General features: G+C 36.6%; 1 protein-coding gene across 1 annotated transcript; it reads left to right on the plus strand.

Moving 5' to 3' along the window:
• Positions 1 to 19,268: 19,268 nt before the first annotated feature.
• Zpld1 (zona pellucida like domain containing 1) lies at positions 19,269 to 57,861 on the plus strand. The gene is made up of 10 exons (XM_027413354.2): positions 19,269 to 19,374; positions 33,824 to 34,044; positions 36,887 to 37,068; positions 38,563 to 38,635; positions 42,841 to 42,938; positions 44,318 to 44,398; positions 49,189 to 49,360; positions 50,539 to 50,647; positions 57,234 to 57,263; positions 57,647 to 57,861. Exons 1-10 carry the CDS (start codon positions 19,269 to 19,271, stop codon positions 57,820 to 57,822), a joined length of 1,248 nt encoding a protein of 415 aa, XP_027269155.1. The 3' UTR covers positions 57,823 to 57,861.
• The last annotated feature ends 14,228 nt before the right edge of the window (positions 57,862 to 72,089 follow it).

Below are 72,089 nucleotides of genomic sequence, written 5' to 3' on the forward strand. Positions count from 1 at the left end.
ATGAATATTTTATCCTAAATGGAAAACTAAAATATGAGTACTTGTAAGATGTTGCATGTGATTGAGTCTGGATCCATTTTAAGGCGCAAAAGAATACTGAATATGATGCTAAACATCTCATTACATGAAAAGATAGAACTATAACTTGGTTATGCTTCTTTGTAATACAATGGCTTATGGTGGAGCTAACATTTTGCCTTAAAGACAAAAATCTAGCTTGATTTTTCATACTGAAAAGACATTTATTCTAAATGATGTAATGGACATAAATCTCTTGTAGGCATGACCTACAATTCTAACTTACATATTACAGTTTCCCATCATGTACCATGTCATGGAGGATTTCGACTTGCCTTTTCTAGATTCAGTAACTCACTCTGTGAAGGTGTAGTTAAATGGCTTTCAAAGGATGTTAGGAAAGAGCCAGATGATTGGAGGAGTCTTGCTAAGCAGAGTGCATTGCTTTAAATTCAACATCTTGTAAGGAGTAGGGTGTGTCATCACCATGGGATTATGAATCATTAAGTTCTTTCTGGACAGGATAACGGCTAAACTCTCCACTTCTGGTGCCATCAGATGCTGATGAATATTTTATATGAGTAAAATTATTTTCTAGTAGAAGCATATGCATATTATCAGAAAGTACAATTACTCAGACTTTTGACCAAGAAACATAACCTGTAAGACAGGAAATTTCTTTAATTAAGGGCTTAGACTTTACATATAACTGGACAGTTTTCTTTTAGAATTATGTGGAACATGTGACATTTTGTGAACAATATTTTCAAAGGAAAAAAGTAATAAATAATGTCAGCTACTGTATCTCAACTGTTTTATCTTTTCCTCGCTGAAAGCCGCTAATGGAATTACTGTCTTTATAGCTAACCAACTTATAGAGTTTGTGGGTAGTGGTATTCAATATTTATGAAATGCTGGTTTCTCATAGGACTAAAACAACTGATTCTTTTTTCTAGAGATGACAGAATTTATCAATTGTTGCTTGAACCTGTTGTATTTTCATCTTATGACTTAAAATTGCAGAGCTCATGGCTGATACATATACAGAGTAAAACCTGAAACATTTTTTGGAAGCATCTGACTCAAAACCCTCACTCTACAGACCTGCAGGAGCCTCCAAAGATGAGCAAGAGCTGATTATCCTGTCAACATGATTAGAAAGAACTACAGGGGGATTGCTACCATTATGTCTATGTTTTTAATAAATTCCAAAATTACAAAGGAGCTTATGTATATATTTGTTTGTTTTACAGTGCTAAAGATTGAATGCTAGCCTTTGTGTGTGTTAGGCCAGCCCTCTACCACTGAGCTATATCTTCGCCCTTCAAGGAAGTTTATGTTAATAGAATTTGAAAAATCAATAGATTTCTGTACCTCTCCTTGACTCATGTAGAAGAATATTAAGCTTGTTTAGAGATCTGACACCCCTTGTAACAACAGAGCTTGGACTTGCTTAGTGTGGAAAATAGCAAACTCTGAACATTAAACAAGAGGTAGAAGGCAGTGTTAGTAGCCTTGGGCTGTTATTTTTCATTGGTTACATTAGCTTTGAAATCACTGTTTAGGGAAAGCATAGGATTCTGAGGATTGGCTAGGCACTTAAAGAAGCTGAGCTCTTGAGCTTCTGTCCCAATTCACAATAGCCATAGGCATCTTGCCTATAACATGGAGGTAACTGAGATCTTAAATGTTGTTAATGTTCTCTGAGCCAACTGAATAAAACAGAGTGTTATGCAGGTATAGGCCAGTGGCATTGGCTGAGCATTGTGCCCTTTCGGGAGAGCCATTACTAAGTATAGATGAAATGCTATAAATCAACACAATGGACTTTATCCTCCTGTGTCTTTATCCCTGAGAATATCAGGACACAAAGTAAAGCTTTGCCATGGCGTCTTTGAAGTGACTTGAAAGGCATCCCCAAGGCATCTGGGTCCCAGCTCCCCACTTTTCTTTCCAAAGACAAAGCATAGGAATAATTTGAATGGAATGCTTATTTGACTGCTAGCTGGGTGCAAGGCTCCCAAGACTGGTAGGGGTAGGAATTGTTTGGAGGCCCCTAGAGGCCCCTAAACAAAAGCAGAGATTATACAGCTGGTTGAATGTCTGGGTCCTGTTTGATTTGTTTGCATTGACATTCTCTTAGTCATTATTACCCCAATCAAGCCAGTTTTCACAACGATATTCCATATCCCATTTTCATCACTACATGACATGCAGCATTGAAAGGACCAGGAATCTTTCATGAAGCACAACAGGACATTGACAGTCAAGCAGCTTATCTCCAGATTCAATCCCAGGGCTTACTTCTTTATGATTTTTTTTTTCTCTAGACCTGCAGGCTTTCGCTCATCAGGCTGACCAAGGCTCCCTTCACACATACCACTCAAGACTTCTGTACAGTGTAAAATAGAAGATCAAAAGCAGGTATGGAAAAAAAGGAGCCTGAGAGTGAAATGAGCACTGAAATAAGCTCGGGTTTCATGTTGGTGATGATTAGATTCACAAAATCTCAGATCCGTAGAAGCATTTCTCCTCATCTAAAAACCCAGCTTTTTCTTTCTTTGAAAAGACTTTTCATAATGAGCAACCCTTCTCTCATTTGAAGGTTGGAATCTTTTCTGAAAAAGTTTGGTAGGCATTTGAACACTGTCACATGCAGGGAACCAGGCACATGGAGGACAGCTGACTCTACAGAACCAGGGACTTGGGTAAGTGCCCAGCACGGAAGCCACTCCAAGTGGCTGCTAATGCTGCCTCCGAGTGAGCATGGAATACTCGTTTTAATTTAATAATGTTTTCTTTACTCACACAAGACAATCAGTAGTGACACTCTCGGAAGTGTTTTTGGTTCTAATGATGGGTAAAAAGTTTGGGCTGGGAAACCTGTAAAAGTAGCAAAGGAAAGTGAAAAAATTGTTCTGCATTTCACTTCAGAAAGGTAGCTACAAATGAGATTTATTTATTTATTTGTGTGTGTGTATTGCAGTTCTTTGTATTTATTTTGTTGAGACTTGAAAAGAGACCAAATATTTCTGCAGGTTCTTTAATTTTTGGGGGGTGGGGCTTGAGATCCTAAGCCATATAGGATTTTCACACCATCATACTTTTGGTAGAAACTGTAGTCCCTTTCCCTTCCAAGTCTAATACAGCCCAGAGATTTTTGGGTAGTGGAATGAAACACATTTATATTGCAGATTTCTTACCAAGGCTCTAATGCACTGGAGAAGCTGGGTGGACATGGGTGGCATCATCTCTCATTACAAAGATAATATGGTAATTGAAAATAATTATAGCTTGATTTTCTTCTAAATGAAAATAATTTTAACTACCAGTTTCACATTGTTAAGTATTGACCTGGAATCTCAAATGAACTGAGAGAACTTACCCATGACTGATGGGATACATTTGATTTCCATTTCTTGGGAAGCTCCTTCCTTTCTTGTGGATCTTTCTGCTTGCCACTTGCCAGAACTAGTATGTGTGTGTGTGTGTGTGTGTGTGTGTGTGTGTGTGTGTGTGTGTGTGTGTGTGTGTGTGCGCGTGTTAAAGCTGGATTACTTTTTGGGTCCATATATTTAAGACAACAATACTTTTGATTTTTTTGTTTGATTGTTTCTCTTAGTAAGTTTCATAAAATTCACTTTACAGGCTAAAGCAAAACAATTTTTAATTGTTGGTTTAAATACTTTTTTGCAACAAAAAGAAGTTGAATTTATTTAAATTCCTAGGATTTCTCTTCATTCATAAAAGAAAATGTCTTAATTTTCTTTTTAATCAATAGTGCAGCACACTTCAAAAATTTACTTAAGTCATAGTTGTTGTAAGTGTTTAATGTCCCCAAGTGATTTGTAAAATTCTTATTTACAATTATAACATTTAGCAAAATATAAAAATTTGCATTGTAATTTAATTTTAATTTTTTTTCAGAAATGTACTTAAAATACAGCCATCATTCTTAATAGTTGCCTAATACAGTAACAAGAGCAGGGTAGGTGCTCCAGTAAATTACATACTTCAAGACATTTAAGCTTTATTTTTAGCTCTTAGAGAGAGCTTATGATACACAGATGATTACTGAATTTCACAGTTAAAAATTTGTATTTTAAAGGTGGATTTTGATCAATTGAATTAAGGGCAGATACTTATAATCTATTCAGTTATGGCATCAAATCTTAAATACCGAAGATTCATGTTTTTATAACCCTTCAATGGCCCGGACACCATTAACTTTATTAGGAGCGATCATACTTTGTATCCTTTTAAAACCCATAGTAATACTTGCTTGCAAGAAACTCTGGTTGTTGACTAAATTACCAAACTTATGCTTTGTCTTTCTGGATTGAAGCTGGGATGTAAACCAGGTCAAGACTATAGATTAGGGTTATTTTCTTTGCTGCATTTTGTTTTCACTGCAAAATGGTCTAGCTGAGAAGTAGATATTGTAACTTTGCCAAGACACAGCCAAGTAAAGCCTTAAGCTGAGTGTTACAAACTTAAGAGCTATCCTTCATTTTGATGAGCTGTCTAAGATGATGTCAAGTGGGAAATTAGAAAGCATCCCACACCCATCTCTTCAGTGATGAGGAAAAGAGGTACTTTTAAGAAGCAACCAGCCACCCGGCCAGTTCAACACTACTGTTCCAAATGCCGAATGAAAATCATGGTGAGGCTAATGACAGTGGCCTTTACCTGGGCTTACAAAAAACAATAACAAATGAATCAAAAGATATTTATTGAACTGCACGCACACACACACACACATAATATATATGTGTGTATATATATATATTATATATTATATATATATCCTATCCTAAGCTCTGTATCTGAAAGTTTTGTGTAATTAGTCATACACTAATTGCTTTTGTCATCTCAGTGAAGTCCTCCATGTAAAGCCAGATAGGAAATGTTTCACTTTTTTGTAAGTATCTGTCTCAACTACTCATATCTGTCACTGTAGTTCAAAGGCGGCCATAGAATATAGCATATGCAAATAAGATTGTTCTAGTCACACTGTATTAATAGATACTGAATTTTATGCAACTTTAACATTTTAAAATGAGAGGTTATTGCTTTTTTCTTTTAAACATTCAAAAGTTTAGAAATTACTCAGGTTATGAGCCATACAAAAAGTAGGTTACAGGCAAAATTTGGTCATCATTTAGGGACTCTTTGGTTTAAAACATTAATTGTCTAGAACTCACAAAGTGATATGCTAATACAAAAATAATATACAATAATATGCAATTATGCATGTGTGTCTAAGATATTTTGGAAAAATAACACTTAGAAGTGGAGTCAAGCTAAATGAACCCCAAAGCTGTTTAGTTTTAAGGACACCAAAGCAGAAGCTATGTTACTTACATTAGTGATCTCTGTCACCACATGTCTAAAGAATCCAGACTCTAAAAACCCACTATCAATAGATATTTTTATTTTTACTTTCACTAAATGACAGCTGAGAGGACAACAAAAAAATCAGTGGCTTTATTGTTTGCAAAGTTGAGTCTATAAAATAAAGCTTTTGCTGACATCATGATCACTGAATATAAAATTTCATCATTCAATAGTGAGAAAGACTGAAACCACTTGCTGGTTTACCCTAGCACGAAGGTTTTGCTCAATGTGCTTATCTCAGAAGTACTCAGCCGAATCCCCACCTGTGTCTCAGCTAAGCATGTTATTATTCTGCCACAGGACAGCAATATTTGTATCTTGGGATCTGCATTTTAATATCAAATAATCTTTCATCAGATAGGAAATATTGTAGTGTTAGTAAAAAATTCATGGCCAACTTTTCTATTTCAACTGCAAGTTATGGAAAGTTACATATAGTAAGTTGTAACCATTTTGCAAATTTTAGGGATCTTAATCTTTTGTAGCTTTTTAAATCATTCATGGAATTTATTAGTCTTTAACTATTAGTATTAGTGCTCATGGAATTAAATTTTGAAACAAAAGATCTAAATAGAAATTTATTTTGAATAAATCTTAAAATTAAAGTGCAATTATGTATTTCTGGTTTATAAAATCCTTGTTTTATGAAGTCTATCAAAATGCATGCCATCATTATTAATAGTGAGAATGAAGAATAGCTAAGAAGTTGTGCTATTTATATTTGAGTGTTCTTACAGCTGATATTGATAATTGTTTCTGAGGCACCAAAAATACTAGCTGAATTTTTTTAAGTGATTCAGTTAATCAAAGTACAGAACATAGTAAGATATTTTTAAGAAACAGGATCAATTTATCAACTAAATTCAAATAGTCTTTAATTCAAGAATTTTTCATAGATTGATATAATTTTGGATCAATTTGTATATCAGAAATCCCATTTCTTTTTTCTATTAAAGGCATATTAACCCAATATAAATCACTCTACTTATTGGTGAGCTGATTGAATTTTAATTTGATTAATGTTTGGATGAAATTGAAAATTTTAATTCCATTAGTGATGGAATATCTAAACACTACAGTACTGTTTTAACAAGGACTAAATATTGATTCACTTAATTTTCCACCTTTCCTTTGGTTACAAGATAATCATTCATTAACAAACAGGTTTTGAAAGTCTGTAGTTCATCTTGTCCTCTGCTAGATCCTAAATAAATAACAATGATGATAGAACATTTTTATTCTTCAGGAGTTTATATTAGGATGGGAAACTAAGGTCAGCAAAGGTGACAGTTGTTTGTAGATGGTCGCCAATGTCTGGAGAAGTTTTGAGGGTCACAGTTTGAGTAGGGGAGTGTACATGACATATCATGGTTAAAAGCCAAAGATGATTGATGATAAACATCCCACAACAAAAAATTACCTGAACCAAATTACCAAAAATACTGACTTCAGGAAATTCTGAATAAAATGCAGTACAGTGTTAGGACTACTACAGAACAAGACACGAACTTTTCTAGGAACAGGGACAAAGACACTGTCAGCTTTAGAAAGAGGAGGTACGTTGATGGAGAGATATCTTGAAAGGAGAGTTAGGTGTAAAAAGACTCCTGAAGATCAGAACTGAGAGAGAATACAGAGAGATCTTCTTGGCAGGGTGAGGGTCGGGGCAGGAGTATCTGCTTTCCAGAACTCCATATACAGGAAGCAAAGTGAGTCAGGATGAAGTTGGACAAAATAGCTTCTTATCTCTGGCAGCTGTAAGAATCATTGAATAGATAGGACGGGTGTCGGGAACAGAAACCTGGGGTAGGGCAGGTAAGGAAGGGTAAGAATTTATTATTTATTTAGCCAGATTGCAAAGTCACAGATTTGGGGAATTTCTTCAGAAAGCTGTCAGAAAGGAGAAGGATGGCAGTGACAGACTTGATATGATGAGGCAGACAACAATAGGACTTATGAACCTTGGTGTGAATTGTCAGGTGTCTTAAGGAATCAAAATAATTTAAGATTTAGGTTAGAAAAGAACCCGAGGTGAAGTCTTTCCACTTGTTTCCTTATACGTATGGTTTTGATTTAACAGCTTTTACTTTTTGTCAGAATTATACCAAAAAATAAAAATTTATTCCTAGTAGTTTCTTAAGTGCATTTGTTGCTGATTGCTTGACTCGGGCAGCATTGCTGTGTTGAGTTGTAGTGGTAGGGAGCCTCATCCTTTCTTGGAATTGCTGCTTTCAGAATCCAACTATCTGGGTAAAAGTCAAGTTTACTTACTAATAAAACAAATATAAAACAAAACAAACAAGCAAACAAACAACGGCAACAACAAAAAACTCAGGGCTGGAGAGATGGCTCAGTGGTTAACAGCACTGGCTGCTCTTCCAGAGGACCTGAATTCAATCCCCAAGAACTCACATGGTGGCTCAGAACCATCTGTAACTCCAGTTCCAGGCGATCCAATGCCCTCTTCTCATCTCTGTGGGCACTCATGTAGTGTCCATACATATACCTGCAGGCCTAACATTTATATACATAAAATAAAAAGAAATCTTTTTTGATAAAAAGAAAACTTAAAAAAAGCAACAACTCAAAACAGAGAAAGAGAATCTCAATCCTGGAAGCTTGCTAGAACCACTGGGATAGAAATGGAAACCTTCATTTCTTAAAATTATCTAGGGGCTTTGTGGGGTGTGTGTGTGTGTGTGTGTGTGTGTGTGTGTGTGTGTGTGTGTGTGTGTGTGTATGTATGTATGTGGTGCCTGTATATGAGGTCAGAATGACATGTCAAATGTGTTGCTGTATCACCTTCCAGTTTACTTTTTAACTAGTGTACTCCTAAACAATTTCTTATAGGTGTAGAATACATTCTGAATACATTCATCCCTCCATTCTGTCTTTTCCTTCTCCCTCTTCCTCACTTTTTGATATAAGGCATCCTAGTAAGTCTGAAGTTTGCCATTTGAGATAGGCTGACTGGTCACTGAACTTCTGCATTCTGCCTGTCTCTGACGCCCCTAGTTCTGGGATTACAACCATAAGGAACCATGCCTGGATTATACAGAGATACTGGGGATTTGAATTCAGGTCTTGTCGCTTTCACAGAAAGTACTCTTACTCACTAAGTCATCTCCTCAGACTCTGTTTTTAGAGAATTTGGGTTTCTGTGAGGGTGGAGACAAGTACATTTTCCAGGGGATTCTCCTATATGTGGAAAATATTTGCTGATGATCTAAATTCCCCAATAGAAAGACACAGCCTGACAGACAGGATAAGAAAACAGGATCCATCTGTCTTCTGCCTCCAAGAAACACACCTCATCACCAAGGATAGACAAGATATTCCAAGCAATTGGACCCAAGAAACAAGCAGGTGTAGCCATTTTAATAGCCAGTCCTTACTCTTCTTGTCATAGCACTTGTAAGCTAACTTGAAGGGAGCTGTCCAATGAATGGAGGACAGCAAATACTCACTGCAGTTTATTTAGCAACTGATTGTTTATTGGGTCAGACAGTTTTTATGTGTGTTCTTAACAGATGGATTTTCATTATAATGAGCTTTTGTTTTCATACTGTCCTGTCAAGTCAATTCTCCTAGAGAAAAGATCTCAATGTCTATGGTGACTTATGTTTAAATTTGTCCCATGTGCCAGTAGCCTAGTTACAATACTACATTATCTGACGTCAGCCAAACATTGCCATCTCAGTGCTCACATCTTTCCATTCTCCTCCATGGTCACTTGCCTGCTACTGAGTTCATTGGCTTGGAGAGCTTACCACACCTGCTGTGGTCCACAGCTGTGTCTAGAGCTGGGATGTGCCTTCAGATCTCCAGAGTCTCTGATGCTAATTAGATAGGAGCTGAGAGTCATGCCTATAGTTCCAACTCTGGCTATTGCAGGACTATAATTTAGTTAGAATTAGGCTCATCTCATCCAGACTCTAAACCTCATACACTGTCTTAAGTGGTAATAACCTTCCTCTCTGTCAGAACCTTTCATGTCAATCTTGACAGTCTTGACTTTGAGCCTGGAAATAAGTTAGCCTGATTTCTGCCTCTTTGTCTAACTCAGCTAGTTAAAGGATGAAATGCCATAAAGCAAACTTGTGTATCATCTTTATAAAAACTATTTACTTACTTAGCTCATGTAGAGAGGAGACGTGAGAGAAGACGTGATGTGCCAGAGATGCCACAGAATGAGTTACTTAGTAATTATTTATTCATGAGCTTTCATATGAGACATTTCAAATATAAAACATTGGAATAACTTAATTGTTATTATTTTGTATTATTCACATACATCTATTTTTTGATGACCCATTTTAAACAGAAATACAGTTGCTATGTAAAAGTCAGGAGTAACAATTATTTCTTTCTAATAGTCATTTATATGGTCATTTTAGCAGAATTTAAAGATTTGATACAGTGGTCATTTTTAGTGATCTATGAATGAATGATTTTTAAAAATTAAAAAAAATTAGTAAAATAAAACCAAATGAGTAAGATGACTAACTAGATTAGGAGAGATAGTTTGGTGGGAAAAATCACTTGCTGGCAACCTTGATGATCTGAGTTGGATCATTGAGACCTGTGTGGAAGAAAGAGAGAGTTCACTCCTGGAAATTCTTAATTGTTCTCTGACCTCCACACACATGGCATGATACAACCCAAGACCCTCCCCCCACACACTCCTTCCCTCTCTCTGTCTTGCTTTCTTGCTCTCTCACACACTCTCTCATACACACACACACACACACACACACACACACACACACACACACACACACACACACAAAACGGCCCTCTCTCTGTCACACTCACAGTCTCTCTCTCATTCTCACATACACACATAAGCAGGCACAGACACTGAATAAATGTAATAAAAACATTGAAAGGAAATGTAAATATATATTTAAATTTCAGATTCTCTCTGGGTTCAACATTTATCTGCAATAACTTATGATACGTGCTCCTACTAGCTGCAACTTCAGGGGATCTCATTTTTTCCTCATTATCATTTCATCACAGGTATGTTAATATGCTGTTTGCAAACAGCTAAATTTTCAATTTTAGACATATTTTGGTAGCTGATTTTCACTTCTCTTCATTCAGATTATTCATAGCAATCAGGCATTTAGTCACTTGCCATCAATTCCTATGCCTAACAGATAAAGGTGGTTTGTTTGCCTCCCTGTTATTATTCAGAGGGAGGCCACAAAACTTATTATTATCTCCCCCGAAACAACTTAACAAATAATATAAGAACCCAGGAACAATAATGAGAGTTGGACTAAATGTGTACTTTAGGCAAAATAAAGTATTAGCACAAATTACCAGCGGCCGATTTTATTTTGTGAATATTGCTTCTTAGAGCCATTTGAGGATAAACACCAAAATTGTCACAGCAAGGAGACATTAAATAAGCACACGTGGCCAATTGAAATGTGCTTTCCCATATAGTTTAAACTTTACTATATTATTTCATTTTTTGTTTGTTGAAGGAAGAACCAAACCACTCCAAAGTGAAAAGGCTAATGCTTTTGTTAGTTCTATGGAGAGTAGGCTGGCCGGCTTCCTCCCGATTTCTTTTCTTAGAACGAATAGTAAATACCAGAGTCTTCTGGGTATACCATCTACAGCTTCATCAACTATCATGGTAGGAAGGTATAATCAGGTTACCAGAGCCTTCTGTTGTAGTGCTCTAACTGTAGATAATGAGCATAGGTGATCTTTCTCTTGAAGTCACTTATGTTTCTTGGGTTTGGAGGCTATTTTTAGATGGATATCATCCTGTAGTCCCACACTTCATCCTTGAGATAATGGATATAATAAGTCCATCTTGTGGCTTCACCAGACCACACTGATAATTAGCACAGAAAAGGGGCAGAATCCAAACCCCATGTTACATTTATGCAAAGTTTTGTTAGTAATTGTGACATACATATCACATTCTAGGAAATAGATACAGTACCTGCAAATATCTGTTGGACACTAGGGGAAAGTTGTTACATGGCTAGACTACATTTTATGATTGTGAGACATTTTTTAAAATAAGGAATATCTAGGAGCATTGCATCTAGGTCATATGCTCTAAATTAATTTCTAGGATCTTTACTACTATTAATACAATGATGATGAAGCTAAAATGTTTCCCCTTTGATCCCAAACTTCCTAAGATCATAAACATATACTGTGTATACCAATGCCAATCACACCACACTGGCATTTACTGTCAACAAATTCAACCACAATTACCACAAATTGCATAAATAGTCTTCTCATTATTCTAGCTACTGGGTTCATTACTGTATAAATGTGGACACAATTCAAGCTGATTCACTTTCACTGAGTTTAATTCCAATGTAACTGTCACACACAATTACATCTAGTGTAAAATTTTTAACAGTTTGTTTACTTATGGATGTGTGTGTGTGCGAGAGCGCATGAGCACATGTGCGCACACATGAGTATGTGCTATCACTTGATATGAAGATATCTGAGGGCGATTTGTAAGATTCTGTTTGCTTCTACACTATGTGAGTCTTGGGTTCAAATTCAGGTTGTCAGGTTTGGCAGAAAGTGTCTTTCCCTGATCAGCCGTCTTGCCAGAACAACGTTTGTGTGTGAGAGACATCTTTCATGGCATATGTTGGTATACTGGAAAATATATTTAAAAATTTTAAGTATTAATATTCATTCAAATTTATCCTTCCAGACTCTATGCTTAAATTTTAATTCTATTAGAATTTGACAGTCATTGCTCAATGTTTGTTTCCGAGTGAGCACTTCCAGTCTTGGTTCTCAGGCCTTTGGTTCTAAACTCTGGACTCCATAGACTTGCCCTTCCTGATATCCTCAGCTAAGCTAGGTTATTCCATTTGACCTTCTCAAAGGATCTTTTATGTTTCTTCTCCAGCATCACCAAATCATTTATACTTTCCCACATGTGTGATTGTTAGTATGATGTTGACCCAGTCTTTAATCTATAAATGTTGTGGAGGTAGGGACCATGTCTACTTTGCTCATCATTGCACCTCAAGAACTTTGAGTCTCAAACTTAAGTAAAATGTGTAATAATTATTTGTAATAAACAAAGGGTGAATGGGTTGATGTGGAAATTTAAAATAGCAAAAAATAGTTGTAGAGTTAGTCAAGGATTAACCAAAGCATTCAGCCATATTCATACTGCTGATGTGAATATAATTTTGATTATTGAGATATCAGTTATAGTCAGCTGAAGTAACTAATTATAGTAGGCTTTTCATTGGCTGATTCCTTTTTTTGTATCGTCTGGCAAATATTTTGTAAATCATCTCTACTAAGAAGGAAATATTTTCATTCTGTAATAGTCATTCTAATAGTCAATTCTCTACTTAATTAGAGGGAAGTGATTCTTTATGTTAATCAATAAAATTATCATTTTATTATTAATTCGTTATGATTACACTTCATGTAAGATGGAGGAAGTCAATACACTAGTATTGCACTGAAGCTCCTTCAGAATGATAAAATGTACAAGTATCTTAGAAAAGAACTTGATAAATTATTAAAGAAAAAAAAGCTTTTAAAGTGAGTTAGTTCAATCTGTCAGTTCCCTTACTCCCCTCAAACTAAGGTGCCAGAATAAATGTTCTAAACTAAACACTGTGCATCAGTTAATCACTAGATGACTTGAGGCAACCCTCAGCAGATAGACAAATGAAGGCAGTGGCAAAAGGCAATACATGAATACTCCCTCTGTGTCAGAGAATACTGGCGTGGATTTTCCTCCTGGGAGCAGCCTTTAGCTTTCATATTTCCTTGTGGTATACAGCAACACATTCTGAGCCATAAAATCTTGCAATGTGCTCTTGATGGTGACACACATTTTCTTCTTTGTTTGAGGCATTATTCTGAAACTACATGGAGGGCTTTATTTTTTGTTTAGCAAGACAAGGACCCTTTATGTTAAAGAATCTATATGTGCATAATAATGGATGTTTCTGCTGAAGGTTTTATATTTTCATATATATGCTGCCTCTAGTGTCTAAGTGTAATACAAATAAACAATATAGAGCTTTAGTCTAGACATTCTGTCAAAAGCCATCTTTCTTTATTAAAGAACTATGGTCTCCAGCACTCCACCACTTTAAAAACAGTGATTTTTGAGGGGGAGAAAATACACTCTCCCCCCCCCCCCAGTGGAAAGGATACATAACTCAACAAGACAGGAGCTTCTCTGGTAAACATCGGTGTCTCTTTACCCAGGTCCTGACGCTTGCTACTGAGAAGGGAGAAGCCCTTCATTTCTGTACCTCAAACTTTGACATCTGTTGAAATGCATACATTTAGTCCCACCCTCTCCCCCTGGAAACATTGGTTTCCAGTTATTTTAAAGCTGTGTGAGCTATTTAGGATGCTCTCAGGGGAGGAGACCAGGGTAAACATTGCAAGAACTTGGGAAATGTGCCTCTGTCTGCCAGAGACATCATACATGTGTAGGGCAGCAAGATCAGGGCAGAAGACATGATGCCAGAGAGTACACTGAAGAAGTTTTTGAATCGTGTATGTGTGTCCGTGTCCGTGTGTGTGTGTGTGTTTCAAAATTTTAGATTTAGCTTAGTGAAAAAGGCACCAGTGTTAGACGGTTGATTATACATATGAAGAAATTATACTTAGCTTGCATTTTCCATTTTTCTTCCTGGCTATCTAATCTAGCACTTATGAAGCCCACACAATTCAGAAAGCATGGACTTTGATAAATCGCTGCACCCATTTGTCTTGGCAAAGTTATTTCTTAAGAGCAGAAGAAAGTACTTTCCTGGCATGTTCACTCTTCACCTGCCCACCCCCTTGTCACAGAGGTGGGGGTGGGTGAGTGGGAGGTGGATGAGATGGGAGTGGTAGGGTGGGGGGACTACTTAGTATCCACCTTTACACATATGCAAAGGCCAATGCAGCTTTTCAAAGTGTCTAGGTTATTCCTAGAGAATAATTTATGAGGTGAAAAGTTTCTCCTTTTTTTTTTTTGAATTTGGGTAGTACTTAACTAGAAAGAAATGAAGTATAAGCTATGGACAGAAAGAACCGCTTGTTTCTAACCTCCAGCTGTTCCTATGGGTTGATGATATGTCTCTGACTGCATCATATACAATTTCAGTTCTCCATCCCCACTTCCTCATTCCTTACTCTATTTTTACCCATTGCATTTATCACATACATATTTTATAGTGTACTCAGAGATTTCCCCCACCCCCAATGTCTTCTATTAAAATGTAACTTCTATTCAGGCTTGCCCGCCCCATTGCTGTACTTTAGTTGTCCCACCCTTGTAGTACCAGTTACGTGAGAACATTCAACAATTATTTGATAAATGAATAAAAGAAAAATACTGCATTGATCAAGTACACTTGGTGAATGCAAACTTCCATTTGCCTTGGTGCTATGTGTATCATTTTTGGACTGTGATGTTACACAATGGCTGGGGGGGGCAGTTTCTAGAGTCTTTGAACATAAATCCTGTCACAGGCTGTATGTTTAGCTTTGAGCTGATTTCTTAACAATTCAAATTATTTATTTGCTTTCCCCCAGAATAAAGAGAATAATTACCCATTTGGTTCAAAAATATGTATGAAGTGCTTAAAACATTCTGGTGTACACTCAGACCTTATAGCTCATTTCTACATTCATTAAGTCAATTTGCAAAAGAATAATATTCTTCGTGCTCTTATTGCCTAAATGAAAGTTATGAAAATTATGTAGATTTTAAGAAATATTTTGCCCTAATCATCTGAATCATTTTGCTCAGAGCATATTTAAACATACATTATTAATATAATTTACTTTTTGTAAAGTAGAAGGACATTAATTTTATTTATTGAACAAACCCCAATGAAATCAAACTGATATAATCATTGCAAAGGTCAAGCTGAATTTTGAATTCTGGGCTGCCATTTCCTAAATCTGTGACCCTGTATAATTCAATTCAAGTCTTGTGACATGGGTGAAAATTAAATCTATATTAGTAGTTGAATATTAAAGACAGCTCTGTGGTTGGCACACACCAAGTCTAAAGAAAAAGAAGATCCAAAATGTTATTTTATAATGAAATTTAGAGAATGGTGTTTACAAGAGATTATTAATTTATATAAAGTTAAATGAGAAGTCAGATTTTATTTATTGCACTTCAAATTTAGTCCCAAGCAAGCAAATTAGAAATACAAACTTTTGAAGAATTTCCTATTTTTTAAAAAATATTTATTTATTTTTTAGAATTTCCCATTTTTAAAGGAAATTGTAATATGGTAAATATTGATATGTGGGGCAACAAATCAATTCGCATGATGCTTCCATTATGTTGTTAATACCTATTAGCACCAGTTTAAGAAATGTCAGAATTTCCTTGTTAAATTGACATTTACAACTTCTTTCTCTTTTTGAAACAGAGTCTCATCATGTAGCCTGGACCATCCTTGAATTCCTGATGATCTTACTGCTTCAGGCTTCTGATTGCTAGAATTACAAAAGTATACTTCCATGTCTAGCTTCTATGCCTTTAAAATTCATGCATACACATACAACCCTCTTTTTCCTTTGCTGCATTCGACTTAAAGTTTATGATGGTGCTAAGTCAGATGTAAAAATCTCTTGTGTACGTTACTAATACCTTAGCATGTCATAGATATTTGTAATTTTATCCATGTAATTTGTAAAATGTTAGGGCATTTTAAAAACCACTGTTCTTGCCAAAGAAGGTGTGCTGGTTGCTGCACTTTTATGTGGTGGAGAAGAGTGCAGGCTCTTCTGTAGAGTGTCTAGCAAGAGGTCCCTGGAGCCTAAATGGTGTTCCACAGATGTCAGCCTCTGCCTGAACTTTTTTAGTAGGATTGGTTCAGAAATAAACCCATGTGTGGAAATAGAAGAGCTGCAAAGCTTGAGCAGACAGGACACCATCCTGTGATGAATGTGACCTAATTTCATTTCAGAGAAAAACAAACGACCAACGGCACAGTGCATCTCCCTTCCTGGTACAGTGAGCGGAGGCTCCTATTTCCTATGCACTAGGGAATGGTGGAGACAGAATTGACGATAGGAATTTTGCAAGTTAAAAACTTTGTCCTGTTTTCTTTTGTGAGTAGAATGCAAAGGGCTTCTAGAAATGTTAAAAATGATGCAAACACCACCAATATTATAGAAATTCAATATATATATTTACCTATACAGGAGATGTACTAATTATACATTAACACTAAAACTCAGGTGAATCCAAATACCACTAAAAATCAAATAAAGTGATCAAATAATTACAGCTGTCACTAACCCAGGGGATACTGTTGTGTCTGGTGATGGTCTGGCACACATGCTTAGGTGAGGAGTGCAGATCTAGTCACTGTCCTTTTCCTTGGAGATTCTGTGTAAGACAGAACTTTTAGAGCAGTATGTGGTGGCCCTGAACTGTAATTGCAAAGCTTTCTGTGTGCTCAGAATTTAGGGATGATAAGGTGTTAAGATCAGCATCTTGGCTTTGAAATGACAGACCCAACAAAGACTGAGAACACTCTGAATCAGTATTTGCTAACACCCCAAAAAGTTAATGTGTTTTCTCTTAGTGGAAGCTGCCTCCCACTTCTGCCTCTTCTTCATCAAAAACAAACAAACAAACAAACAAACAAAAAAAACCAAAAACCGCCAGAAGTTTTCATCTTCGGGAGGATGCTGCAGCATTTGTGCATACATAGAAGGATGGTGCAAGGTCACTTTTGGACAGACTCAGATTTGATGTATACTTGTAAAGCAATCGTTTTTCTGCTGCTAGTATACTGATTCAATTAGCAGGGGTATCTATCCATTAAAAATACAGGTGTGTCTAATATTTTTATGTTTTTCCACAATGAGAGAGGAGAGTTGCCCTCAAAGAGACCGTATCTGTTTTCAAACTTGCAGCACTAACACCAAATTTGCTTATTCACTCTCAGAAGAAAAAATCTATTGAAGAGTACAATCTTTGCAAATGCTAAGATGGGGATAGAAATGTATTTCCTCATTCACATTTCATGTCAGTTAAACTTCCCAAGACTCGGTTTTCCTCCTCTGTACTGTCAAGTAACGATCCCAACCTCAGCCATTCATTCAGGAAATATAAATGAGAAGGTACAGGAAAATGTAATATATAAATGAGAAGGCACAGGCAAACATCTGTCACACACCCATGTGTGGAGTGCACACTTGGAAAGTTGTGTTTTGCTTCTTAAAAGCTTCAGGCTGTTTCAGTCTAACAAAAATAGTCCAACCAGATAAAGTTCCAGGCCATGCACCCATTAGACAAACTCCTTTTTTGGGGGGGGGAGGAGAAAACAGTGTGGATTTAGTTTCTAGTACTTTCTGGGTTTTGATAGGACCCACAGTAATAAGGCCGTGGCAGTACAGCATCCCATTCAGGCTGCCCTGCTCTTTGTCCTAGCCATCCATCTTCGAGCCTCTAAAAGAATGGGCTTGTTCTGTTCTATTTTGTGTCTTGAGGATCGAGACCATGGTGATGTAGATGTGGCCAGCAGAGGGCAGCCATTCCTGTGAACCCTTTGTTAAAGGAGTGTTTCAAGGCATTGGAAGTAGCCAGACAAACCTTTGTTCTCATCAATGTCATGAGGCTTGTGACTGAGGTGTGGTATGACACCGAAGGAAGAATGCTCCTGTTGAAGTATGCTTTTCAGTCTATTTTTGAGAGCAAAATCATACCTTCCTTTCCCACATCCTCACCAAAGTGACTCTTTTCACCATAAACTTTACGTTCTAAACTGGCAATTCAAAAGAGGCCCATTTCCTTCCTTTTACTGAAGACTTAATTAATCAGACAAGTCAGATCTTTGAGGGCAGTTAAAATATTGTTTTTCCCTCAAAGCCTAAGCCCTAAAAATGTACTTGACTGAGTAAACATTTATACTTTCATTCTCTTTGTGCCTTTCATGTGTAGACCCAAACCATTAACTGAAATTTTTTTTTCAGTGTACAAACTACAGTGTGGGATTAAATTGCACATTTCTGGAAGCCATTTTAACTTCATTAGGCCAATAAAAGCTCATCCAAGAAAACATTATCGAACGTTTAGCCAATGCCCATTTATTGTTTTCAAACCCACATTGGCATCTTACAGAAGAACTTCCTTTAATTTATCTTAGAAGTTCAGTGTTTTCATGCAGAGATATTAGTCTTCACATCTCATTAAGGAACAGTCATTCATTGGAGCAACTGCCATGTTATTCATACACACACACACACACACACACACACACACACACACACACAGCTATCCTAGTCTTTTGCTCTATTCTTGTGTTTCCTGAGAAAATATTACACAAGTCATTGATTCTTGAGACAATGCCATAGTCGAGAATTGCTGTGTTGAAAGAAAGACATTCCTGATGTTACTTGGTCATCGAGAATATTGATAATGTTTTCAGAATAGAGCATCGAATGCTTGAATACCTAGACTGATTCTACACCCCAGATATTATACATGTATTGTTGCCTCTAAACGTGTTTGTCTGATTAAGTGTGAACTGGCTACATATTAGATTGAGTTCATCCTATTTACAACAATCTTTTTCTTTCTTGTACTGCCTATGATTTATCATTAGTTCTTTTAGTACAAAAACATAGCTTTGTTACCATTATCAAACTGAAGTCAACAAATTAAAATATTGAGCCATTGTATCCAAAATCTCTGTCCTCAGTTTTTATGATTACTTTCTATGATCCCCTGGCTTTGACTGAATAGCTATAAATTGCTATCCAACAAAGGGCTGAGGTCTGCCTCAGTCTTTTCAGCAAGAAAAAGTGATTGGTGATGTCCACATGCTTGTTGTTCTTTTCTAGGTTTTGCCATGGAACGAATATGGTTGCTGCTTCTTCTGTCGGCTAGAGTGTTTCCAGGGTCTGCTCAGTTCAACAGTTACAACTGTGATGCCAATCTCCACAGCAGATTTCCTGGTGAGTGTGAGCTCCATCTACTGTCTAATTGCTTCTAGGAAGAATAGTTATGTGTGAATAGTCAATCATTTCAATAAACATAGAAAATGAGGTCTGTCCCTTTACATTGAGTGGATATTAACAATGGAAGATGAGATCAAGACAATTTTTCTGGAATTTTAATTTATATCCACATTAACATACAGAGTGGTCATAAAAGTTAACAATATCATAATGACTGCTCACAAATGTGAAAACATGTTGGTCAATGGGCAATAAGTTGTGAGTCTAATTTCCTTTAAAAATTTGCCTAATTGATGACTTTTTTTCTCAACTTAATTCAGGCTTTTTAAACTGTCTTTACACATGAATATATTTATTTGGGAGTCATATTTGATGAAATAATTTTGAAGTATTATGTAATAGTTCCATAATACTTTTTCAATGAAATGTTTGTCACCATCAAATTGTACAGGTCAACTTTTGAATGAATTTCACAAAAACCTATCAATATAATAATCCAGAAATTTGTCCATATTGGTGGACACATCCTACAGGTTAGTAGACCAACACTTAATGGGGAGGTTCTCTGTAACTTAAGTGTCATTCTTCATTAGCTAGAGTTACAACATCTTCATCCCACATTTACAAAGTCATGATCCCAGAATCAGAAACTGCTTTTCCAAGTCTGTCATGTGAACTGAAATACCTTTGGCCAGCATTTGCTTTCTTCATACTTGCCAAACTCCCATTTTTGGAATATGTGAGAGCAATAAACCTGAATAGAGCAATCTGTAGGTGGTTTCATTTATTAAAGGGAGAATTTTGAAGTGAGACTGGACTGTGACCAAATGGTTTCATAAAGTCAGACCTCTTGTCTGGGTTCTTGACCTGTGAGGCAAGATATAGAAGTCATTGTGTCAAATGCTCAAAGGTAAATCTGTAGACTGTTCGAAGGTGAGGTTTTAATAGCACTGAGTGTCAAGAATAAATTCCCTTTAAAGCCACTTTTACTTTACAGCTAATATCCACTTAGGAGTGAGTAATACCATATTTGTCTTTCTGAGTGTGGACTATCTTACTCAAGATGATTTTTTTCTAGTTCCATCCATTTGCTTTCAATTTCCTGATGTCACTATTTTAATAGCTGAGTAATACTCCTTTGTGTAAACGTACCACAATTTCTTTATCCATTATTCAGTTTAGGGGCATCTAGGTTGTTTCCAGGTACTGGCTATAACAAATAAAGCTGCTATGAACATAGTTGAGCAAGTGTCCTTGTGATATGCTTCAGCATCCTTTGGGTATATGCCCAAGAGTGGTATTGCTGGGTCTTGAGGTAGACTGATTCCCAATTTTCTGAGAAACCACCATATTGATTTCCAAGCTGACTGTACAAGTTTGCACTCCCACCAGCAATGGAAGATTGTTTCTCTTGCTCTACATCCTCTTGAGCATAAGCTGTCAATTATGTTTTGAACTTAGCCATTCTGACAGGTGTAAGGATCTCAGAGTCATTTTGATTTTCCTTTTCCTGATGGCTAAGGATGTTGAACATTTTTAAGTGTTTCTCTACAATTTGAGTTACTTCTGTTGATAATTCTCTGTTTAATTCTGTACCACATTTTAAATGGGATTATTTATTTTTTTCATGTCTAGTTCCTTGAGTTCTTTATATATTTTGGAGATCAGCTCTCTGTCAGATGTGGGGTCGGTAAAAATCATTTCCCATTCTGTAGGCTCCCATTTTGTTCTATTGATAGTGTCCTTTGCCTTATAGAGGCTTTTCAGTTTCATGAGGTCCCATTGTTAATTGTCAATCTTAGGGGCTATGCACCAGAGAGGGTCCTGGATCTCCCTGGAAAGAGGAAATAGAAAATATCTCCTATGTGGAGTATAGGTGGGTGGGGATAGGAACTTGAAGGATTGAGTTGTGGGGGATAGAGGGAGAAAGAGTACTGAAAGAGAAGACTGGATATGGAGGGGCACATTCTGGATTAGAAACCAGATGCAAGGGAAACTCCCATGAATCTACAAGGATGACCACAGATAAGACTCCTAGAAATAGTGGATATGTAGCCTGAACTGGCCATCTTCTGTGACCAGATTGGTGACTCCCCCAATTTTCATCAGAGAGCCTTTATCCAGTAACTAACGGGAGGAAATAGATGCAGACCCAGAGCCAAACAATAAGTGAAGCTAGGGGAAACTGCTGAAGGGAGGGAGGAAGGATTGCAGGAGTCAGACATCACAAGAAAACCCACAGAAAAAGCTAACCTGGATCACAGGAACCCGTAGAGTCTGAACCAACAACCACAGAACTTGAATGACATCTACCTAAGCCCTCCACATTAATGTGACAGTTATGTAGCTTGATCTACTTGTGGGACTCCTAAGAAGGGGAGCAGGGGCTGTCCCTAATGCTTTGACTGGCTCTTGGGAACCAATTCCTCGTAGTGTATTCACTTGCCCAGCCTTAATATAAGGGGAGGTACTTAGTCTTACAGAAACTTGGTATACCACTCTTTACTGACACCCACAGGATGCCTGCCCCTTTTTGAACAGAAATATACAGGAACAGGAGTGGATGGGGGGCCATAGGGAAGGAGAGGAAGGAGGAAAATAAATATTAAATAGGTAAATAAAGTAAATTAAAAGAATTAGAATGGACAATTTCAAACACATACATAAATAAAAATAGTTAAAAAGAAACCTCAAATTGGTCATACAGATATATTTACTACACACTTTCATAATTTTTGTTTCATCTCTCCTTTCTTTCTATTCCTATTTCTGGACTATTTTAAAGTAAACCTATTTTTCATGCTTTGGTATGCATATCTAATGGAAATAAGTTTAAAAATCATTAAACTTTATGCACATATCTCATGCACTTAATAATTCCTTGAGAGGCTTCACGCTCAGCCAAGTTGCCTCTAATTTGGTCATTTGTTCTATACTATCGAACCTATAGGATCCTGACACTTTCCATGCAGCTGCATGCAGGTCTGCATGCTCTTCTTGCAAACCCTGTAAACTAATTAGAGCTGCAGTTTTGAGGGAGTTATGTTTAATTGTTTTGGCAAGAATGCTTTCTGTTATATTGTGTAATGGAAATGTTCTTACTTTATTTTGTAGGCAGAAAAGAGACAGTGAATCTTTTTTAAACATGGATTTGATAGGTATGTTATGGTCTGCTTTGTTTTATGAAAGATGTTGTTTGGAAAAGTGAGTCAAGTTAGCAGAGACTATGGGCAGAGTGAAAGATTATGAGGCTACTGGCAGTAGGAATAATAGAAGGAGACAATTTTGTTAAGAGAAATGTTTCTTTTGGGCTCAGCAAAGGGGGAGATTGATTTGATTTGGGAGAGAAAGGGAAGGCTAGATGATGTTTTGCCTATGGGCAACTGGTGTTGACACTGTTAACTAATGTGGAAAATAAAAATACTTTGTGCTTTAAAAAGAAAGTTGGGGTTTGGAAATAATAGTTTAGGGGACCTTTCTGGAGAATGGATAGTGGCATCATCTCTCTCCAAGTAGGAATTCAGACCTGGGTCTGAGAAGGTATGTCCAAAGTGAAGATAGCTATATAAAACCTGAATCTCTGCTTGGTGTGTGAACAGAAAATAGGAGTGGCATAAATATGGCAGGTTTGTCAGAATGGCTACTGTTATGATTATTTGTAGATGGTGAAGGAAAAAGAAGAGTAGCCTAAGCTGGAACTTTAAATTAGGAGTGTTTTTAGAACATAAGCCTGAGCTCTCAGAATGGAAAGTCCTTAGCTATTGGAATACTAAGGAGAGGAAGAAAGTATAGAATGGTGTAGGCAAGAGATGCAACCCTGTGAATGTAAAAGTTGTTTCTTTTATTAGGAGAGAAGGAGAAATAAAGATATAAAGAGAGAAGGTCCGACACACTGATTGTTCCTCAAATCAGGCAGTGGGAGGTAGTCTTTGTAAGAGCTGAGAGACCAGATGGCTAAGTAGGCCAGTCTAGACAGGACCTTACTTGGCTGGGTAAGGGAGTCACTTTCTTAAAAGAGTGCTCAACAGAGACAATTTAGCTGATGTAATTCCATGTTCCTTCTCCTCCTTTCTTCTCCTTCATCCTCCTCTTCCACGCTGTGATTATATTATTTCCCTTTTTATTTTTTTATAAAAAATTTTCATACATTGTATTTGGATCTTGGTTCCTTCTCTCCCAACTCCTCCCAGATCCTTCCTACTGACCCACCCACAGAACTCCACATTATTTCTTTCTCTTAAAGCAGAATAAAATGTGTTGATTGGCTACAAAGTGACAAGAACAGCAGAAGATCCTATTTATCCTATGGTATAAACTAAAGAACTATGTTAAAACATTCATTTATAGTAGTTAATAGTATCTACTGACCACTTACAACACAATCACTTTGAGTAGTTGTGGGATCCATTACCTCACTCTGAGTATATAGTGTTGGTTTCTAGATATGATGACCCAAATTTGTATTTACACCATACAAATGAACCCAGTGTACATTTATGATTAATGATAAGTGGCTGTATGCTCTTGCTCTGTTCCAGAGTCCATTATTTCATTTAGAAATGACAATCATGTTGGGAAACAGCCATTGAAAATAGAGTCACATGCTCTAAAACTCTTCTGTTTTACACAGTAAAGAAGAAAACACTTTTGACATTGAATAAGCAGTAATCTCACTCTTTATGTCACGTGTACCATGTAAATGACATGCAAAGACTAAAGAATTTAGTAATAAATAAGCGAAATAGTCATAGCATGTATGTTTTTAGACAAACAACAACTGTCCTTGCTATAAGATTGTGACGGCACCATTAATCATACACCGTAACTTTACCTGGTAATTGGCTGCTTGTGTCAGTTTATCAGGTTTATCTAGAAGAAAATTTATCTTCCATACCTTTGTAATTGGAATAGTTTTGCTATTTGAAGCATAGTTTATGCTAAATGTAAGCCTCTCCCTCCTAACAGTGTCTAGAGATAGTGATGTTGTTATATCCCTTGCCAAGTAATGACATCCCTGGGTCATCAACATTAATCAAGTGCTATTCACTTTTTCTAAAGAATTGTATACATTTCAAGGAGGATAGAAAATACTTACAATTCCATGTTATTTAAAGTAAGTGTTCTAAGAACAGGGAGGAAAGAGAATTCTCTACTTTTCAACAGAGGACTAATTAAAGTTTCTGTTTTGATTTAGAAATGCCAATACTGTCATGGGTGCTTCCCCAGATTGTCCTGCAAATGTATCCATGGTTAAAATTCAAAATTTGTATTTAAGGAACAAAACATCCTAAAACCCAAGCAAAGTAGAGGTCTCAGGAGAGGTTTTAGGCTTTTGTGAGTATTATTTTATATCCTTTCTTGTTTTGAAGGTTGTTTGTGCAGGGACAGAGTGAGCAAATAAAGCCTAAAAGTTAATTGCTCATTGCCCTTTGACTTTCCATTTCTTTTCCACATCAGAGTCCTTCTTGGGGTCAGTAGGAACTCCTGGATCTACTCAAAATTCTAAGCACTGAGGTAGAATGAGAATGAGTCTGGCAAAAGAGAAGGGCCATCTAAATGCAAAGCAATGTTAATAAAGATGGGAATTATTCTTGCCCTATCTGACCTCTGCTGTTTCAGGACATTGGAGCTATTTCCTCTAATTTCCATGGCATTTATTCTTGGACCAAGATAACCACCATGGTTCTAATTTGTTTAAATTTAAAGAAATACTGTCTAATTTTAAAAGTAGTGAACTCTTTGCAACCCTAGCTAATGACAAGGATCAGACTCAGGAGCCACTGAGATGATACTCACACACTTCCCAAACTAATCACACAGTTAACTCTTAAATATTTAAAATTTTATTTGGACGGGTGAAGATAAGAGCCCTGGCTTCTGAGATTGAGGGATCCCTTTTGGAACCAGCCTTGCTTTTAGAAGGGAGTAGTAGGGAAGGGTTAGAAAAAATGTATAGCTTTGTGAAGAAGGCACAACCTTCTTATTGATGAAGGCACAACCAGAGAGACTCAGGGGAGACTCAGGGGACTAGAACACTTATGTCTTGACACTATCACAGGTTGAACTAAATGGTGATGAGAAATCCCGGGTAAATTAGTGGTTTCTAACTTTAAAATTTGACATTCTATTTAAAATAACATGAATAACAATAATAGGTTTAATTTTGAGTGTTAGGTACATCCTTATTTGATTTCTGATAACAAACAAGCAAAGTCACTTTTAAACTTTATTTTGTAGTGAGGAAAAAAATAGGTTTTGTCTAATATTGTCAAGTTTGCTGGAATTGGATATAAAGCTGGGAAACTTTCATCAAATGTTGCAGCCCCTGCCCCCAAACAAACTTTGAATGGCAAGTTTAAAAGATTAGGTTAGGATGAAGATTCATACATAAAAATATCTCCTCATTAAATAATCAAAAAGCCATATGGTGAGTATATTTGTCAGCCTTTTCAGTGTAAAGAATTAATGTGTGAGTTACTCAAAATTAACTCATTTTGTGTTTGGCTTTGCTAAACGATTGCATTGTTCCATTCCCAAGGAGCAGGTAGGAAAATCATAATTTCAGGGAATATGTCTGGTCCTCTGTGAAAATAAAGGGAGCCAATTATCCTGACCTTCTGCTTGGGGCAGTATTTCAGTCGCCCATTTGTCAAGGGGATCCCTGCTTCCTGCTTTGCACCTGTGACCATAATTATTAAACAGATGAGGCTAAAGAACTGATTCAGGCACTGGATACAGGTCACATTCTTATTAATCAATAATGATAAAGCATTGTGGATGAGGCAGCAATTAGTCAGCAAGAACAGCAATTGAATAATTCAGGATCCACCCCCAATAGCAAAATTATTAACTACATAAAAATTGTACTTCCATAGTACAAATAAAACCTGTATCTCCTCTTTCTTTATTTTTTCTGTCTTAAAACATTTATCAGACTCCTCTGGTCCCAAAGTATAACAGCAAATGTGATTATAAGTCTTCAAAGTTTGCCTCAGACTCCACATGAATATCTGATAGCCCAGGAAACAGCAGCTTGTATTTGCTAACGAGAAACAGATGTTGCTATGAAAAAGTAAGATGGTGAGAAACCTGTTCAATACAGAGAGGAAACTTGAATCCCTAATCCACTTTACATTCTTCATCAGCTGCTGGTATTTTGCATAGATGAAATATCAATACCCCTGAAGGACTTCTTGCTGTTTTAGTACCACAGCCTCATTCTTGTATAAAAACTTTGTGAAAGGAAATACAACTTTAAAAATGAGTTAAAGAAACACACACATCTGTTCTCTAGGTAATTTGTAAGCTGGGATAATGTGAAAATCCATCGCTTTTATTTTAGGGATTGAAGAAACAGAAATATCATATAAGTTATTCTTATTGTCTATGATGATGGCATCGGTCATTATTAGAATATTTATTGCCATTCAGGAGGTAAGTGATTTCCAGGTGAAATTTTCTATGAAACCCTAAAGCATTCTTCCTTGGACAGAAAAAAGTTCTTCTTCTCCACTCAATGGCTCTTGTTTACGCTGCCAACTTTACACCAATACTCTCTTTAAGCGTATGCACAGCAGCCTGTGGATAGAAGTGTAAGATTTTGTTCACATTATCCTTGCATCTGAAGTTTATGGAGCCTCTACCTGCTCACAGTTGACACTGTCGCGCATCTCCAACCATTCCAGAGTCCCCCACGGGCAGGAAGCAAATAGTTCTTCTCAGTGCCTTGATCACATTGCACTGTCCTTGCTGAAAGCACCACTTCTGAAAACACCACTCTACTTGGCACAGTAGCGTTTTTGAACAGGAATCTTCTCCTGTGGTTTGTGGTTGGGGTATCAAGATGACAAAGGAGGACTGACCCTTTTCTCAGTTCTGTCACATCAGCCGTTCCTAGCATTCTAAAGCAGAGGTCGGCTCCAGCTCAGGACACCTCTGTTTGACTTCATTCAGATTCAAGATGAAATCGCTCTTCCGACTAAGACGGGAGTTATACATATTTTTCTCTCCCCCTCTTCTGGCTTTTACATATGCACCTTCCCTCTTGTACACCTGTGCATCCTGCATCCTATCAATACATGTTTGCTGGGAATGTTTAGCTCCTCCAAGTGAAATCCTCATAAGAGCTTCTGCCCAATCAAAATAATTAGCTGTATCTTAGCAACTGAATTGACTGAGAGACTTGTCACATCAGCATCACCTGGGAGCTTGTGAGAGGTGTGAGAAGTGCAGGCCCCACTTAAAATCTACTGAAGCAGAATCTGTATTTTAATGAGGTTCCCTGGTAATTTACTTCTTCCAAAAAGTATAAGAGGTGATACTTAGAGAACTTATGATGGTCTTGCTGGCTTTATATATCCAATCCACCACGTCAGTGCCATCTACATCCACATCTGGCTGACACTGGCTGCTGTTAGCAATGATAGGCATCAATCAGCAATACGTCAATTAGAAGAGTAAATGATTTTAAAATCAATAGAAAGGAGTTAAGATAGCAAGTTACCAAGATTAACACACACTTAAAAAGTTAATAAAAATACCTGATCAAATAGCAAAACCCCATGAATTGCATACTATTTTAAGTTTTCCAATGTGAAGTCAGATAGTAGCTACCAATGAGTCTACTGCTCTTCATCGGAAACTCAGAGTCATTCTTAGGCAGCTGTCAAAGACGGAATGTGGTATGGACAGCCAGGATGGATCTGTCTGTCACCATATATTTTCTTTGTTTCTGAAACTTAGAACCTCATATTATATAGTTAGAAATCATGAGTGTTGTTTGTGAAAGATTTACAGCAAATGTGTAGTATAAATTAACATTTGCCAAAATTGCTAGGCACTCTGGGAAGAAATTTTAGAACCTTTGATCAGTTTATAACTTAAAAGGAATGCAAACATCAACTCACAGATAATATGAAAGTGATTTCATAGCTTCATTCTTAAACAATATGGAGCAGGTCACATGAGAACGAGGGATACCAGGCAGTCACAACAGCGTTGATATAACTTTTTTTTATTAGTTTATGTTTCTTTTGCCTGATTGTTCTCCTGAGGAATTCCAGCTATCAGCACAGCTCACTGTTTATAGACTTTATAGAGAGCAGTTTATAGTCCAAGTTAGCATCTTGCTCTTTGCTTTCTGATATTAATGTACTCTTCCCTCTGATAACCTATTGTCTGTCCATTTTGTCTGGAATGTCCTATACAGATGCCAGCCTCTTCACAAGTAATTCTATCCTTTTTTATTTTCCATGACTCCTTTGTCTAAGGAAATAATTTTTTCTCAGCCACCACACATCAAAAAACTGATTGTGGTTGACACCCACTGTTCATGTCATCACCTAATCAATTTCTTCTAAGCCATAGACAGTTGAAATTATTTCACATTTTTTCAGCAAGTATTTTTTCATTTAAATTAGAAACAAGCTTGTTTTACATGTCAATCCCAGTTCTCTCTCCCTCTCCTCCTCCACTGCCCCATCGGCCCCCCATTCCATCCCCTTTCTGCTCTACAGGGAGGGTGAGGCCTTCCATGGGAGAATCTTCAAAGTCTGTCATATCATTTGAAGCAGGACCTAGGCCCTCACCTGTGTGTCTAGGCTGAGAGAGTATCCCTCCATGTGGAGTGGGCTCCCAAAGTCCATTTGTGTACTAGGGATAAATACTGATCCACTACCAGAGGCCCCATAGTTTGCCCAGACCTCCAAATTGACATCCATCCAATTTTACTGACACACTCTTTCCAAACATCCTTACTTGACCAAGGAAAGTGATAGATGATGTTTAGGTCATGTTGCATGGGACCATTTTCCACTTTCTCCTCTGTTGAACCACAATCCATAACTTCTTGAAGTAATGGAACAGCCTCAGTCTGGCATGGAGACTGATACCTAATAAGTATGTGACAAATGTACTTTTGAATCTCTTATTGACATTGGGTAGCATTTAGTTTGGACACAATAAGATTAATAGCCTCTGGTCTAGAACAAAAGCAGTACATGATTTTTATGTTCTGGTAAATTTTGTGTACTAGATCATGGTCTAGAACAAAAATAGTTCCAGAACAAAAGTCTAGAACATGCTTTTTAATGTTTTCTGTTTAAAGGTACTGAGTGCATTTTAAGCTGGAGACCTGATTACATAGTCATATAATAGTCATTACAGAGTCATGCAGTAGTCATTACATAGTCATCCTGGTACAAATTTATTAAAGTCATGCTTTACTCTCTCCATCAACTCATACTTATTGGGTTAATACTCAAGAATCATGCAAAGAAATGCCCTCCATGCCAGTCACTGACAGCCAAAGCCTCTAAAATGGTTAGTTATTCAAAACAAGTGTTATTCAATAGCTGGAAAATATCTCTACTTTGGCAGTAACTGTCATTGGGCAGATTGAAGTATCTTTTTCTTCCCTCTCAAAGCTTCCCAAATGGTAAAGTTGACCTGAATGGATGTCTTTAGTGTCAACAACCAGGAAAAAGAGTAAATGTGTTTCTCTGAGGGACAGTGAAAAGTCTTTAGAAAAGACCAGAATGGATTTGAGCAGATCTCCTTTGTTCCCCCGCAAAAGTCCTTTAATTTGTTACTGTATGTTCAAGTGGAATCAGCTTGTAGTGAATTCAGCTCCACAGCAGGGTTACAAGGCTTCAGCAGCAAAGCAGTAAATGGAAACAAGCTTACATCTGGACCCAGAAGTCATTTCCATCTGCTGAGGTGAATTCTAAGCAGCAATTAATCTCCTCAAATGGAGGTGTGGAAGTAGAAGATGTTGGCTGGCTTAAGTCAAGGAAAGGAAATCTGTCTCTTTGAACATGATATGCACTTCTTTTGGTACATGAATGATATATCAAGTAATGTAATCACACTTGTTCACTGAGCATAAAGCAAACTCTTAACTCACTAATAACTGAAACTGCACTTAACTTTTAGGTAGATATTTTGTCGTGGTAGAGACTGACCGTTTTGTATGTAGATATTTTCCAGATCTTAGCAGTTCTTGCCATATGGCTTCATGTCCTGACATTTCTTTTCTTTGTATTTTAAAATCATGATGAAAATGGCACTTCCTGCATCCCAAACACTTAGAATTTATTTGTTTTATTCACACTACCCCTCTGGTGTTTTATAGTTTTTACTCTTATTTTACATGGCTCACTCCTTCAAATTAAGCTCAATGCCATCTTCTCCAGGAAGCCATTCATGAACTCATCTCAGCTTCTTTGGCTTTCTCTGTGGAGCTCCACATACCCTGAACAATTTTTCTGTTGGTCATGATACTATGCCTGCTTTCCTAGATAGGTTGCTACAAGCAGTATAGGTTCTTCAGTACCATCAATTGCTCCAATATTTTATATAATGAATTCATTCCACTCTGGAGTGCATTGGTGAACATAATAGGTTTGGTACCTTCTGGGACATTCAGTTTATTGGACAAATATCAAAATGCATACATAATTTTAAAGCTATATGACAGCAAAAGCCAAAATGGCATACTTTGTATTTGGAATCATGGAAATCCTTGAGAAAAGCAATAAAATTTGGGACCTGAAGTGTGAGTCAGAGTTACTCAGGTACAGCTTGGGTATGGGAACAGCTTACAGTATCTTGTAGTATGTAGTAAGATGTGCCAATCTTAAGGATGCAGCTTGAAATCTTGGCATTTTTAACCTGGGTTCCCTTTATAGAACTCCCAGGTAGGTCACTCATTATATCTCTTCCAAACATTCTTTATGCTCCTGTGCTAAGAATTTCTATTCTAGGAGGTAAACACACTCTGGCATCTATCACTCAGTGTACTCCTTTTAAACACATGAAAAACATTTTGTTTAATAAATGTGGGGAACAAGTATGATACAAAGAAGAGACTACAGAGTGAGGCCAGCAAAAGATGAGTGCAGAGCTAGTTAAGGTATGGACTTTGGCCTACAGGAAATGACCAACTGTTGAGTCTGTAAACAAAAGTTGACATGGATTAAAGGGCTACCAACTACACCAAAAGAAGAGGGGCAAAAGTAGTTGTCACATTCATAATAAATCCCTTTAAAATGAACTATTTTATTCTGAGAAAGAGAACCATCGTAAAAAATATGGTTACATTTAAATGTTTAATGTTGCTTAAGACTGTTGCTTAAATATCCCCCAAATTGAGTGGATTTATTATCTTATATGGTGGAAAATCATATTTTTCATTCATTGTGTTTTTTACCTATGGATAAATTATTAGGATTTTTGTCATACACCTAACCTACTATCTTCTTTTTCTTCTCAACAAAATTTTCAGTCATCACACATAATTGTAACAAGTTTAAAATTATTATCAAACATGGAAACTTCCACAATGACTTATCTACTTCCTCAAAATACAGTTAATTAACTAGTAAAAATACAGAAAATCATATTTCAAAAATATCTACTATTGACACTATTAACAAGATAGAGTTATTTAAGAAAAATAATTCTTTTTTTAAGTTACAAACTGTTTGGCCAATGGCTTAGGCTTCTTATTGGCTAGCTTTCTCTTAATTCTTTTTTTTTCCTTTTTATTAGAAAGAAAATGATTTTTACATGTCAATCCCAGGTTCCTCTCCCTCCTCCCCTATCTCCCCCCAACTAACACCCTACCTATCCCATACCCTTTCTGCTCCCCAGCGAGGGTGAGGCCTTCCATAGGGGGGTCTTCAAAGTCTCTCATATTCTTTGGGATATGGCCTAGGCCAACTCCCTTGTGTCTAGGCTCAGGGAGTATCCCTCCATGTGGGATGGGCTCCCAAAGTCCATTCCTATGCTAGGGATAAGTACTTACCCACTACAAGAGGCCCCATAGATTTCTATGGTCTCCTCTCTGACACCTACATTTAGGGGGTTTGAATCAGTCCCATGCTGGTTTCCCAGGTATCAGTCTGGGGACCAAGAGCTCCCCTTGTTCAGGGCAGCTTTTTCTGACAGAAAGAAAATTAATTCTTTGCTGAATGTCTTGGATGAAATTTATGTATTTCTCTGATGAATATTCTATCACATGTCAAAATTGTTTTTTTTTCTTAATCAAGGTAATTTGTCAAAGTAGTACAATCATCTACATTTTGTAAATTCAATGCCACCTTCAGAGTTTTCTTTTTACTGGGAAACTATGTTACAATTGGTGAGCTTATTCTATTCATTTCCTGTATTGGTATAAAAAAGTATCACCTAGAAAGGGGTTTAAACAATGGACACATGTTATCTCACAAAGTGAATTAAAACCATTGATGATTATCTCACAGTTCTGAAGGCCAGAAATTCAACATCATGGTGTAGCTGCATTCCCATCAAGCATCCCTCTGTAGCGTGGTAATGCTCAACAGTCTCAGTGTGCCTCAGCTTCTAGACACATCATTCCACTCTTCTGCCACCATGTTCTTCCTTGGTCTTTTAACTGCATCAGTCATACTCAACTGGAGCTCACTTCAATGCAGTGACCTCATCATCACTTAACTAATTAAATTTGGACCAATTCCATTTTTAAATAAAGTCTTAAGCAAGAGAGGTTAGATCTCTGCTGTTTGGTTTCTTGGGAAGGTACACCACCCAGGAAAAGTAAAACCTGCTGCTAGGGATTATTTGCCCTCTGATATCGCCTTTCTCTCTCTGCATTTTCCTTATTTTTGTAGGAAAATGGCAAGAGGCATGAAAAGTCTCTCTCTCTCTCTCTCTCTCTCTCTCTCTCTCTCTCTCTCTCTGTGTGTGTGTGTGTGTGTTTATGCATGTGCTCATTCATGTGTAGAATGTTTCCTGATAAATAGCAGAGCCATGGGGAACCATGCAAGTTATGTTTTCCTTTTCTATGCCCAGCTAATGCATGCATAATCACTGGCAAATTTTTTTCTGAGAGCAAGCTATGTGTTTTGTACACAGCATCATCACGCTATTCTTTATTTTCTTTCTCTAATATGATTTACTGTATGTTAAATAAAATGGTCCTGTTCAAGATGGATTTTGTTTCTATGTCCTGGCTGGCATGAGTTACCAAACAGCAACGCATTGAATAATTTGGTGGAGGGCAGGTTTTAACTGCTCCCTTTCTCTTGAGAAAACACATCATCTGTCCTGCTTCACTTTAGACAGAGATCTGAATAATTCAGTTACTCTGGTCCTAAATTTCTTCAGTAACCTGATTTTCCCAACTCCCTTCTCCTCTCATTCCACAGTGCTAGACTGACATTTCATGCATATCCTCTGAACATCAGGCTCCATGAGACAGAGGCGACTCATAATACATAAAAAACCACCTTCACCTTAAATAACTAAATCAATGTTTTTCATGGCTACATTTCTTAATGACTTGCACATTGGATTAAGACTTGAGTTAGAGGAGATGGTAAATAAATCAGGTAACACTCAAGTCATTCACCTGCTTTCTGCTGTGGTTTTATGACTTACTTTTGCTTTTATGTATTTCTTGATTCAGCTGAAAGAGACATCAGTGTCTACTGTGGAGTGCAGGCCATTACGATGAAGATTAATTTTTGCACAGTCCTTTTTTCGGGTTATTCTGAAACGGATCTGGCACTGAATGGAAGGCACGGGGATTCCCACTGCAGGGGCTTCATCAATAACAACACCTTTCCAGCAGTGGTCATTTTCATCATTAATCTCAGTACCTTGGAGGGCTGTGGAAACAACTTAGTGGTAAGATTACCATGGAATCCTGTGTGAGATCTGAGGTCATAAATAAACAAACAAGCTCCTATTTCATGAAATAATCAGGAGCCCAATTTGTCTTCAGGAAAAATTCCAATAAAGCCAAACAAATCACTCTTCTTTGCCTCTTTGAAGTTTGAATTCCCAAATATACAATTCTGTCTCCTAATAATGCCTGTGTTGATAGGAGCTGGGCTGTTGAGAGGCACATGGTCGGCTGTGCTACTCTAAGAAGTATTCTGTTAGGCTGACATTGGTGGATGTCTCTAACCACTGGCATAGTCTTTACACTGTATGGATGCATCAGATCATAAAAACAGATTTTTTTTCCACTGTGATCTAGATCTAATGACCCCGTTCAGAAATATTAAACATAGAATGGGAAACTTGAACTCTCATTTCACATGTACCCTTGGCTGGTTACCGTTCATCCTTTGTAAGATGGCTATCTGCCTTGTATGAAGTTCTTCATGGCGTGGGACTGCCCTTCGCATTTAAAAAGCCTTATCATACCCAATTTTACCCATACAATTCTGGCAGTGTCTTTTCCCAGTTATTTTGACAACCCAAGCAGTGCTTTAAACATTTTTATCCTGACTAAGAATTCATAATTAATATCACTCACTATTTATTAATTCACTCAACACCAAAAATAGAATTAAAGAAGAAGTAGATACTCCAGGGAATGAAAATTAAGTGCAATTAATAATATGTGGTGGGAACATTAATTACATTAAATTTCCCCTAGTGCTACATTTTATTTAGCTTGCTCAAATATCATCTTATCAATAAACAAACCCTACCAAAAGTGGTACAATGCATGCAATCACTTAGCACACTAAAGAAGGAAAAATTGGCTTTCAGTCTTCAAAAATTATTGCTAGAGATTAAAAAGGAAGGCTTCATTATTCTAAGGGCATGCTTTCTATGATTTGGTGGGGCTAGCAGACAGGAAAGTGATTTATTTGAATCTCCTTCTTTAGCTTATCCCAAAGGGCAGTTAGAATATTGTGCTCATGACCATTTCCAAGCCTACAGATTGTGTATTGTTGACTCTTTTTTATTAAAAACGTTTATTCATCTCTCTAAGTTGTGTTCACAGAGGTTATGAAACAGGCCTAAGGGAGAGGGCGGTTAGTTGATTATTGCATGTTTTGTTTCCTAGTGGAGAGAGCACAGGTAGGGACCAGTAAAATTTCCCCTCCTCCCACAGTGTTCCAAAGGCTAGCTTTCATAGATTGAAGTCACAGTTGCCTTGCTGGATAGAAAATAACTCCAAGAAAAGGAAGGGAGTGCTATTCATATGTGTGCTTTTCACATTTTAGAAAGCTGGTGGATACAAAAAGTGTGTGTGTGTGTGTGTGTGTGTGTGTGTGTGTGTGTGTGTAGTTTACCGAACTGATACACTCACCTACTAAGTCAGGCAAATGGTGGAAGAGAGGCTTTCTTAATTTTCATATTTTACATTCAATATCACTAGCTTTGGAGCCTCCTAGGAGGACATTCCTATGTGAGAAAAGGTAGATAGACTACTCTATCAGTAGGTTGGAATTAAAACAAATGTTCTCTTCCTACCGATTTTTGCCTCATTCCTGAGCTAGATATTTGCTTTAGCCCTGCCTATGTACTGTTAGGTTCATGCATAAAGTTTATCCTACTATTGAAAATTTAAAGATCTCCTAAAAATAATTAGTCAATGCTGTATGATATTTGGCATGGGAAGAGAACAACTGTGTCCTTCCTTGGTTTCACGAAAATTATAAACATCTTATTCCTAAGATGATTGTTTTTCAGTGTAGGTAGTATTTGTGAACCCAGTGAAAGATAAGCAGTGTTAGGAAAATACAAATGTAAGCAGCATTCCTTGTAACTTCTGGGAGTTCATAGTCTACCTGAAATTTGTCTGAGAATTGGATTCTCCATGAATCCCCCCAAAGAAACACCAGAGGGGATAATCCTGAGTAGATTTATGACTTGCATTTCCTTGTTCAAAAATTATTTGTAAGACCCATGACATGGCACTGTGGTGAAGACACAGACATAAGACACAGGTGGGCCCTGTCCACCAACCATTCTGAGGATGGCTGGGAAAATACAAAGCCAGCAGGATGCCCATGTGCTGCAGAGAAGCAGTGCATGTGGGCAAGTCAGTGAGTTTACTGGGGAAGATGCAGTGGTGTTACACATGAGTGAGGGGTCCTGATGAGGAGAAAAGGAGAGAGGTGGCTGCAGGAGTGTGCCCAAAGACCAGAGCAAGGAAGGCTTTGGTGCAGGAGCATTGAATCCAGAGTGGAAGTCTAAACAGGCTGTCAAGATGGCTCCACAGGCAAAGCCTGCACCTGCATTCTACTGCCAGACCCATACAAAGGCGGAAGAGAAGAATCAGTACCACGAATTGTCCTCTGAACCCCACGTGTGCACCATGGCTCTCATGTCACACGTGCGCAGCAACACAGCAGCAACAACAACAGCGTGGAAAAGTCTGGGGCTGCAAAATTAATGAGAAAGACAGAGCCAAAACAAATAATTTCAGTCATATCAGAAAGGTTGGGATTTATCAGTGAGGTTTAAAAAATTAATTGTAGACTTCTGCATATGTAATTTTTCCTTTCTTATGAAATAAACAGAAGTCAAACGTCTTTGGTACACATAAAGATCCACCGATTTTAAAAAGACACATAAGTTTTTTATAAAATATGCATAATTTCAGATCTATAACAGGTTATAGCTGAGCCTGAAATAGGTGGTCAGAATATTTCACTTGCATGTAAAGTACATATATGTGTAGACACAAACATTTAATCACTGACTTGATTTACTGTCCTAACAGGTGTCCACAATTCCTGGTGTTGGTGCTTCCGGAAATGCAACCTCAGTACAGATAGGAAATATTTCAGGATATATTGATACTCCAGACCCACCAACAGTCATCAGCTATCTTCCTGGGCTACTTTACAAATTTAGTTGCAGCTATCCATTGGAATATCTGGTTAATAACACCCAGCTTGCTTCGTGAGTTCATATATTATTCTTGCTTTCATATATTTTCTTTATGTTTGCTTCTTATTTTTTGATGTGCTTGTGGTCAAATTCAAACAAAGTAATGGAGTTCAGTATTGACTCAACTATCTGTCATCTGTCTGTCTATCCAGCTCCTATACAACTATCATCTATCAATAAATCTTTTATCTATATTTATCATCCCTCTTTTTATCTATCATCTATCTATATCAATCATCTATCTATGTATCTAAGCATCCATCATCTATCTTTATCATCCCTCTCTTTCTCTACATATTTATCTATTTATGTCTGTTCTCTCTATTATCTATATCTATCTATCTATCTATCTATCTATCTATCTATATCTATCTATCTATCTATCTATCTACCATCTATCTATAAATCTATCATCTAGCTAGCTATTTTTCTATCAAATATCAATCGTCTGTCTATTATCTTTCTATCTATCTATCTATCTATCTATCTATCTATCTATCTGCCTACCTATGGTCTATCTATCTAGTATTTTTGTTATTTCCTTTGCTCAAAAGCCATGGGTGCCTATGTAGTTCTAAAGTTTTGCATTGTTTCCAATGCATAGGGCAGCTGGTAACTACATGCTGCTTGACCTCACAATTGGATTCTGTAATTCCAGACTCTGAGTTCTTATGACTTTTGCAGAGGGGTACAGGTGGATACCATGATGCAGGCCCAAGGAATTCTAGACAAGGACAGGAGCTATGGAATATATCCATGTCCTCACTGATCATTTCCAAAAATACATACATGAAGACATAGTATATCTACAACATAATCACCCAAATTGGTCAAAAATTGAAAAAATGGAATAACTGAATGAAAAGTTTTCCTCTCTAATTTTAGGGTTCTAACTATTCTTTAATCTTAATGCATGGAAGTTACTCATTGTTTCAGGGTTAAAAACACAGATTTTCATGGTACAATGATGGTGTGTGATTCTGTCAAACAAAGCTTAGTTGTGGAAAGGCTGTGGCTAACGGATAAAGATGTAGGGGGAGGCATCCTTTCTTTTATCATCACTGGGCGTATCAAAGGGATATGTTCACTTATTTAATCAATGCTTATTAAACCCCTACTACTGTTTGTTCTAGCATGAACAAAGGTGAACAAATCCCTGACTTCATAGAAGGTCTTATGAAATTGATGACTTTCTATTTGCCTCGTTTTAAGTTCTTACAAATTGAGTTTTCTAGCAAAAAAAAAAATCTTATGTATGTAATGTCAAATAAAAAGATGACTTTATCAATAAAAATATCACAAATGACAGTCTATCTTTATTTGAGCTCCCTTGCTTTTTGATAACTTGCCATTTTGATGATTTAAACACTATACCTAGTGAAGGTCTAGTTAAAAGTGTGTCAAGCTAACACGAGAGTCTATTGTCTAAAATCTAACAACTGGGTATAAATAAAACTTTTAATTTAAAATCTCATTAGTGCTTTTCCTCTTTCAAATCGGTTTTAGGTCCTCAGCTGCTATTTCTGTGAGAGAGAACAATGGAACATTTGTCAGTACTTTGAACTTGCTCCTTTATAATGTAAGTTGATGGGTGAAAGACATTATTTTTCCCTTTCACTGTTGTGAGAAGTCATTTATGTGAATAGCTTTTCTATAAAAACCTACTGAAAGTCACATTAACCCTGCTGCAGTTTGCTAACATTTATCCACCTTTACTTTCATTTTCATATATCTTAGTTACAAAGGTGTACTATAAGCCCCATTAAATTTTCTAAAAGTTGATAAATGATTGAAATTTCATGCCATAAATGTGATTCTGTAATAGATGCTCCGTGAATCCATCTACATTAATTTGCATCTCTTTCTCTCTGTGTGTACATGTGCATGTGAATATATGTGTGTTTTCATAGTTAAGGGTTAAATTTGGGGGAATAATGTTTTTGTGATATGACACACTGTTCAAATGATACTTCTCTTGGAGGCATCATTGGTGGTGAATGTGTTAATATTTTGAACATGGGTTTTGGCTGATGACAGTTCTGTCACATCTGAAATAATTTGGATTGATGTCATAGCATTGTCTAAACTTTTATCATGTAAATATCGAGAGTGGCAGCAACACGTGAAAAATACATGAATTTCTATTTATAACTATAACATTAATCCCCCAAATGATATTTTCATGTTGATTAAAATTTTTATTCATACATTTTAAATGCCTGATTTAAATATCAATTTTTCAATCTATCAACTAACATTTTGGTAAATTATGAATCTGATTTTGTATTATTATTCATGTCATCATGGCACTGAGTTATAATTCATGCAACTGATTTAAAAGTCAGGGCTTTATCCTTTGAATATAATGAGCTATAAATATTGTAGTAGGACGTTTTCCAAAGGCATTTAAAAAATCGTGTTTATAAGTTTGTAGTTTGACACCGCAGAGTTCTAAACAACACATTAAAATGTGCTGAACTGAAGATTGCCTTTCTGTCATTTGTAAACTTTCTTCTGTAAAGAGACTCTGCCAATCTCCTTGGTTCAATATACTTAGCAAATATGTGTTGATATTTTGTTCAGAGGGTGGACATAAAATTATTTTTTTGTATGCAATATTTTTCCCTTTTTTTGGTTTTGTTTTTTGAGACAGGGTTTCTCTGTAGCTTTTGGGAGCTGTCCTGGAACTCACTCAGTAGACCAGGCTGACCTTGAACTCAGAGAGATCTGCCTGTCTCTGCCTCCTGAGTGCTGGGATTAAAGGCGTGCACCACCACCGCCTAGCTATTGTGTGCTCTATTTTTTTAAAAGTAGCTTTAAATGACAAGATTTCTCTCTGTTGAATACTGTGTATAAACTCTCTGAGGTACAGTTGAAGTGGACCATGTTAGAGTCAACAATACTTAGTGTTACTGAGTGAGGCAGAGACGAGAATTTTCATTATCACCATAGTGAAAAATGCATCCATGTGCCACTCAATGATATCTTTATTTCCTGTGAAATTAAACTATTGTTCCACTGTAAAAGCAGAAAATAAAACTATGGGAGGATATGTTTGAGGGCAATCTTCATGTTCAATTAGCTCTACCATAAAAAGGAGTGTGACAGTCGTATGACTCAAGCATATTCCTACTGTTTTTGTTGGTGCCAAATGAAAGCTTATAAATAACCTTTATATTTCAGTTCTTTAGTAGCATATAATCATTTTATCATATTATAAATGAAAGAGTGCTAAAATTTGAATTTTAATCAGTTTCCAATAAAATAATAATTGAATTAAAATAACAATTGAACTTTAAAAGTTCCTTACCAATTACAGTTTTAAATTCAATCATTTCCAAACAAAGCTTTGTTTTCTTTTATGTGACTTTTTGTGTGGAGTAGGTTGTATATTTTCTCTGTGTGTGGGTCCATGTGTGTGTGCTGAAATAAATGTGGAGACCCTAGGTTATTGTTAGTAGTCCTCCTATCTTTTCTCAATTTATTGAGTCGGGATCTCTCAGTTGAACCCAGAACTTTTCAATAGGGGCTAGTCTAGTTAACCAGCTTGCTCAAGGGATGCCCTGTCTGTGCTTCTTGAATGCTGGAATTACAAGTAGGCTACCATGCTTACCTGACATTTATTTGTCTTTGGAGGGGATGAGTGCTGGTGCTCATGCTGTGCAGCAAGACCTTTAACCACTAAACCCTCTCCCTATACCAGGTTTTTATTTTATTTTAAATAAACAGATTTACTATTTTTGGAGAAAATTTAGGTTTACAGGCAATTTTATTTTAAAAAAAAAGCAGAGAGACCATTTCAACACACCCTCATACCCCTGGAAACATTTTCCTCTATAATTGTGTCTTTTACTAGTATGGTTTATTTGTTAAGAATAACAAACCAGTGTGGAGACATTACTAAGGGTGTCCATTTACATTTATTTCATCCTGCCTGTTGTATGTTCTATGATCATAGAAGGAAGTGAATCATTCATTGTATCTCATGTAAATATTATTGAGATAAACTAGTCTAACATCATATTATTGTATTGTATAGCAAGACATTAAAATTATGAATTCACATTAGAAAAGAAAATGTTGGAATACTTTCATTAATTGATCCCAAGCCACATTTATTATTCATTTGGAATATTAATATTTAGTCACCCAATTGTAATTGTATTGTAGCATTTAAATTTTAATGTCATTTTACAGCCATTAGGAATTATATTTTCCCCTAGAGAAGTTTTGTTTGTAAGTCCCTAGGTGTACTTTCAAGTTATTCTACATGCCTACTGTTCAACTCTATTCTCTGGTTTGTTGTTAGAACAGAAAGAGCTGCACATTGTATGGACACAGCCCTTTTCCTTCTTTTGTGTTTATGTGCTTGGGAAAGTTATATTTATAAAAAATAACTTTTATTGACGATGAATTTTCTATATGTGAATGCTATTTTGCCTAGACTGGTGGCCTTCTCTTTGTGTAATATAAAAGTAACCATTTTCTCCTTTGTGGAATTACAAAGCAAGACTGCCTTTAGTGTTCGAATCATACCCAACTATTAGTGCTTGCTGAGTGGTTGAATAAATAGGGCTGGGAAAACAGTGATGAAAAAATTTGATGACTCATGACCCAAGCACAAATTGGTTGTATATCATTTGCAAATTCTTTATGAGGTTATTTCTTGTGAAAAAAAGTCAGCATTCTCTGGGAAAATATTAATGCAAACATAAGATGCAGGAACAAGATAAGTAATGAATTGAAATTTACTTGAAGACATTGGAAAAGGAATCCAGAAACACTATAAAAAGAATTACTAGCTCTCTGCCATGGCTATAGAAGCCCATTGCTACTTGCCACAGAAATGTAGATAATTAGAAATACAGGGGGTAACGTTTCCTCAGATGTAGCATGCAGTCCATTGTATAACTGGCTGTTTCAGGGATAGAATGTTCCTGCATGGATGCAATTCTTTTAGATGTCAAATATTCAAATCTTCTAAATATGCTGCTTTTTGTTCAGCTAGATAAATATAATATTCTCCATATTCTTTGGTGACTAAAATTTCACAATGAACGTCAAAAATGATTTCACTGTAAAACAGCAATCTCTTGGAATACTGACTTTGAAAAAAAGTTTTTTGAGAGTTAAATAATTTGAACACTTAGATTTCAAGGATTTTTTCCTTTGGCATTTTATATATTTCTTTATTTCTCTTTATTATCAACTTGTGGATACAACTTTTAAATTTCTAATTTAATCTACTTTAACCTACTGCTATGTGGGGAATGATACAAATACCTTATTTGGAATTGCTCTACAATAAGGAAAATGAAATTTTGGACAATACTTCTATGGCAGATTTTTACAATTCAGAGACTACATTGCTATTTCTCTCTGGCTTTAAATTAAATTTATGTCCTGAAAGATTACAACAAATGAACATCTGACACTTCAACAGTGAAACACTTCAATTGAAGCACATTTAATTAAAGAAAACTGAGATTAGTGACTAATATAAATAAATGGAATCCTAGTTTAATTCAACTCAATATACTGAACATTAACAACCATATATGATTAAATCATGGAAACAACAATGTTTTATGTCCTGAAATAAACTTATTTCATATGGGTTAGGAGAAGTTTTGCCAAGATGAGGATAAAATAAATCCCTTTGGAGTCAGTCAGGTAGATACATGTTGATTTGATTGCTCTTTGTTTCTTTAACAGTTTTAAATATTAAACATTCTATTGATATAAAGATGATGACCTGTGGATTGTTTATTATTTCACCATTAGGATTCAACCTACAGAGAGCCATTAATTATCCCAAGTATAGGATTACCTTTGAAAACCAAAGTATTTGCAGCTGTGCAAGCTACTAATCTGGATGGAAGGTAATTGTGCACTCTTATCTTGATTAACTAAAATACTTAACTTTTCCCAGTCATAATGTTAGTGTATTCAGTCTGAAGTATTACTTGAAATACATGGTCATTGCCATACCATTAAGTCATGCTAGTAAAAATAAACAACAAATTATAAGGTCTGAGATAGTGCTACTCATTTTATGTCATTAATTGAGAAATAACAAGACTGCCCATGAACAGTTGGGAGTAGTGACTGGACGAGGCCATTGTGCAGATCTGATATATAGATTATATCAGAAAGATTACTAGCCTAGTGGTATTTGATACACTTGTGGATTGCCTCTAGGTGTTTAAAAATCACAAAATAGCTGTTGTAAGAATCGGTGCTAAAATTATATGAGATGGTTTTCAGAGAGAAGTCTGCAAAACAAACAAACAAACAAACAAACAGACAAACCAACTGTCTGGAAAATTCATTCAAATTTTCTAGAAAAAAAAAAAACTCAAGAAAAATTCCTCTAAACTGAAAGGGATCACATCATGGCACTGTTTAAAGTAAGAACAAAACAAAAACAAAGTAAAAAAGACCTTGTAAGAGAACTTAAATGCTAAATAACTAATACAACCCTGTTAGAACTATGTAATGCATGATGGTTCTTTTGGGGGGTATGTACTATGTTTTAAAATTGGGATTTTTCTAGGATATACCCAAATTAGTATACCCTAGAAAATTTGTGCTTCTTCACATTCTCCCTGTCTTTTAACAATGGGTTATGCAACATGCAACTGTTTAAAATAATTTTTACCAACTGTAGGAATTTCTTTTCATATTATTGGCATTTACTATCTATGGTAGTTTGTTTCGCTAACTTTTGCAATGTACAGACCTGGAATGGGGAAATTGATAAATCTTACTCCAATATGGCCCTGTGGTATAAAATACTGTACCCATCTCATTGCTTTTTTTCTAATAAAGTGTCAGAAGGAAATCCCACTCCTACCCCTACTGAGTTCATTTATATACCAAACTTACTTTTTATGTTTATTATCTTTATATTTTTATGGTGTTACAGTAATGTCTATAAATGGAATATAATTCATGCTGAGACATATCGGTGTATCAGTGCAACTCACTTGGTAGTTTTGTTCCTTCAGGCTTTGGCAATTTGCCTGCCTTATCTCTTATTATTTATGACATTAGTCTCCAACCCACTTGACAATTTTTTTGCAGAATTTTAAGGATGTAGATTTTAGAGAAATTCTTAATAAACAAGAAACTTCTGCAAATAGCAAGTAATGAAAATATAATTCATGTGGTGAGAATTTGACTAATACTTTTCTTTGGATTAATTACCAATGCTCCAAGGAGGACTCTGACATCAGATCATGTTTGCTTCTCTCTGCAGATGGAATGTATTAATGGATTATTGCTACACAACCCCATCTGGGAACCCAAATGATGATACTCGGTATGATCTCTTCCTTAGGTAAGTGTCTTAGTCTTGCTCTAAAGCTAAGCACTCTGTTATAGATCATTAAAATGGAATATATAGGTCAGACAAACAAATTATACAGCACTGCTGTACCTTCTGAATTTAAATTTTTACAATTTGAACTTGTAGTCTTCAGTACAAAAGTTAAAAGCAGTTTGCAACACAAAATGCTGATATGGCTATCATAGAATGAGAAATGGAACTAAATCATATCCACTAACCATGTTTTATTCATGTTTAGGAGATATGGGATATTTCACTGTCTTAGGTATAGCACAGTAAGGTTATCATTCTCAATAAAAGAGTGGAAACAGGATGGTATTGTTTATTGGCAGCTACACCATCTTATCATATGTCAAAAAGACAGTAAAATTAAAGTAATGGTCGGATAATTTAGATCCCAAAGCACTTTTGTTCATTTATCAGTATTTATTATGAAAGTACAATATACCCTGCTACTCCTTTTATACCAGAGCCAATAACTTCAACTTTGTTTCCCAATAGACAGTGATAGAGTGAATGCAATCTATGTCCAGGGAAAGGGGACATTGATCATAAAACCACTCAATCATTCCGGCTCCCTTTCAGCATTTTTATCTGACAACAGAATAGACTTCGGAGTTAAGCAATGTCTTCTAATCATGCTTGTAAAATGCAGTTGGCTCAGATCATTGAAGTTATTGACACATGACGGGAGTAACATAATGGAAAACTAAAGAATGTGCTTTATTGGCTAATCAAGGTTAAGGTGGTGTCTAGAGAGTATGGCCAAACTACCACTTTTAATATATTAGATTGCTAGAAATGTTAATCTCAGCAAAGTTTTGGAGAAAAAATGTCAGTGTGTATGAGAAGGCTTAAAAGAGTTCACATTGTTTGATTCTATTTTTCCAAATTGAGAGGTTTATTTTGAGTACTTATGATATTCTAGTCTGCCAGTTTTATTAAAATGGTAAAACATGAGAGTACACTGCATACACAGCAATTAAAACCAACGATGGACCAGTAAGCTAGGAAGTTCACACTGGTGCCCCTCCCATAATATTATATGGACAAAAAGCAATTTCATCTGTTTTCCCTTTCATCTTCTTGATTCTTTCATTCCTGAAGTTTAAAAATGCAAGTGCATTAGTAAACAAAGTTTAAGAATTGACATACACACTTTTGTGTATTGTGAAACTCACTTATCTAAAAGAAAACACTACAAGCCAAAAGTTTCACTGTGGGTATTTTTAAGTGGAAGGATTATGTACCATTTGGATTTGATATTGGTTTTCCAAAATTTCCATAATGATCATAAGTTAGTTATATGGAGTTATAAGACATGGAATAAATATGATGGCAACTTCTAAATCATCTCAAGTTTGTTATTGGGAATTTCAGAGGGTAAAATATGGCAAATTATAGAAGCAACCCTGAGGAATGTGGCTAGAAGAAGTCTTCTTTGAATTGGAGGTGTTGGGAGCAGAACTGAGGTACAACAGCTGCTAGGGTTGGGGAACATCAGAGGTGATATTGGGGAGAGTTCCGAGTGACTCCACAGTGGTGGATCTCATTTAAGTGGAAGGAAAGGAATTTGTTAGATAGGCAAAAGCCTCACTTGTGACTGTCCATCCCTCCCTTTGTAGTACAGGGTGATCAATTTCGGCAAGCTCAGATAGGCAGAGAAAAGTTAGCTATAGAATTGTGATGGAGCCAAATGCATCTGCCATAAAATAGAAGCACAGAGCCCTGAAGCTTAAGCAATCGTGAAGAAGACTGTTACCATTCTACTTTGCTTCAGGAGTCTCTGAAGTTAGCAAATCCAGCTAAATCCATACTTCATATAGGAAGCACAATCAAAGGCAGACATTTCTTTCTTTTTTTAATATTTATTTATTTATTTATTTATTTATTTATTTATTTATTTATTTATTTATTTATTATGTATACAGTCTTCTGCCTGCATGCCAGCAGAGGGCACCAGATCTCATTTAAAGTGGATGTGAGCCACCATGTGGTTGCTGGGAATTGTACTCAGGACCCCTTGAAGAACGGTCAGTGCTCTTAACCGCTGAGCCATCTCTCCAGCCCAAAGGCAGGCATTTCTTTGCAGTGTTGTAACACACTAAAAGAACAAAAAAATGAAAGTGTCAGAAAAAGAATTTTAAATATAAAGTCACCAGAAGGAAACAGCATAGAATAGAAAACAGTTGTAACTGAACATATCAACAGTGATTTTAAAATTATCAAAAGGGAGCTTCAGTCACAGTGATTGAATTACAGGAACTTAGGAAAATGAAAACAGAAAAATATGGCTCTGAGGATGTGAAAAGGAAACTGGACAAATTTAAGATGGAAAAGGTAGGTGTGAATGAATTATTTTCATTGGAGTAGAGAGAGCCACAGAGTAATAGAGCATAAAGAATGAAAGACAAAATAATAAATGTAAATAAAAAGAACAACTATAAAGACAAAAAGGATATGCATATGTGCATTTGGGTGTGTATTATATTATAATAATATATACATTATATTATAATGAAATCCCTCTTAAAGAATCCAAAATAACAGAACTTTATTTATTTATTTATTTATGTTTTGGTTTTTCGAGACAGGGTTTCTCTGTGTAGCTTTGGAGCCTATCCTGGTACTTGCTCTGGAGACCAGGCTGGCCTCCAAATCACAGAGATGCGCCTGCCTCTGCCTCCTGAGTGTTGGGATTAAAGGCATGCACCACCAATAGAACATTATTTAAAAATATAATTTATAAGTACTTTCCTAAGATGAAAAAACATCACATTGATTTATTGAAAATATATGCTAGGTGAAATTTAAAGTTTCCTAAAGTGGAAACTAGAAGAAATTGAGAAAGACATAGTCAAAACCTAAAGAGTTGGAAACCTTATTCCTCAGGAAACTTAATTGAGATCAGAAAATGAGAACATTTCTCAAAGAATAAGATGGTGACTGAGGAAGGCAACAGTTCAGCATCTGGATTCTGTGGGTCTATCCATCCATCCATCCATCCATCCATCCATCCATCCATCCATCCATCCATCCATCCAGACACACACACACACACACACACACACACACACACACACACACACAGAGAGGCATGCACAGACATGTACATAATTCTCTCTCACACACATGTGCACACTCACACTCATACACAGACACATAGACACACTCTCACACATGCACACACACAAACACACAAATGGTCTATATATTGAGATAGTGATTAATAGTATCATAAAACAGAATGTCTTGTCACTTGGACATTCTAAAGATCAGAGCTAATACTTGAGTTTAAAAACTAAAACATTAACAATTAAAACTACATCAAGAAAAAGATTATTTAGAAAAAAACCAATAGTCACTGGCTAGTGTGATAAAGAAAGAAATCACTTGCTGATACATGGAAAATGCAAAATGTCAGACAGGCAGAGAGTATGGTCCACTAGATCCCATAGCAAAAGCTCTAAAATTAGCAAAGGATGTAGTGTTGTGCTAGAAACAAACAGCAAGTTCTAACCAGTCAGTTTAGAAGTAAATCTCAGAACAGGAGAATTCAGTTCCTCACGGAATACAGGGCCCCCAGTGTGAGGGGATGAAAGGAATTGGAGAAGAAACGCTCTGGAGAATAAATAACTGTGAGAAAAGTATCAGTTCTATACTACACTCAATATAGCACAGTAAAACCCCAATAGATTATTAATTTAAATGCATAAAATTCAGCTATACAAGTAGCAAAATAAACTACATAAAACATCTCTAGAACCTTGGAATAAAGCCAAACAACAAGATAAGGCAACTTGCAATATGTGTACCAAATCAGGAACCATTCTCCTTAATGCATGAAAATCTCTTATGAATCAGAATGATGAAGACCAAGGCCATATTTCCATTTTAGTAAAGAAAGTAAACAGTTCACGAAGTATATGAAAAAATAGATAAACTCATTTTTAGTAAGAACAGTGTATATTAAAATTATATGGGCATATTTCCTTACTACTATCAATCAAGCAGAGGACAATTCACTAATAAATATATATGTATCTTTTATATCATATATGTATATACCTCCAAAATGAAACATTTATAGAAGACAATGTGGCAGTATATATTAAATTGTTTTAGAGATATGTGCAATATTTGAACACATTTAAAATGTACTTCTAGGGTATTCATTAGTTTTTTATTACAATGAATAACCAAAGAAATCAATTGCATCTAAATAAGGAATTGACTGAATAAACTCTACAATATGTGTACACTGGAACACTATACAGTTGTTTTAAAATAATGAGGGTGCTCTTTAAACACTCATGTAAAAGATATGTAGAATGAGTTGGTAACTTAATAATAAAGGACTAAAGTAACAACATGTTCTTATAGGAATATATGCTTACTTTTGTATATATCCTGGGAGAAAACAAAATAAATACAGTGATCTTTTCTATAAGGTTTGCAATTGGGTGTGGTATGGATAGGAAGGTGATTTCATGATGTTTATTTGGCATTATTTGGACTTTTAAATCCTGAGATAGCATGGTGCTCCTAAAACTGCATGTTATCCTCTGATCAGACACTGCTCTGCTTACATTTTACAATCTGGTTGTATTTGTCATAAATCCTTGATTTATTTATATTCTTTCCATTGTTTGCAATACTGACAGCTTCTTTTAGCTTATAATATAATGAGGATGCCCTTCATACCACGCAAATTAATCTACAAGTCCCAGTTGATTGGTACATTCCAATGATGTCCTGTTTTCACATTCCCTAAAATATAGCTGTGACAAAGATCCTCAGACGACTGTCATCGAAAACGGCAGAAGCCAGCGGGGCCGGTTTTCATTTGAAGTGTTCCGTTTTGTGAAGCACAAGAATCAGAAAATGTCCACTGTCTTCCTGCACTGTCTCACAAAGCTCTGCAGAGCTGATGACTGTCCCCTCCTCATGCCAGTATGTTTCTAAGCAATCTTATTTTAACTCACTGAATTAGTCTAGCCTGGAAGACTATCAGGTATCAGGAAAGTTATAGGTCAGGGAGAGCTGTGACTTGATTGTTCATCCAATAAAGATTTCTCAAATGTTTACTTTGAGCCAAGCTGAGAATGAAGTGATGAAGCTCTCATGGATTTGAATTCAATTAGCTTATCTTTCTTTTAGGATCAGGAAAGAATGGTTGAAAACCAAAGCTAAAACAGGAGTAGCAAAGGCAGATGAGTACCTGGGTTGAAGTAAGAGCAGGTGATTTTTATTTGAGAAAGGAGAGGACAGATTGGAGGGACAGGCAGAGGAGATGGTCTGGCTTGTGATTCTGAGGATGGACGAACTCCAGCAGGACAAAGATCAAGTGTGAGAGACCGTCCGTACCAAAGGACCCTCAGAAATTATAGACACATGGACCAGGGTGGCAGGAAAGAAGACAGAGGGAAACATGAGGAAGGTTAGGCTGATTCTAGAAGGTAGATTAGTGCTAGATGGTTCAGGAATCCTTTCAATTAAAAGTTACAGTCACTGAAAGATCTGGATCCAATGAGATGCAGCCTCTGCAAAAATATAAAAGTAGCAAGTAGGGAATTTTAAGAAGCAGAACTTTTATTCAGACAGGTTCCCTAGGATACATAATATTAACCTGAGAACAAATGTAAACGGGTTTTCAAATGCAAATTAAATTTAATATGTTTATATTGATACTCAGTTTATGCATTTATATTTTTCTTCAACTCATTGATTTCTTTGGTCTTAACTCACTGCATCAGATGGAGGCAAATGCAGTGTCCACATTACCTTGGATCTGTGCTGACCAACATTTTAGGGAAGGATTTATTAAAGGCTTGAGAGACATAAAAGCAGCAAAGTTTGATAAACACAGCTCGTTTTCAGGAGAGCTGTTGAGCTATGTAAACTAATGAGGCAGTGCACAATTACAGCAGGGAGGAAATAAGAAATGTGGTCCAAGCCAGAAGAAGAAACACTGTAGTAGTTATATGCAAAGCAATTAAATAAATGCACAGAAGGAAATGAATAAAATTAAACATGTGGTGTTCCTTCTAAAAGAATCTGCTTTCCAAATGGCCATAAAGAAACAATTTTGTGCTGGTGTGGAATTTCATTTGTTTTCATTAACACCTCAGATTTGTGGCAACAGAAAAAGGAGAGATGCTGGGAGCAGGACAACTTGGGTTCCCCAGAGCACTTCCGGAAATGCAGTCCTGTCTGCTGGTCCCATTATCACTCGCAGCGGTAAGAAAGCCCCTCCTTTTGTATGTAGCTGGAGAGGAATCCAAAATGGCCAGCTACTTGGCCTCCAAGGAGAACTCCAGGTTTCTAAAGAGTGTTAGCAGTGAGACTGGTGAACAATTTTAATATCACAACACTTTCCCATTTACTCAGTGTTGACACCAGAGGCAATGTGTCTTCCCTACATTCCTTTTGTTTTACACCCCCTCCCCCGCTGCCCACCACCCCACCCTGAAAACACACACACTGCAAAAGTTTCCTGTTGTGCGGACTGTTTACACTTCCTTCTTATTCTCTTCCCATTGTGGCTTACCTGTGTGGACTGTATCCACTATTTCCCTTGTTACGTAACTTTTTTTTTTTTTATCTAACTAGACCAGCAGGAGGACTGTCAGAAGCCTGGCAGCCACATGGATATACAACCCTGATCCTGTAAGATAGTTTCCTTGGCGCTGAAGAGATGGCTCAGCAGTTAAGAGCACTTGCTGCTCTTGCAGAGGACCCACCCAATCTTGAATTCCAGCTCCCACAAAGGTTCACAATCTCCTGTAACTGCAGATCTAGTTACAGGTTGGATGCCTCTGGCCTCCAGTGGCACCAGCACTCCCTTGTGCACACATGTGCACTTGCACACGTAGACAATTATAAATAAAAAGATGGGATCTTAAAAAAAAAAAAAAGCACCACTTTTCTTTCTAAAGTTACACTCTCCGGAAGCCTTTCCTTAACCTACAACCCAAGAAACTCAGCTGTATCTTGTGAACTCTCTCTGTCTTTGAAAACTGTCCTAGCAAATATTGTTGAGTTGCCCAGATTGAGTACCACTTGCTTCATTGCTTCTTTCTCTATGGAGTGAGCACATTCCCACATTTATTTATAAGAGCAGATGAACACAGGGTCAATATTCGTATATTCTCAAGTACACAAATATTTTTTCACACGTTTATGCACAAAACCACACAGATTGACAAAGTGATGTGACTTTAATTCCATATGAAGGTAGAAGCTTCCAGAATTGACTGGATAAAACAGGCGTGTGATAAAGACCACTGAACTGAAGTTGGACACACTTGACTCTAGGTTTAGCTTTTATTCTAAAGAACCTCATGACTATTAATAGCTGCATTTATCTGACATGATTCTTCTTGTTTAAAATATTAAACTTTTAAAGGTAGATTTCAAGGATTCTTTATGATGTACTTGCAAAATGTTCTCAAAAAATAAAGAGAACAATTTTGGTTTAGTTTATATGTTAATAATATTTTCTCAATTTTGTATTAGCTGTAAGGCTGTTATTAACTTTCAATTAAATTGTCTTTACCTTTTTTTGGCCAATGTCACCTACCTAATAGTAAAAAAAAAAATAAGTTTGCCTGAAATACATAAATAATTAAGTAAAAAATACCTTTAACCTAAAAAATGCATGAAATTGAGTTAATTATTTACTTCCTTGTGTTTATTTAAGCATACCATTATTGAAAAAGAAGCTAATAGGACCTTTAAATAATGCAGGAAATTATTAAATGTGAAACTTCAAACTTGGTCTCTACTCTCTGAGGATTTGCCTGAATATTTTGAAAATGATTGCTTGGGGTTTGTGAAAGACCCAAGCCTTTTTTTTTCTTCAGATTTTTTTAATTTGAATTAGAAACAAGATTGTTTTACATGTCAATCCAAGTTTCTGCTCCCTCCCCTCCTCCCCTACTACTCCCAAACTAAAACCCTATCACATATCCTTTCTGCTCCCCAAGGAGGGTGAGGCCTTCCACAGGGTGTCATCAGAGTCTATCATATCCTTTGGGAGAGGGCCTAGGGCCTGTGTTGGCTCAGGGAGTATTCCTCTATGTGGAATGGGTTCCCAAAGTCCACACCTATGCTAGGGATAAGTGCTGATCTACTAGAGGAGGCCCCATAGATTTCTGAGGTCTCCTCACTGGCACCCATGTTCCTGGGGTCTGGATCAGTCCCATGCTGGTTTCCCAGCTATCAGTCTGGGGACCAAGAGCACCCCGATGTTCAGGTCAGCTGTTTCTGTGGGTTTCACCAGCCTGGTCTGGACCTGTTTGCTCATCATTCATCCTTCTCTGCATCTGGATTCCAGTTCAGTTCTGTGATTAGCTGTGGGTGTCTGCTTCTACTTCCATCAGCTGCTGGATGAAAGTTATACCTGAAAGAAGCACATTCATACAACAAGAACATCTGTTCAAAGATGTTCATTGAAGCACTATTTGTAATAGCTAAAACCTGGAAGCATCCCAGAAAGATCCAAGTCTTATCTCTATCTAGTTATAAGAAATTGCTGATGGAATTACATTGGATGGAAGTCTAACTCTTATTTCCAGTAATTAGAAATGTTTCAGGGTAGGCAAACAAAACTACTTTTTATATGTATGGGGTATATGTAGAGCCTTTTTCCTATTAGAAAAGAACTTTGAAAGAGATATCTGTGTTCATCTTGGATAGATGCTTTAGTTAGTAACCCTGCTTCCTTTAAACCTAGTCCAAGAAAATTTAAACAACATCAATTTTGAATATTTTCTTACTGCAAGATAATTTTCAAAGGTCAAAGCAAATTTAAGACCCTCAAACCCTTTTAAGCTAGCTGTCTAGGCCTCTAGATTTCACAAACCCCGTGTCTAGATTCCTAAAATATCTCCTCTTTTTAAAACATTTTTATGAGTTTGAGTAAGACACTCTATGTGTATAACACACATGTGTGAGGCTCGAAGAGAAGAACATCAGCTTTCCCTGGAGCTGGAGTCTCAGGGGATTATGAACCATGTGACATGAGTACTGGGAGCCCTAATTTGGATACTGGAGGAGTAACAAGTACTCTGAAAGACCCCCCGGAAGCCCAGGCCTCCAGGATCTCAGCCCAGGACCTCGGTCACCCCAATCACCAGGCGGATTTGAAAGCTTGATGCAAACTGCATGAGGCTTTATTAGAGATGTTTAATGAGCTAGCCCCATGTTAGCCTAGGCCTTCCATCCATCCACCATGGCGGATGGCTAGAAAAGACAGCTCGAAGCGTCTGCATAGAGATCTTATAGGGCAGCGTAAGGGGAGTGTTTAGGGGTATGCACAGGCTCAGGATTGGTGTGCCTCCAGGCTTGGAGGGTTTGCCCTGTGTTGATTGGTTAACTGGTTGTTATGGCCCATAGGCCCTCCCAGGGTGGTTGCTATGCTCTGCAAGTTATTGCTGTGCACTTCTCCGTAAAGTACACCCAGAGCCGTAAAGCATAGCACCACCAGCTAACTTGTGATTGGTTCCTTGCCACGAGGCAGGCATCTGATCTCCTGGTGACTAAGACAAGGTCAGACAAGCACGTGTTCGGCTGTTATGGCTGCCGAAATGGGGAGCTGGTCCCTTTACTCTTCACTGATGTGCTCTCTCTGTAGCCACCAAAGTGTCTACATCCTTAAAGCATGAGAGCCCGGCAGACTTCCCCTGCTGTCAGAGATCCTCCTTTCTCGTTTATGAACTGTTCCTACCTCAAGCATGTCTCTAAGCTGACACATGAGAATTTATCTATCTTTCTCCACTGACAAAACCCAGCAGGATCATTTTCAGATCTTTGGGATACTTTTGTGTCCTTCTCTCTCACTTATTTTATTATTCTATTACTTTGGCAAGTAGTGTGAAGTTGGTCTTTAAAATAGCCTCATTGTTTACAGTTCAGTATATCAACATTGTAATAATACAAGATCCATGCACTCTTAGAAATTCCACAAGAATACAGACTTCAAGCCATGTCTACCCTTGACAAATCCCATGCAAGCTTCCTATTTGACTTCTTAGTCAAAGTTATCCCTTTTTCTTTATCTCACTATACTTTCTGCTTGAATCATTTCAATTTCTCTCTCCTGTTCTAATGATGGGTGTTCTATACACAAGTCCAATTCAGGCTTGGTTTGCTCTCTCCAACGTTCTTTTGATCAATTTACTCGGTGAGCCATTCCTTGACCAGAGATAGCTGGTTTCGGTCAAGTCCAGTAAGTTGAACATTCTTAGGAATACTCTTTTGATTTGTTTCTTAATGATATCAAATCTGCTTTGGTTATTTTTGCTCAATAACATTAACCATTTTGTTAGATGATTTATGAAAATGTTCATATGTTTTGAAATGTAAAATGCTCAAAATTTCTGCAGTGTTCTTACTAAAAGCTTCCAAACATTGATATTTCAAAGTAGACAATTGCCTGTAGCAAATAATTCTGCTACAAATTCTGGAAACAATAACAATTGTTTTGTTAACATAAATTGTTATGAATAATCCAAAGCCACACTCTTGTTCAAGCAGTGTCATCGAGTTTTATGGGTAGTTAGTAATTCATAAGAGCACACTTGCTTAGTCTTTTCATAGGACAGGCACTCGGCTAGAAACTGACCCATGATGTGGCCCCTTAGTAATTGTAGGGCTCAGGGCTAGACTGTTAACCCATATTATACAATGGGAATTTTTAAAAAGTTCAGTGATTTTTAAAATATAAAGGCTTCATTTTCTAGCATAGGAAATTAAACATTTTTAAGTTTTCTAGAGATAAGGGAAATATTTATTCTGTTTATATCTTCCCAGTGGGTGATGTTTATATTTTCCATTTAGTACAGATTTTAAATGAGAGGAAAACACAGAGTAGCAATGTATATCTGACTGGAATTCCAGTCAGTGAATAATATTTCTTTTTTTAAAAGATTTATTTATTTATTTACTGCACCAACAAAATATATTAGAGAATATCAGCAACAACAGAGAGGCAATTCTCTATCAGAATCTATTATTCAAATTCAATCTCAAGCTGCATTCAAAGAGTTCATGGTTTAATTTCAGCTATCTGACAGCAGTGCAGTGCTTTCATTTTCTCTGTTAGACCCTGGCACTAGTGTTTTCATTTGACATGAGGGGTTTAGTACTAACACACAAGGGACATTTTGTTCATATGAAACATTCACGGGGATATCCAGAATATTTCTTTTTTTTTTTCAGTAGTGGGTGGTAATAGGAATTCAGATGTTCTGATATTCTTTTAGCTTAGGATACAGAAAATAGTGTGTGTGTTATGTAGCCATAGCATCTCTGTTGTATCCTGGACACTTCATAGATAGGAGCTTTCTATTCAAAGCAATCTTAAAGGAATTAAATGTAATATCCCCAGAGAATGTATAAAAAAGATTCCACCTTACCCAGTGCACAGGACATGCATGTCTTTTGGATGAATTGCCACAGTACTTTATAAAGAGATGTTGGAAGGAAGTTAGGATGTTGATGTTCCTGTGTCAATTTTTTGTGCTATTACAATACACTGCAGTTTGTAAACCATCCTCTGAGTATCAATGCACATTGTGAAGCACCCTCTGAGTCAGAATCAATGCACGTTGAAAATTGTCTCCCAAATGAGTGTCCACGTGCATTGCAAAGCGTTCCCAGAGAGGGTGCCTTGTTAGTTTTGAAATCTGTATTTCAGGACCTGACAACAGAATTGTAATGTTTGCTATCAACCAGGTGTCTGAAAAGAAACAGAATCAGATATTTTATAATATTTCCCCAGGGCTAGGTATAGAAAATAAGTTTGATTGTGGAGATTAATAATTCAGACTATGAAATATTTTCTATACTCAGTTTATATTGTTTTAGAAAAAAAGACTATAAACTGGAGTGCTGATTTTAGCATATATATTCTTTGTCATAGAGGCAATGACCCAGTGTAATTTACTCAGCTGTATAATGGGGGTAGCAATAATATCTAAGCCACAGGGCTATCATGCAGATTCAATGTGACAACATATGAAATAGCATTTTATAAACTCTATGGTGCTACACAGTTACAGATGCATTAATTGTAAAAACATGTATAGTCTGTAGTCTACTGTATATATCTTATGATTTAAATAAGAACCACAAACACACATGTATCTGTTAACATGAATATGAAATACCCTAGTTTCTAGTTCAAAAGTTAATTTTAACATGACTGCAAATTTGTTGATAGCAATGGGGAAACTAAGAAAGTGTGCTCATTGCCTCTGTCAATATCCACCAATTAGGAGTGAAAATCAACTGCGTCAATCTTCAACTTAGCCGACACAAATAGAACTTCAGCTCAAGCTTCACAGTCCAATTGGCCTTTTGTTTAGTTATTAAAAGTGAATTTATCTTCTTGGATCTCAGAATAATGTTTTTGCCCATTATGTTAGGCAAATTGGCAACACTTAAAGTAGAGTGACACCAAATAATGAATATTTCTCTGCAACAGAGTAACAAATGGCAGGCTATAGGTCCATAAAAAATGTAATAGCTGTTAACAATTACTGTCCTCACTAACCTGGCAGAAAGAAAATGGTGAAACAATGTTGGCAGAAAAGAATACAGTTGAATAAATTTTGTGATGTTATTTGTAGACTTGAGTATGAAATCTGGTATACGGGGAGTGGAAAATAGAAAAACAGAAAGGTTTACAGGATTTCATTCATGAATTGTCCATGGAGCTTGAGTGAGGGGCTGGTGAAGAAAATAAATAGGGCTGAAATTTCAAAGTTATGGAGTTAGAATACACAAATCAAATGTTTTTTTTCTTTTTTTCTCTCCTCAGATGAGACTCCAACCAACAATTCACAGCTTGGTAAGATAATTAGTGAATAAAAGTCTAATGTTTCAAAATGTTTTGGTGATCTGTTATGAAACTGTAGTCAACTCGTGTAATGAGCTCTAGCTGCTCAAGTTTGCTCCATTTTAAGTAATAGTTCACAGAGGATGTGATGTGTTGGTCAATCCTTACAGAATTTTTAGTTTTTATTTTGGTTTGTTTTGCCTGTTTATGGGATACCAACCCTCTAATTCATACAATACTTTAGGTCTTTGGTTGAATTATAGTTAATAAATCACTGCATACTCCAGTGTGATGCTGTGAGACAGTGTTGAGGGATAATCTGTAGGAGCCAAGTGGAAGGTGGCGAGACGAATACATTTTGAAGATTTTTTTTTAACTGTGTATGATTCTTGCAGGGTCCTTGAGTGTGCCTCCTTTCCAGCTGAATGCCACCACAAGCTCTCTGATCTCAGGCATGGTCATTCTGGGAGTCATGAGCTTCTCCCTTCTCTTGTGCTCACTGGTTCTTCTACACAGAAAGGGATCCAGCAGCTTGGTATTGAATGGTGTAAGAAATCCCACCTTTGAGTGACAATGACTGGTTCTGTTCCTGGAAGAAGGCTTCATTGACTACTCCATGTGACTGTATTCAGAATCCCATCTGAATTGAATGTCAGCCACATTTGAGGGTTTTTTGTTTTTCTTTTTTTTGTTGTTGTTTTTTAGTTTTAGATATATTTCATGTTGTAGCTCATGAGTGTTAAGATAGTGAAAGAATTTTGATGATGTTGCTACTGCCGCCTGTATAAGTGGCCAACCCTGTTTTTCTATCATCAATGGGAACATTGATAATAAATATAAATATTCAGGACTTGGATATTAAAAGGTCAATCATTTCTCTCTTTATTTGTAATTTTTGTTGATTGTTGATGTAAGAGGTAAATGTAAACACAGGATAAAATAATTTGTTGCATTTTCTGCTAAACAGTTAAGCCCAATACAATAATATTAAATTGTATATCTGTTTCCCAAATGGAAGTTACTTTTGTTTTATTCCAAGTAATTCCAGCTTAAGGCTACATTTTAATGGGGCACCTGAGATTTAACTACTATTTCTATTGACCTTCCTGTATCATGGGTTGATTTTTATTCCTGATGACATTTATTTAAAAAGAAAACACCAAGCAAAACTAAAAACACTCTTGGGAAATATGTTTGCAAATCAAATAGTAAAAGTAGTTGTTAATGCCCAAAGGATACAGAGTGTCCCTAGCAAATAATTCCTTTGGATATGCATGGCTGTGAGGCCTTGGTCCTGGTTCATGTGAAAACATCAGCACAGGCTAGTCCTCCTGCATCTATGTGTCTGGCAGCAAGAGCTCTATAGAAAGGTTATTTTTAATTCAGAAGTCATTGCATAAGAAGAGGACAATGTCAGCACCATATAAGCATAAGCACAATGCTCCTATTAGGGTTCTTTTATTTTTTTCACAACCCAGCATCCTCTTTATACCAGAACAAAGAGGAAATGCAAATCAAGTGAAGTTTGTAGACCATTCTAGGAGCCACCATGAAAAGTTCTTCCTTTTTCCTAAACATTTTATGCCAAGTGGGGACATAGATGGTCCAAAGAGGCTTTCTTTATAAGATGTCATTATTTCAGATGCTATGCTCAGTATGGAATGAACAGTAGCTTCCCCTCGTACTAAATAGTGAGAGCATTTGATCCTTTAACAGTTTTGCAAAATATTTTTAAGGTCATTTTTTTTCAACAATCCATGTTTAACACAAAAGCAATAAAAAATCAAAGTGCTTTTTTATGTTCAAATTATTCCCACAACTGAACAAGTAAAAGAATCCAATGACAAACACCAAAGCCCATTGTGTGTGGCTCCTAGCAGTGCTGTATTAACTGTAGAAATTTGATGTCACAACTATCATTTGTGACCCATTACCCAGGATAGATTTTAATATGCAATATGTAAATCAATATTCAGTTTTAGATTTGCTGCAAGTGGAGTATGTACACTTCAAATTAATATAATAATTAAATCAATCACCAAGTTAAAAGACCACCCTTTCTCCAATTTGCTTGACTATTTCAGGAGCAAGTGTTTATATTACAATAATTAGCTATGTAATTACCTCAACTTTTCTATTTCAAGGTGGGAGGTACAAAGCGAAGCAGGATTGGGAAAAACAAATCCTGGGTAATTTCTTCAGCATTAAAAAAATTAAATCACTTAAAAAGTCAATCTCGTCTTTGATTCTGCCCTCCATCTGTGTTAACATGATTAACTGGCCATCACTTTGTATGACCCTCTGTGATGTAGACAGTACTGAAATGCTGTGACCTATCTATCTCAGATGTCTGGCAGAAATAGGTGGTGTTCAAGCTTAAGCTCTGTGAAGTGGACATTAGATCACTGAGTCTGGATTGTCTGAATTCTCTGCCTTTGGATGGCTCAGAGTGCTCAGCTTGCATGGATCACTTTGGCTTTTGACCTTTCAATCCTACACTTCATTTCATAGAAGTAAATAACACACATCGTTTTGGAGACAACTTAAGTCTCATTTTACTGTTTGCTGCCCTTTTATCATGAACAAGAGAAGCAAAGCTATAAAGCAATTACCGAGGTTTGCTTCATTCAGCTTTCCACATAATCCCCAAACTGCAGCTTCTGTTTAGTTACACTGAATTTTTTATTTGGTTATTGTAGTGGGAAGACCTTACAAATATGTGCAAACGACTTTTCAATTTCAATACCTCAAACTGTTTATTTTTTCTGAGCTTCAGGAGTAAGTTCTGATGTCATATACAAAAATTAATAAAATAATTATAAATGAATATTTTGAAAATATTATTTGTTTATTTAAGATGGAATTTCTTTTTCCTATAGTCTGTATCCTTATTTTTTCATGAATGCCAAGAAAAGTGACTCTAACATAGGCTTCAGCATGGAAAGTGGGTGAGATTATAGACACATTATGTACGTCCTAGTAGCAATGAGCTTCCTGGCTACAGGGCTGATTTGGAATCCTTCAAAAACTTTCAGTCAGGAAGGATCTACTCTTCACCTGGAGCATGAGCTCTGACTAAAATGGACTTTCACATTTTGGTGGGTCTAGTAAAAGGTGAAAAAAGGAAAGGACCTGGGCTTTTGTGTAGTTACGGGATCCAACAGGTTCTGTCTGGCATCTGTCCATCTTAGGGAAGCAACACAGTGTTAAAGAGAACTCCTTTTCAGGGCTCAGGGAGAATCCAGGCTTTGTGAGCATGATGTAGAATTATCCAGTACTGAGAATTAGCTTAGGGAGCCCTACTGCTATGAGATTTCATGGGGGAACTGTAGGACATATGGCATCACTCTGTGGAGCCTCACAGTGAGGCATCAGAAGCCAGACTAGGGCAGAAATTCATGGATAACACTGCTGTGAAGTTACATAAAACAAAGTTTCTTGAATTCTCACAGTATTTGGGCAGAGAGAATTATGAGAGAATGATGAACCAGAACATAGATACTCTCATTCCATATTCATTAGTAAAATATAAGCTGACCATAGATCGGTTGCTTTTGGCAATGAGACTGTTCAATTATTTGCAAGTGGGGAAACCGTTAACACAAGCTGTCTCCATTTATACTTTGGAAAAGAACTTCAAGACTTTGTTAGTAAACAAAACAAATACATGTCTTGAGTAGAAATATTCCTCAGAATTCTATAGGAAAGAAGAAACACTAGCGAATATAGTCTATAAATAATGATTATGAGAATGGTATTTATACACAAAATAGAAAGTAACATGATAGATACATACAAAAATAGAAGGTTATATAATACATAAAAAGGAATTGACACATACTTGTTGAGTCTGACCAAGTACAAAACCTGCTGCAGGGAAGGTGAGTTTCAGGGGAACTGATGACGTAGCTGCAGTCATGGCAGAGTTGCGGACATAGCATAGCTACAGTCATGGCATAGCTGTGGTCATGGCAGAGCTTAAGTCATGGCATAGCTACAGTCAGAAAGCCTAATCCAGGCCCCTGAAGAATTCTTGTCTCACTTTGAGTCAAAGACAAGCTGGAAATAATGTAAAAGCTTGAGAGGCATTAAGGAAAGGTTTTTTACTCTTTAGTTTTGTTCTAGTCAGGCTCTTAACCAATTGAATGTATCACACTGGTGAGAAACAAAAGTTTCTACACAGTCTTAGATATTAGGGAATGAATGCATAAAACATGTTAGGAAATTTGATAATGCTGTTAAAGTGGTTTACAACATTTGTTATCTAGATATAAGGGATCATGAACAGAAGATCCCAAATTAGTTCTTTTAGGAGATAGTCTAGAATTGTTGATAGCTGTTACCCTTATTCTACAAGATGCAGCCCATCTCTGGCACCGGCTCAGGGTAAATGGAAACAAGATAAAATATTCTATTTTCATGTGTGAGCATGCTTTCCCCAACACCTTTTGTGTAAACAGTTAACAGTCTGCAATTACAAGTAACACAGAGAAATAAAATAGCCTTGACTAGTGCAATTTTTTGAAAAACCAAGGAAAGGCTTGGTTTGGGCTGGGGTGGAGTTGTGCTCATCTGTAACTAGATGCAACACTTAGAAACCCCTGCTAAGTTGTCTCCATTTTTAAACCCCTACAAAGGGAAATTGAGAACTATGATAGCAAGCTCCAATTTCCCTGCTCATCAAGAATCTGGATATTCCTTTCTTCACTTCCATTTTCATCTCAATTTTCCCTCTCCTTTTCTATGAAGAAGAGGTCTATGTTTTGAGGTTCTGTTTCATTAGGAACCGAACTGTGCTGGCATTGCACAGGACTGAATCCATTTCTAAGTCATCTTGCTTTTCAGGCTAATCAACCTGACAGCGTAAATTCTGGGAGAGTGGTGGCCTGACAGTTGCATGCAACTCTGAATCAAGCGTGTGTAGGTCATGAAATCATTTCTTCTTTCCTATGTAGCTTTGCACCTGTGTGTTTAAAGTTGTGAATGATTGACCAACATGAATAGAGAAAATAATGTTTTCACGAACTATTTACTTCTTGGGAATTAGAATCAACTTATTATTTAAAAGCTGTTGTTACTGTGGAGGTGTAATAGACAGAAAATATATCAGCTTGCTTTTTTGTTTTTAAGAAATTGAGCCCATTTGAAATTTAAAAAGATGAAGCCTGTATTTTTAGGTATCTCACCTCAACCTCTGATTACAATATGGAGCAAAGTTGATTAAATCTCTCTCATTAAAGTGTTCTTAAAATTTTAATTCCTTCCAGTTTGTAATGGGCTATTTAAAAATATTGAAAAATGGTATGCTTAAATCAATACAATGGTATGGTTATTTAGCAATAAACTGTTGCAGAGATTATTTTCTAGGCTAAAACATTGTACAAACATTTAATGTTACACTCACAATTTTATCAACGAAGAAAACTTGCCTCCCACTACCTCACTGGCTTCCAAATCCCTTAACTTATCTCTCTGGCTTGGTATTGCTGCCAACCTAGAAGACATCTCCCCAACTTTGTTTTTATTTTCTTTGTACTTATACATTGAATTAATTATTCAATGTGCTAGAAAATCAAAGTAATTATTGATCTGTCTATCTACCTATCTATCTATCATCTATCTAATTAAATTAAATACACAAGCATATAAGGTAGTCATCAATCTCATTATCAGAGAAGGGCTTTTAAGGTAGCCTCTCGACTATTGCTTTAATTGTTAGTTGGGGTCGAACTTGTAGATCTTGGACATTCCCTAGTGCTAGAATTCTCTTTAAAATTATAATGGCTCCTGTATTATGGTATCCCTTTTCTTTCTCTCCTCTATTCCCCCTGACTAGATCTTCCTGCTCCCTCCTGCCCTCCTCTCCCCACCCCTTCTCTTTCTTCTAACCCCCTCTCCCTCCCCTCATGGTCCCCATTAGTTTAGGAAACCTTGTCCCTTTCCCCTTCTCTGGAGGACCATGTGTGTCTCTCTTTGGGTCCTCCTTCTTTCCTAGCTTCTCTGGCAGAGTGGATTGTAGGCTGCTACTTCTTTGCTCTATATTTAAAAACAATATATGAGTGAATACATACCATGTTTGTCTTTTTGCTACTGCATGATTCACTCAGGATGATTTCTTCTAGTTCCATCCATTTGCCTGTGAATTTCAAGATTCCATTGTTTTTTTTCCCCTGAGTAGTACTCCATTGTGTAAATGTACCACATTTTCTCTATCCATCCAGTAGCTGATGGAAGCAGACGCAGACACTCACAGCAAAACTCTGAGCTGAACTCCAGAATCCAGTTGCAGAGAGGAAGGAGTGATGAGCAAAGGGATCAAGATCAGGCTGGAGAAAACCACAGAAACAGCTGACCTGAAAAAGGGCTTGCTCATGGACCCCAGACTGATAGCTGGGAAACCAGCATAAGACTATTCCAGACCCCTTAAGGAGGAAGTCAGTTTGGAGGTCTGGACAATCTATGGGGCCACTCGTAGTGGATCAGTATTTACCCCTAGTACACAAATGAACTTTGGGAGCCCTCTTCTCATAGAGGGATACTCTCTCAGCCTAGATACACTGGGGAGGGTCTAGGCTCTGCTCCAAATTATATGACAGACTTTGAAGATCCCCAAAGGAAGGCCTCACCCTCCCTAGGGAGCACAAAGGGGTTGGGATAGGGGAGTCCGTGAGGGGCCGTGGAGGGGAGAAGGGAGAAGGAACTGAGATTGACATGTAAAAGAAGGTTGCTTCTAATTTAAATAAAAAAGAAAGAGATAAACACACACACATATTTGAATTAGAAAAATAGAGCTATGGTTTGAGAGTTTAAAAAAATTTACTAAGTACATAACATAGAGGTACCCATCATCTTACTCATTTTTAAATTCCTTAAACAGTTTTAAACTTACAAGAAAAGTGCATACTACAGGATTTTTGTAATCCTAGAATAGTACATATGCATATTTTTATTTAACTTCTTAGAATATACAGAAACTGCAAAGCTCAAGTCCATTTGTTTCCCTTTCTGGTCTAATTCTTTCATCTGGAGTCCAAAAAGGAATCCATCTTTAAAGCTTGTGACTTCCCTATTAGTGTTTATTTACAACGTTTGGATACTTTCCAGACAGAAAAGTGTATCTTTTTCACACTGCATATTTTCTTTGTTACTTCCAGTCTAACACTAACATCCTGCGGTTGAAATCTCTTCATCCTGATTCACATTGCTTTCCTCCTCAGAAGGGGAGCTGGACTATGTAGCCCTCAGGTGACTTCTCTGTGAGTTTGTGATTGCCACTCTGGCTTTCTGGTTTAATATTGCCAAGTTATCAGAGGAGGAAATGTAGACCTTCTGTCTTTACAAGTTTGCAAAGTAGTCATTTTCACATCAGTCAGAATTTGCAGCCTGAAAAATAAAATTTATAAGATGTTTAAACTTAGATTGTGATTCCTACAGATTGCCAAAGAACATTTCCCTTGCAATTGTCAAATTTCCCGACTTTGTGGCTGTGAGAGAGAAAAGAGTAGATAGGCTACACTCAGTTCTTGAAAGCCTCATCTTCATGGATAGCAACAATCCTGTCTTTAGAAGCCATGGAATAAAAAAAACAAAACCAACCAGCCAACCAAGCAGATAACAACAAACCAAACCAACATAAAACAAAACAAAACAAACCCCCAAACACTTAAAATCTAAACACTTGCTAACTAGAAGATAATGTCTTTCAACTAAAAAAAATGCTTTAAAAATAAGATCTTTACATTTAAAATTAAATTATAGGCTGTGTTCTCAATGCCTATTCTATCTGTATAGAATTCATGGAGTTCAGTGGGTTTATGTCTGGTTAATTTGCTATGTGAGGTTTTTATTTACTTGGAACATATTAATAATAAAGGATGTAAAATTTAAAAAAATCTGAATTTCCAAATTCTATTGTTGATACTATATGGTGACAACAGTGAAATAGTCTGATAAAATGCAAGTGTGATCTCACATTTCATATATTAATTTTAGGAAAATTATGAAATACACAGAAATCACTTAGCTTTTTGTGTTACATGAATGATACCTTTAAATATTTATGTAATAGAAAGGGAAAGAAGTATAAGATAATGTTTTACTACTTACAGACTGCTTTAGGTAATATAACTTGTAAAATGATATCATAATAGAAATGTTGCTTGGGAATAATTTAAAGCACATTTTTAATTACATATATTTGAGGGACTATTTGTCTTCCATGCTTGATTTATTAGTTCATTCACCATTTGCAGATAAATATTAAGTGTTTCCCCTTACCAAATTCTTATTCACTACTTGGAAAAATTGTTCTTATATATGCTGATACTTGTGAAAGATGAGGAATGAGGAGGTGTTATTGATTAATGTGGTTTTATAGATATTGTATCATTAATAGATGTTAAACTATTCCAAATTAGATTTAGTATGTAGTGACATTAGACACTAATACTGTGTGTTGGATGACTATGCTGGATTATTTACATTATAAAATATGTACATTCATACTATCTAGAATTGCATTACGTTACACACACTAGTTCCAAGATGCAATAGCTCAAATATAAACTAGAATTTTGATGTAACTGCTAGGCCTGGAACAGCAGTCTGGTCCATATCACCTTCAGGTTGAGCCTCCTTTTGTTTCACTGTTCCTGGTCTATAGCCCTATTCAAAATAGAAACAAATTACAAAAACGATATGTGAAAAATCTGTAACTTAAAGAAGGGTTTTGGCAGCTCCTTCAGGACACTTCCATTGTACACTGGGCAAAACCTAGTCATGTAGTCAACTATACCAGCGAGGAGACCTGGAAATTTAGTCTTTACTGAACATGTATAGAGGGGCAGCCTAGCTGAGAACCCAACTTAAATGTGTCATCACTTACTCATGCCTTTAAAACGTTATCTATTCTGCTTTATATATAGATGTTCATCATTGCACTGGTTACACAAATATTAGATGATACATGTTCTTAAATACAGAATTCTTAGCTGTATCTTAGATGTAGTATGGTGGCTTTGTGTGATATAATAATAATAATAATAATACCACAGAAAATTAGTTACAGAAGAGTTTTTTATCAACTAGAAACTCATGCTGCAATGTTAAAAAATAAAAACAGGATAATATACAATTATAAAATGAGCTCAAATAGAAAAGGACAAGAATGAAGCCAATAGAAGTAACTATAGCCAAGGAAAATTAGTTGTTTTGATACTACATCTTCTATATCTCTTGAGAAAATATCCAGCTAATTTAAACTGGAAACCATTTTTTTTAGTTGTCTGATAACTGAGAAACAGGGGAATGTATTTTGTCTGAATTATTATCTTAGCTCTACCAGTTTTTAATCGTATTTAGCTTCACCCACTGGAAAAAAAAAATTGTACCCAAAAATGTATAAACCAAGAAATCAAATTTCTGAACATTTTTTCCCTGACATGTAGTTAAAAATCAATAGTTTTATTCATCCTTGAACAATTTTAACATTTTACTCAATGCATAAATATCTACAGTGTACTTCCGTTTACAGCATGGCAGCATACTAAACAGATGTGAGAACTCTGGCTCCTTTGGACAGTAACGAATGAACTAGTTGAGTTACTGTTTTTCATCTATGCTGGTGTTTTCCCCATATCACCAGCATCAGGGTCACACAACCAGGCACACACAGAAAATGAGTTGTGCTCTGAGAAATGGTTGAAGAGTGTCATCATTTTTATTATGTCAACAATGAAAATTATGTTTGCCCATACTCTCAGAAGCCATCGGCTAGAATGTTTAGAACAATCATGTAGGCATTTTCCCTCTCAAAAACAACAAAATTCTCCATGCTGGTGATGGTAGTTTTTGTTTGTTTGTTTTCAAATAATCTGTGTTCCCATTGTCCCTTAGAGCTGAGAGGAGCTGCATGTAATGAATACTGTTTGTACTTATAGGCAATTTCCAGAATGAGTACAATACCACCAGCTGTTATTTCTTCAGAAAAATGACATGTGAAGAAGGTACATAAATTCTGTGGGTTACATTCACTTCAACACGATCCGTTTCTTAAAGTAAACATGTAACTATTTCCTATGCATTTTCACCTCCCTTCAACTCCACATCAAGTGGGTGTCTAGAACGCCACTGTGAACACAACTATCATATCCCTCCATAGTAAGGGATACACCATTCCAGCCAGGCTACGAGAAAGGTGGTAATGGCATTGGCTTCTCCACTAACTTCTCTTCAGGTCAGTGTATTTCCTCAAAATGACAGCCAATGAAAGTAGATTTATTAGTGTCCTACAGGCTTAAAATAAAGCTGGGAAGACAGCATGGCTTTTTAAATGGTCAACCGTACATATCAAAAAAAAAAAAGATTGCATTTTGCCTCAGTTCAAAAATCAGAATTTTTCCCCTTTAGATGGAATAAGAGAATAACAGAGCCAAGGATAGCACAGCAATGTGTTTATCTTTGGCTCTTTAGTCAAAATTACTTTTTCCAATATCTCAGCTCTGTGCTCACTCTAAATGGAAGGCAGGAAGCAAAGAATGATACGCTGCTTTAAATGTAGATGGGGGATAAGATGTTGAGGCTAAAATTTAAACACACTAGGACAGATTCATTCCGCTCTCACATTTAAATAATGCTCACATTAAATAATTGTTCCAAAGGAACTGTCAGCATGAAATAGTCAGTCATCGCTTTGCCTATCTCAATTCTGACAGCTCTTAAAGACTTGGGCGCACAGCGAATCTATGAAAATTATTTTTTTTAAAAAAAGTCATTTGCAAAACATGAGCAAAACCTTATTTATGCCTGATTATTGACAGGTAAATGAACAAGTTCTACAATATCAAACAACGGAAGCTTCTCAGATTATGTTGGTTATATAGGACATGCCCCAGGAATTTAAAACTTGTACAATCTCTGCATAATTTACAAAGCTATGGACAATATTGTCTTTAACTTTCATCTTATTTGACATCCATGTCTGTGCTTCCTAAGCTCAGGAAAATGTGGATCTCACTATGGAACAAACACATCGACTCTGCAGTTTGTATTTGGAACTTTCTGGAGACCTTGATATGCTTGAGGTCAAGAAAATTGAGCACTTGTTTAAGAGGCATGCTGTTCATTTCTGATAGATGGTATCATTTAATGAATATTGGTTTGAAGTAAAGAGAAGTGAATAGAAACTTTTGGTCACTTCAGGGCCTGGCTGGGCATGGTGACTCACACCTGTCATCCCAATATTTGGTTTGCATGAGGACATCTGCAAGCCTGACGGCAGCCTGTCTGTACAGCAAGTTGTAGGTCATCCAGAGCTACATAGAGTCTCTTTTCCAAATTAAACAGATTCTCTCTTGTATTACACTCTTTAATAATTCTCAAATGTGTGCTCATGCCTGGTGCCCTTAAGACTATCAGAGCACAGGTCAGAAATACAACTCAGGAATCCCATGTTTTCTGCTTAATACTCCTTCCAATTTATTCTCCTAGCCTCTAAGGAACTTAGTCACTTGTTGGGTCAAATTCATATGTTAAGTAATCTTCAAAGTATCTTTTTACTGTTCAACTAAAGCTGTTGGGAACATGCCTAGAACATTTCTGTCTATCTATGGTAGGAACTGAACATGCCCCAAAGTGTTCCTCCCTGGCATTTCAGCCTTTCACACATGTGTTCCATGTTACTGAGCAAAGCATGCCCCTCTATCTTACATTCCTCATCTGTCACCTTAATCTTAGCATACTCAGGGAGCACATTAGCCACACATCCTTACGAAGATGCCTGTCTCTAAAGTACTTTTCTTCATGGGTACACATAGACTTCTTAATGGGAAATTCTTGGTTTCACTTCCTTTTGTGAGGGAAGGACATTGCTTTGGCAACAACTCCCATGTTCTCCCTACCTGATACAAGTAAGGAATTGTTTTCTGCTCTTATCTCTTGGCCATGTTTATTTTGCCTCTATACTCACCAAAATATGACCCAATTGCATTCAGTCACAATTCTCTTGTCTGCCAGAACTCACAGAGAACTTTCTACAAGAAGACTGACATTAACGCCATAGGCAATGACACCATCTGTGTGTCCCCAGGGAGATAGATAGATACTTTCTATCCATTGTCCTAAACTGGAACTATGTCTTCATTGTTAAACAAATCCACTCTATTTTTCACAGCATTCTTACCTTACTGATTATACTAACCTGTAATTTCTTGGTCACTAGGGATGTTTCAGTTGACCTGGTAGATTGAAAATGTTCTTTTATAGCTCCTTGTTTGTTCTTAGAGGTCACAACACACACATACATGTCGGATTACAGGAATTAACTTTTCAGATTAGAAAAGCCACTGATCAAAACACAAATACTTGGATTCTTCTATTCTCTACCACATGGCTTAGAGACACAAATTTCTGCTGACAATGAAAATGTTTAGTTGTTCAGATTGTGTAGTTAGTATTTTTTTCAATATCATATGTGATAGATAAAGGTCATGTGATTTGGAACTTGAAATGGTTTGAATCATGTTTTTATCACTTGTTAGTTGTGTGACCTTGAGAAAGTCAGGAAGCCTCTTTGAACTTATCCTGAGTGAAAGTTTCACAAGGGCAATTAGGGCTAATTTGAGAACTAAAGATAATCTATGCAGATAGCAACCTTACATTTCTTGATCTTCTCTTATCCTCTTAGTGTTGCACCTTTTCTTTGTCACTATTGTCACTTAGTATTTAATTGTATGTTGTGCTGCAGAGAGTTCTAAGACCATGGTATGTGATGTCAGCTTAGCACAGTTTAAATTCTGGCTGAGGCATATCTTAAGGTTTACTTGTGCTGGTGAAACCCACATGCACAGCTGACCTGAACAATGGGGAATTCTTGGTCTCCAGACTGATAGCTGAGAAACCAGCGTGGGACTGATCCAGACCCCAGGAATATAGGTGTCAGTGAGGAGACCTCAGAAATCTATGGGGCCTCCTCTAGTAGATCAGTATTTATTCCTAGCATAGGTGTGGACTTTGGGAGCCCATTCCACTTAGAGGGATACTCCGTGAGCCAAGACACACAGGGGTGGACCTAGGCCCTATCCCAAAGGATATGATAGACTCTGAAGACCCCCTATGGAAGGCCTCACCCTCCTTGGGGAGCAGAAAGGGTATGTGATAGGTAGGGTTTTAGGTTGGGGAGTGGTAGGGGTGGAGGGGAGGGAGAGGGAACTTGGATTGACATGTAAAGCAATCTTGTTTCTAATTCAAATTAAAAAAATGAAAAAAAGGTTTACTTGTGTATACCAAGTGAAAATTTATTAGTATATTTACTACTTAACTTTGCAAGGTCTTCTAAGAAATTAGTAGTATAAGTTGGTTTCCAAGTGATCAGAGCATTACAACCATGCAAGAAAGACAAGTCACTACTGGTACCTTCATTCTTCAACTCTGCTGCTACTTCATTTCTCTTTCCTATTACACTTATTGTGCTCTTGAACATTGTCCATTGTTGGAAGAAAATCAACCACTAATTTATTCACTGAACAAGTATTTTTGTAGACATACTAGGCGAGAGGCCTTAGGCTAGAAAGACCCTTTGCTTTATTGATTGAAAGCACAGATTTGCATTTATAGCTTACAAATGCTCAAATCAGGTTCTTAATGTATAAAATGGAATGATAATTCCCTCCGGGCACATGTTAGGGTTCAGTAAATAAGAAGAGGTAATGAACATGATTCTGAATGCTGAGGTGGCACGGTCCAAGCCAGAGCTACTATTGCTTCATCAACACCTCTGCAGATCACATAGCTCCAAAGCAAAGCAGGAGAGTAGTGGATTCTCTTCCCATGTGACATTGCTTTTGCATTTCTCTGGCAGCCTTTGCACTCTTAATAGAATGAGGTAAGAGGAAAGGACAAATAATCTCACAATCCAGAAAACAAATTAGAAAGAGCACACTTACAAAGTTTTATACATTCTTGAGTGCTTAAACTGATGTTTTAGACACTGCTTCATTGTATTGTGCATCACCAAAGTTATTTGTTGCAAGGAATATATTATATATATATATATAATATATATATAATATATATATATATATATATTTCCAGTACTTCTGTGATCTGTCCCCTTAAAATTTGCGATGCTGAAGTTCACTTTTGAAGTTAATTTATTGTGGTTTGAGTAAGCAGTGTCTACTATTATGTTTGAATAATTGGTCCCCAACTAGTGGGAAGGTTTCAGAGCCATCAGGGGAAGGAGGCTTGTTGGGAAAAGTGCAGCACCAGACTGGGTTTGAGGTTTTTGTGTTTGTTTGTATTTGTCAAGTTATTTTATCACAGCAACAGAAAAAAATGAATATAAATAGGAGTATATGCTAATGGCTTAGGAAGCAACACCTTCTTGATCTTCATCTGTATGTTGCCAAAATTGGAAAAATCTTCTTTTTTTTTTTTCCTGTACTCAGGATTAAACCTGGGGCTCCATGCATTCTAAGCAGGCTTTGTACAATTCAGCTAAATTCCAAGTCTGGATGATCTCTCATAGAAGAGTCCAAGGGAGTATATGTGTCTCTCCCAACAGTGAGAACTAAGGTAGACAGTGATAAGGGCAAGCAGATTGGCTCTCTCCAGACACTGAATTTACAGGTGCTCTGATCTTTGATGCCAGGCTCCACAAATGTGAGAAATTTGTTGATACAACATACAGCTTACGGCATTTTTGTCATTGTTGTAATAGAGGAACTAAGCTAATATAAAGATTCAATTCTGAAAATAAGAACTTTGTTTTGATCATCAAGTTAGGACAAAACGAGCCACAATCTTCTGCAGGATGTGCCAGTCTGTCCCTGCTCAGAGCTG

This window comes from Cricetulus griseus, chromosome 4, assembly GCF_003668045.3.
Source record: "Cricetulus griseus strain 17A/GY chromosome 4, alternate assembly CriGri-PICRH-1.0, whole genome shotgun sequence".
NCBI classification, from domain to species: domain Eukaryota; kingdom Metazoa; phylum Chordata; class Mammalia; order Rodentia; family Cricetidae; genus Cricetulus; species Cricetulus griseus.

Bases quoted from the DNA above. Each gene is read 5' to 3' on its own strand.
- Zpld1 (XM_027413354.2), top strand. From the start codon at position 19,269: ATGGAACGAATATGGTTGCTGCTTCTTCTGTCGGCTAGAGTGTTTCCA. The intron at 19,375-33,823 runs GTGAGTGTGAGC...TTCTTGATTCAG, and splicing joins TCTCCACAGCAGATTTCCTG to CTGAAAGAGACATCAGTGTC. The intron at 44,399-49,188 runs GTAAGTGTCTTA...CCTAAAATATAG, and splicing joins CGGTATGATCTCTTCCTTAG to CTGTGACAAAGATCCTCAGA.